Source organism: Heterodontus francisci, chromosome 43 (genome assembly GCF_036365525.1).
Source record: "Heterodontus francisci isolate sHetFra1 chromosome 43, sHetFra1.hap1, whole genome shotgun sequence".
Lineage (NCBI taxonomy): Eukaryota > Metazoa > Chordata > Chondrichthyes > Heterodontiformes > Heterodontidae > Heterodontus > Heterodontus francisci.
In genome coordinates, this window is record NC_090413.1 from 5,096,822 (window position 1) to 5,168,910 (window position 72,089).

At 46.1% G+C, this 72,089-nt stretch overlaps 1 protein-coding gene across 1 annotated transcript; it reads left to right on the plus strand.

Annotated features, from left to right (window-relative positions):
- The first annotated feature begins 28,467 nt into the window (after window positions 1–28,467).
- On the plus strand, window positions 28,468–50,509 carry LOC137355546 (uncharacterized). The gene is made up of 7 exons (XM_068020789.1): window positions 28,468–28,481; window positions 29,216–29,321; window positions 29,853–30,107; window positions 32,272–32,409; window positions 36,281–36,528; window positions 47,948–48,001; window positions 49,537–50,509. The coding sequence occupies exons 1-7, from the start codon at window positions 28,468–28,470 to the stop codon at window positions 50,507–50,509; spliced, it is 1,788 nt and encodes a 595-aa protein (XP_067876890.1).
- The last annotated feature ends 21,580 nt before the right edge of the window (window positions 50,510–72,089 follow it).

A 72,089-nucleotide genomic window follows, 5' to 3' on the forward strand; every position in this document is an offset into this window, starting at 1 on the left:
CAAAGCGCTGTCTTCAGCTCCCACATCGTCCTGACAAAGACTTGTCTTCAACTCATTCACCTCCTGAAAAAGCATTGTCTTCAACTCCCTCACCTCCGAACAAAGCCTTGTCTTCAACTCCTTCACCTCCTGAGAAAGCCTTGTCTTCAACTCCCTCACCACCAGACAAAGACTTGTCTTCAACTTTTGCACCTCCTGACAAAGCGTTGTCTTCAACTCACTCACCTCCTGACAAATACTTGTCTTCAACTCCTTCACTTTCTGACAAAGCCTTGTCTCCAACTCCCTCACCTCCTGACAAAGACTTGTCTGTAACCCCCTCACCTCCTGACAAAGACTTGTTTTCAACTCATTCACCGACAGTCAAAGACATGTCTTCAAATCCCTCACCTCCTGACAAAGCCTTGTCTTCAAATCCCTCACCTCGTGACAAAGCATTGTCTTCAACTCCCTCACCTCGATACAATTCCTTGTCTTCAACTCCCTGAATTCCTGACAAAGCCTTGTCTTCAATTCCCTCTCCACCTCACAAAGCCTTGTCTTCAACTCCCTCACCTCCTGACAAACACTTGTCTTCAACTCCCTCACCTCCTGACAAAGCCTTGTCTTCAACTCCCGCACCTCCTGACAAAGACTTGTCTTCAACTCATTCACCTCCTGACAAAGCCTTGTCTTCATCTCATTCACCTCCTAACGAAGAATTTTCTTCAACCACCTCACCCCCTGACAATTCCTTGTCTTCAACTCCCTGAATTCCTGACAAAGCCTTGTCTTCAATTCCCTCTCCACCTCACAAAGCCTTGTCTTCAACTCCCTCACCTCCTGACAAAGACTTGTCTTCAACTCCCTCACCTCCTGACAAAGACTTGTCTGCAGCCCCCTCAACTCCTGACAAAGACTTGTCTTCAACTCATTCACCTCCTGACAAAGACTTGTCTTAAACTCCCTCATCTGCTGACCAAGCCTTGACTTCAACTCCCTCACATCCTGACAAAGCCTTGTCTTCAAATCCCTCACTTCGTGACAAAGCATTGTCTTCAACTCCCTCACCTAGATACAATTCCTTGTCTTCAACTCCCTGAATTCCTGACAAAGCCTTGTCTTCAATTCCCTCTCCTCCTCACAAAGCCTTGTCTTCAACTCCCTCACCTCCTGACAAACACTTGTCTTCAACTCCCTCACCTCCTGACAAAGCCTTGTCTTCAACTCCCTCACCTCCTGACAAAGCCTTGTCTTCATCTCATTCACCTCCTAACGAAGAATTTTCTTCAACCACCTCACCCCCTGACAAATCCTTGTTTTCAACTCCCTCACCTCCTGACAAAGACTTGTCTTCAATTCCCTCACCTCCTGACAAAGCTTTGTCTTCTACTCACGCAACCTCTGACAAAGCCTTGTCTGCAACTCCCTCAGCTCCTGACAAATCCATGTCTTCAACTTATGCACCTCCTGACAAAGCGTTGTATTCAACTCCCTCACCTCCTGACAACGACTTGTCTTCAACTCCCTCATCTCCTGAAAAAGACGTGTCTTTTACTACCTCCCTCCTGACAAAGCCTTGTCTTCAGCTTCCTCACTCCTGACAAAGACCTGTCTTCAACTCCCTCACCTCCTGACATAAACTTGTCTGCAACTCCCACACCTCCTGACAAAGACTTGTCTATAACTCATTCAGCTCCTGACAAAGCCTTGTCTTCAACTCCCTCCCCTCCTGACAAAGCCTTGTCTTCAACTCTCTCACCTCCTGAAAAAGCTTTGGTTTCAATACCTCACCTACTGACAAAGCCTTTTCTTCAATTCCCTCACATCCTGACAAAGACAATTCTTCAACTCCCTCACCTCCTGACAAAGACTTGTCGTCAACTCATTCGCCTCCGGACAATGACCTGTCTTCAACTCCCTCAGTTCTTGACAAAGCCTTATTTTCAACTCCCTTACCTCCTGACAAAGCCTTGTCTTCCACTCCCTCACCTCCTGACTAAGACGTAAATTCATCTTATTCACCTGCTGACCAAGACTTGTCTTCAACTCATTCACCTCCTGACAATTACGTGTCTTCAACTACCTCACCTCCTGACAAAGACATGTCTTTAACTCCCCACCTCCTGACAAAACCTTGTCTTCAGCTCCCTCACTCCTGACAAAGACTTGTCTGCAACTCATTCAGCTCCTGACAACGCCTTGCCTTTAGCTCCCTCACCTCCTGGCAAAGCGTTGTCTTCAACTCTCTCACATCATGACAATGCCTTCTCTTCAACTCCCTAAATTCCCGACAAAGCCTTGTCTTATATTCCCTGAACTCCTGGAAAAGACTTGTCTTCAACTCTCTCACCTCCTGACAAAGCTTTGTCTTCAAGTCCCTCACCTCCTGATACAGCCTGTCTTCAACTCCCTCACTTCCTGACAAAACCTTGTCTTCAACTCCCTCACTTACTGACAAAGACATGTCTTTAACTCCCTCACCTCCTGAACAATTACTTGTCTTCAACTCATTTACCTACTGACAAAGACTTGTCCTCATCTCCCTCACCTCCTGACAAAGACATGTCTTCAACTCCCTCACCTCCTGTCACCGGTTTATCATCTCCTGCCTGATCAAGTCCAGAGAATCCATCTTCCTCTCATATTGAGTCACCAGTACATCCGTCACTCCTGCAATGAAGACCTCTTACTCTGAAATTTCAAAATGGGACTGATGTGCTCCAAGTGTCTCTGAAAACAACAGAATAAGTATTTGAACCGTTGGAGATCCCTCAGCACAGTTTGGACAGCTAAATCACACATCCTCCCTGCAACCCCTCGGCCTGAGCTTCATGGCTGCCTGGAGAGAATTTCTCTGCGGCTCATTCAGAGCAAGAGGGGTCAGGGGATGGAGAGGTGGTGGCCTGATTATCGCCCCAGGTTCCCAGCCCCCCAAAACAGCATCCTGAAGGTGCAATGTGAGGACAGGTGTAACAGAGCCACATTACCTGCCCTCCCACTCAGGGTGCCCACCGTACTGATCGTCTGGCTGCCCCTCCCCTTCCACCACCGTCTCAGTCAATGCCTCACTTTCCTCTGTGACCTGCGGCTCACTGCCTTCTCCAGGCTCCCTTTCAATACCATCGGCAGCTGCCACTGCCACTCCACCATCTTCAGCCGGTGTGTCCACAGACAGCAGTGCACCTGTCAGAAGAAAACATTTACAATGATGAGGCATACTCATTTGTCATATCATAGAATGTCGAAAGCTCAGACCTGGTTTAAATATTCCGCTGGTGACACTGACCTTTCCTCACACCATTGTCTGTTTGGTCCCCAGTCACTGAAGTATTATTGATTTCCAGCAGCTGCCTGGTCCTCTCATCATAATCGTTAAGATCCTTCAGAAAGGCCACACTTCCTCGGTCAATGACAGCTGCCGGGCAGAATGAACCATTTTACTCTAAACAGACAAGTTAAATAAGTATTGGTTTGGATATTGTGGAACCAATAGCGGTGAAAGCTGAAATTTTTGCTACTAATGAGTGTTACAATGGCACCACAGATTCCAAAAGCTGCACTGGTGCTGAAAACTGGAACTTGCAGTGTGTATCAAAGGGCTCAGTGGATAGCACGCTGTTGGTCCAACTGGTCTGGTTTCGAAAGGGGAAGGTACCTGTAAATCAGGAACTGGGGCTGATTGCCCAGCAGTTACTCATATTTTGGGGTTGATACCGAATGGTGCAGAACCTGCTCAGGAGCACATTTTTACACACAGAGTAACACAAGTGTTGAAATACTCCACCAGCTCCCCTGGCTCCTCCTATTCTGGGTACCCTCCCAACAACTCCATTTCCCAGGACCGCACCCCGGCTACCTGACTCCCACTCCTGCTTCCCCCCGCTGGCACCTCCTGCAATTTAACTCCCCCGGCTCCTCCCTGGCTCCAGCCGGCACACTTGTGACACCCTCCTGCCAATTACCACCAGCACACCGCACCCCCTTGCTCCATCTCGTGGCACCATTCTTGACCAGCCTCGCCCCCAGCACCACTCCTGGCTCCACCTGGCACCCCCAGAAATCTCCCCAGCAGCCCACCATCAACCCGGGTTACGCCCACCCCTGCCCAGACTGCCCCCACTGCCCCGCTGGCTCCTGTCCCTTTCTTCCCAGCTCCTCCCTGCTCCCTGGCACACGGGTTTGTCCCACTCCGGCTGGCATCTGGCTCCATGTCGTAGGCCAACACAGCTTAGCTCTTCTTGGACACCAGAATTACTGCTGAGATGCGGGGGAATAAATGTTGACTGCACAGATTTCATTAGTTCAATTGATATATAATTTGATATAAATCTACCACACACGCAGTCGGTCTGCTGGTGATGGGATATTTCTGTGACCATAGGTGACCAGCCTGATGTCTCTTCCTGCTTGTCCACAAAACTGATGTCTTCTTGATATCTTCTCATTGGTTTCTTCTACAAGTGTTTTTGCTTGGGAGGAGGTCAGCATATATAATGTATTTGTTGCATCATCACAGCATTGGTTTTCAACCTTGCTTTTTGCCGTTTTTTAAAATTCATTCATGGGAAGTGGGCGTCACTGGCTATGCCAACATTTATTTCTTATCCCTAATTGCCCTTGAGCAGGTGGTGCTGAGCTGCCTTTTTGAATCGCTGCAGTCCATGTGAGGTAGGTGCACCCACAGTGCTGTTAGGAAGGGAGTTCCAGGATTTTGACCCAACGACAGTGAAGGGATGGCGATATAGTTCCAAGTCAGGATGTTGTGTGGCTTGGAGGGGAACTTGCAGGTGATTTTCCCATGAATCTGTTGCTCTTGTCCTTCGTGGTGGTACAGGTCGCGGGTTTGGAAGGTGCTGTCTAAGGAGCCTTGGTGCTATGCTGCAGTGCATCTTGTAGATGGTGCACACTGCTGCCACTGTGCGTCGGTGGTGGAGGGAGTGAATGTTTGTGGATGGTGTGCCAATCAAGCGGGCTGCTTTGTTCTGGATGGTGTCGAGCTTCTTGACTATTGTTGGAGCTGCACCCATCCAGGCAAGTGGAGCATGTTCCATCACACTCCTGACTTGTGCCTTGTCGATGGTGGACAGGCTTTGGGGAGTCAGGAGGTGATTTACTCGCCCCAGGATTCCTAGCCTCTGACCTGCTCTTGTAGCCATGGTGCTTCTATGGCTACTCCAGTTCAGTATCTGGTCAATGGTAGCCCCTAGGATGCTGATAGTGGGGGATTCAGTAATGGTAATGTCATTGAATGTCAAGGAGAGATGGTTAGATTCTCTCTTGCTGAAGATGGTCATTGCTTGGCACTTGTGTGCCGCAAATGTTACTTGCCACTTATCAGCCCAAGCCTCGATATTGTCCAGGTCTTGCTGCATTTCTACACGGACTGCTTCATTATTTGAGGAGTCTAGAATGGTGCTGAACATTGTGCAATCATCAGTGAACAACCCCACTTCTGACCTTATGATTGAAAGAAGGTCATTGATGAAGCAGCTGAAGATGGTTGGGCCTCGGACACTACCCTGAGGAACTCCTGCAGTGATGTCCTGGAGCTCAGATGATTGACCTCCAACAACCACAGCCATCTTCCTTTGCGCTAGGTATGACTCTGCCCAGCAGAGAGTTTTCCCCCTGACTCCCATTGACACCATTGTCTTGTTGTATATAGATCCCAACCTGCATTGGTGATGTTGGGAATGGCATTAAACAGGAAAGGAGAGACGCATGCGATAAAGGAACATCTGCAATTATGGGTGAATTTAATCTGCATATAGATTGGGGAATCAAATTAGTCACACTACCGCAGAGGAGGAATTTTTGGTGTTTATACGGGATGGCTTTCTGAACCAATACGTTGAGGAACCAACTAGTGAACAGGCCATCCTAGACCGGGTATGTGAAATGAGAGATGAATAATTGAGAATCTTTTAGTGCGAGACCCCTTGTGGATGAGCGACCATAATATGATAGAATTATTCATCAAGATGGAGAGACGTAGTTGATTCTGAGACTAGGGTCCTGAATCTTATTAAAGGAAACTATGAAGATATGAGGCGCGAGTTGGCAATGATGGATTGGGTATTGTTACTTAAAGGGATGACGGTGGAAAGACAATGGCAAACATTTAGAGAGCATATGGATGAAATGCAACAATTGTTTATTCCTGTCTGGCGCAAAAATAAAACTGGAAAGGTAGTCAAACCATGGCTTACAAGTAAAATTAGAGATAGCATTAGATGCAAAGAAGAGGCATATAAATTCGCCAGAAAAAAAAACAACAGACCTGCGTATTTGGGAGCAGGTTAGAATTCAGCAACAGAGGACAAAAGGAAAATAGAGAATCAGAGCAAGCTTGTGGGGAACATAAAAACTGACTGTAAAGGTTTCTATAGGTATGTGAAGGGAAAAAGTTTAGTGAAGACAAATGTAGGTCCCTTGCAGTCAGAAACAGGGGAATTTATTATGGGGAACAAAGAAATGGCTGACCAAATAAATGCATACTTTGGTTCTGTCTTCACAAAAGATGTCACAAATATCATACCAGAAATGTTGGGGAACACAGGGATTAGTGAGGGAGAGGTACTAAAGGACATCAGTATTAGTCGAGAAATGGTATTTGGGAAATTGATGGGATTGAAGGCCGATAATCCCCAGGGACTGATGGTCTGCATTCCAGAGTACTTAAGGAAGTGGCCCTATAAATAGTCGATGCATTGGTGGTCATCTTCCAAGTTTGTATAGACTCTGGAACAGTTCCTACAGATTGGAGGATTGCAAATATAACCCCACTATTTAAAAAGGGAGGTAGAGAGAAAGCAGGGAAATATAGACTAGTCAGCCTGACGTCGGGAGTGGGGAAAATTCTAGTGACCATTATCAAAGATTTTCTAGCAGATCACTTGGAGAACAGCGGTGGAATCGGACAGAGTCAGCATGGATTTATGAAAGGGAAACCATGTTTGACAAATCTACTCGAATTCTTCGAGGATGTAACTAGTAGAGTTGATGAAGGGCAGCCAGTGGATGTGGTGTATTTGCACTTTCAGAAGACTTTTAACAAAGTCCCACATAAGAGATTAGCGTGTAAAATTAAAGCGCATTGGATTGAGGGTAGTGCATTGCGATGGATAGAAAATTGATTGACAAACAGGGAACAAAGAGTAGGGATAAATGGGTCTTTGTCCGAATGGCAGGCAGTGGCTAGTGGGGTACTGCAGGGATCGGTGCTTGGACCCCAGCTATTCACAATATCTATTAATCATTTGTTTGAGGGAATTGAAAGTAGTATCTCCAAATTTTCATGTGACACAAAACTGGGTGGGCAAGTGAGTTGTGAGGAGGATGCAGAGAGGCTACGGTGTGATTTGGACAGGTTGAGTGAGTGGGCCAATGCATGGAAGATACAGTATATTGTGGATACATGTGAGGTTATCCGCTTTGGTTGCAAAAAACAGGAAAGCATATTATTTTCTGACCGGCTATAAACTGAGAGAGAGGAATATGCAACGAGACCTGGGTGTTCTCGTACACCAGTCGCTGAAGGTAAGCATGCAGGTGCAACAGGCTGCGAAAAAGGCAAATGGTGTGTTGGCCTTCATAGCGAGAGGTTTCGAGTATAGGAGCAGGGATGTCTTGCTGCAATTATACAGGGCCTTGGTGAGGCCACACCTGGAATATTGTGAGCAGTTTTGATCTCCTTATCTGAGGAAGGATGCTTTCGCTATGGAGGGAGTGCAGCAACGATTTACCAGAATGATTCCTGGGATGGAACAAAGAACAAAGAACAGTACAGCACAGGAACAGGCCATTCGGCCCTCCAATCCTGCACCAATGTTGAAGCCTGCCTAAACTAAAACCTTCTGCACTTCCGGGGCCCATATGCCTCTATTCCCTTCCTATTCATGCATTTGTCAAGATGTCTCTTAAACGTCGCTATCGTATCTGCTTCCACCACCTCCCCTGGCAGCAGGTTCCAGGCACTCACCACCCTCTGTGTAAAAATCTTACCTCGCACATCCACTCTAAACTTTGCCCCTCTCACTTTAAACCTATCTCCCCTAGTAACTGACTATACCACCCTCGGAAAATGCTTCTCACTATCCACTCTGTCCATGCCGCTCATAACTTTGTAAACCTCTATCATATCTCCCCTCCACCTCCGTCTTTCCAGTGAAAACAATCCGAGTTTTTCCAACCTCTCCTCATAGCTAATACCCTCCTGACCAGGCAACATCCTGGTAAACCTCCTCTGTACCCTCTCCAAAGCCTCCAGGTCCTTCTGTGATAGTATGGCGAACTGAATTGCACACAATATTCTCAGTGTGGCCTAACTAAGTTTCTGCACAGCAGCAACATGACTTGCCAATTGTTATACTCTATGCCCCGACCGATGAAGGCAAGCATACCGTATGCCTTCTTGACTACCTTGTCCACCTGCGTTGCCACTTTCAGTGATGGCGGGACTGACATATGAGGAGAGATTGAGTTGGTTAGGATTATATTCGCTGGATTTCAGAAGAGTGAGGGTGGATCTCATAGAAACCTACAAAATTCTAACAGGACTTGACAGGGTAGATGCAGGAAGCATGTTCCCAATGGTGGGGGAGTGCAGAACTAGCGGTCATAGTCTAAGGATACGAGGTAAACCATTCAGGACTGAGACGAGGAGAAATTTCTTTACGCAGAGAGTGCGGAACCTGTGGAATTCGCTAGCACAGAAAGCTGTTGAGACTAAAACATTGTATGTTTTCAAGAAGGAGTCAGATATAGCTCTTGGGTTTAAAGAGATCAAAGGAAAAGGGGCAAAAGCGGGAACTGGCTAGTGAGTCGGATGATCAGCCATGATCAAAATGAATGGCAGAGCAGGCTCGGAAGGCCGAATCACCTACTCCTTCTCCTATTTTCTATGTTTCTATGTTTCCTTCGCCGAACGGCAAAGCTGAAAGATGAGTGAGAAGAATAAAGTCATTGTTGAAGAAGAACAAGTATCTTCCAACCGCATTGATGAACTATTCATCTACTCCGTTGTTATGTGGACTATCTCCTTCTGAGCTGTTGATGGTGAGGAAGATAAAAACACAACTTCACATTTTGCCTCGAAATCTATTTCCGGGCTAGACGTCAAAGGCTACCAAAAAGTCCAAGATAGAAATAAGTACTACAGAAAAAAACAGTCTTACATTTCCAGCAAAAGATTTCATACCAGAAACATACCTCAGCTAAAGGAAAGCGAGACCTAGAATGGGAAGGTAATGTCATCCAAAGAGATGAAAATGATCAGAAATCGTATCTAGTACACACGACAGAGAGTGCTGTATGATGAAATAAGAGAAACAATGTCCCTACTCCAGAGAAGCTAGAAACGATTATTTACCTGGATGAACCAGATGATGATCAAAGAAACCCCGATGGAACAGGACACGACAAACTTGGTCAAGGCCATACAAGTTGTTCAAAAGCAAGACTACCGATCTTCCGAACCTGATAGGAACACGATTAGAGAGTCTCGTGAAGCCTCTTGATATTCTGGGTGTGTGATGTCAGAGACCTTGGGGGAGATGAGGGTAGCATCTAAAATCAAAATGAATGTGTGTCTATGTATGTGTTTATATCTCAAAAATAGATAGCGACAAAATCTTGGGGGTGTATTATTAGGGCCTGAAAGGGTTAACGTTTGTGACAATGAGAATAAACTCCTCCCTCTTCAGTAATCATCACTTGTGTTGGAAGAAGCTAGAAGCAGCATGAGTTGTCTTGGCTAGGCAGGATTGTGGAGAGTGTCAATAGTTATGCGTATATAATATAATAGATACCTTTAGCCCGAACAAACTCTGAGAGTTCTGTAGGTAACTCTGGATCCATGGTACAACAATACATAACAATACAATGCAGTTGTATGTTCCTCCTGCAGAATGTGGGAGGTAGGGGTCGCCAAGAGTGTCCCTGCTGACTGCATCTGCGGGAAGTGCACCCAACTCCAGCTCCTCGCAGACCGCGTTAGGGAACTGGAGCTGGAGCTGGATGAACTTCGGATCATTCGGGAGGCGGAGGGGATTATTGACAGGAGTTATAGGGAGGCAGTCACACCTCAGGTAAAAGAAGTAGGTAGATGGGTTACCGTCAGGGGAAGGAAAGGGAACCAGCAGGCAGTGCAGGGATCCCCTGTGGCCGTTTCCCTCAACAACAGGTATACCGTTTTGGATACTGTTGGGGGGGACGACTTACCAGGGGTAAGCAATGGGGTGCAGGTCTCTGGCACAGAGTCTGTCCCTGTTGCTCAGAAGGGAAAAGGGAAGAGGAGCAGAGCATTAGTCATTGGGGACTCCATAGTTAGGGGAACAGATAGGAGGTTCTGTGGGAACGAGAGAGACTCACGGTTGGTGTGTTGCCTCCCAGGTGCCAGGGTACGTGATGTCTCCGATCGTGTTTTTGGGATCCTTAAGGGGGAGGGGGAGCACCCCCAAGTCGTGGTCCACATAGGCACCAACGACATAGGTAGGAAGAGAGATGGGGATTTAAGGCAGAAATTCAGGGAGCTAGGGTGGAAGCTTAGAGCGAGAACAACCAGAGTTGTTATCTCTGGGTTGTTGCCTGTGCCACGTGCTAGCGAAGAGAGGAATAGGGAGAGAGAGGAGTTGAACACGTGGCTGCAGGGATGGTGTAGGAGGGAGGGTTTTGGTTTCCTGGATAATTGGGGCTCTTTCTGGGGTAGGTGGGACCTCTACAAACAGGATGGTCTTCACCTGAACCAGAGGGGTACCAATATCCTGGGGGGGAGAATTGTTAGTGCTCTTCGGGGGGGTTTAAACTAAATCAGCAGGGGAATGGGAACCTAAATTGTAGTTCCAGTGCACAGGCTGTTGAGAGTAGGGAGGTAGGGGATAAGGTTACAGGGACGCAAGAGGGCACTGGCAAGCAAGAACTTGGTTTAAAGTGTGTCTACTTCAACGCCAGGAGCATCCGGAATAAGGTGGGTGAGCTTGCAGCATGGGTTGGTACCTGGGATCCTGATGTTGTGGCCATTTCAGAGACATGGGTAGAGCAGGGGCAGGAATGGATGTTGCAGGTTCCGGGATTTAGATGTTTCAGAAAGAACAGAGAAGAGGGTAAAAGAGTGGGGGGTGTGGCATTGTTAATCAAGGAAAGTATTACAGCGGCAGAAAGGACGTTTGAGGACTCGTCTACTGAGGTAATATGGGCCGAGGTTAGAAACAGGAGAGGAGAGGTCACCCTGTTGGGAGTTTTCTATAGACCTCCGAATAGTTCCAGAGATGTAGAGGAAAGGATAGCGAAGATGATTCTCGACAGGAGCGAGAGTAACAGGGTAGTGGTTATGGGGGACTTTAACTTTCCAAATATTGACTGGAAATACTATAGTTCGAGTACTTTAGATGGGTCTGTTTTTGTCCAGTGTGTGCAGGAGGGTTTTCTGACACAGTATGTGGACAGGCCAACCAGGGGCGATGCCACATTGGATTTGGTACTGGGTAATGAACCCGGCCAGGTGTTCGATTTAGATGTAGGTGAGCACTTTGGCGATAGTGATCACAATTCGGTTAGGTTTACCTTAGCGATGGGCAGGGACAGGTATATACCGCAGGGCAAGAATTATAGCTGGGGGAAAGGAAATTATGACGCGATTAGGCAAGATTTAGGATGTGTAGGATGGGGAAGGAAACTGCAGGGGATGGGCACAAACGAAATGTGGAGCTTATTCAAGGAGCAGCTAATGCGTGTCCTTGATAAGTATGTACCTGTCAGGCAGGGAGGAAGTTGTCAAGCGAGGGAGCCGTGGTTTACTCAAGAAGTTGAAGCGCTTGTCAATAGGAAGAGGGCGGCTTATGTTAGGATGAGACGTGAAGGCTCAGTTAGGGCGCTTGAGAGTTACAAGCTAGCCAGGAAGGATCTAAAGGGAGGGCTAAGAAGAGCAAGGAGAGGACACGAGAAGTCATTGGCGGATAGGATCAAAGAAAACCCTAAGGCTTTCTATAGGTATATCAGGAATAAACGAATGATAAGAGTTAGAACAGGGCCAATCAAGGATAGTAGTGGGAAGTTGTGTGCGGAATCAGAGGAGATAGGGGAAGCGTTAAATGAATATTTTTCGTCAGTATTTACAGTAGAAAAAGAAAATGTTGCCGAGGAGATTACTGAGATACAGCCTACTAGGCTAGAGGGGATTGAGATTCACAAGGAGGAGGTGTTAGCAATTTTGGAAAGAGTGAAAATAGATAAGTCCCCTGGGTCAGATGGGATTTATCCTAGGATTCTCTGGGAAGCCAGGGAGGAGATTGCAGAGCCGTTGTTGTTGATCTTGAAGTCGTCATTGTCGACAGGAGTAGTGCCGGAGGACTGGAGGATAGCAAATGTTGTCCCCTTGTTCAAGAAGGGGAGTAGAGACAGCCCTGGTAATTATAGACCTGTGAGCCTTACTTCGGTTGTGGGTAAAATGTTGGAAAAGGTTATAAGAGACAGGATTTATAATCATCTTGAAAAGAATAAGTTCATTTGCGATAGTCAGCACGGTTTTGTGAAAGGTAGGTCGTGCCTCACAAACCTTATTGAGTTTTTCGAGAAGGTGACCAAACAGGTGGATGAGGGTAAAGCCGTGGATGTGGTGTATATGGATTTCAGTAAGGCGTTTGATAAGGTTCCCCACGGTAGGCTATTGCAGAAAATACGGAAGTATGGGGTTGAAGGTGATTTAGAGCTTTGGATCAGAAATTGGCTAGCTGAAAGAAGACAGAGGGTGGTGGTTGATGGCAAATGTTCATCCTGGAGTTTAGTTACTAGTGGTGTACTGCAAGGTTCTGTTTTGGGGCCACTGCTGTTTGTCATTTTTATAAACGACCTGGATGAGGGTGTAGAAGGGTGGGTTAGTAAATTTGCGGATGACACGAAGGTCGGTGGAGTTGTGGATAGTGTCGAAGGGTGTTGTAGGGTACAGAGGGACATAGATAGGCTGCAGAGCTGGGCTGAGAGATGGCAAATGGAGTTTAATGCGGAGAAGTGTGAGGTGATTCACTTTGGAAGGAGTAACAGCAATGCAGAGTACTGGGCTAATGGGAAGATTCTTGGTAGTGTAGATGAGCAGAGAGATCTTGGTATCCAGGTACATAAATCCCTGAAAGTTGCTACCCAGGTTAATAGGGCTGTTAAGAAGGCATATGGTGTGTTAGCCTTTATTAGGAGAGGGATCGAGTTTCGAAGCCACGGGGTCATGATGCAGCTGTACAAAACTCTGGTGAGGCCGCACCTGGAGTATTGCGTGCAGTTCTGGTCACCGCATTATAGGAAGGATGTCGAAGCTTTGGAAAGGGTGCAGAGGAGATTTACTAGGATGTTGCCTGGTATGGAAGGAAGGTCTTACGAGGAAAGGCTGAGGGACTTGGGGTTGTTTTCGTTAGAGAGAAGGAGGAGGAGAGGTGACTTAATAGAGACATACAAGATAATCAGAGGGTTAGATAGGGTGGATAGTGAGAGTCTTTTTCCTCGGATGAGGATGGCAAACACGAGGGGACATAGCTTTAAGTTGAGGGGTGAAAGATATAGGACAGATGTCAGAGGTAGTTTCTTTACGCAGAGAGTAGTAGGGGCGTGGAACGCCCTGCCTGCAACAGTAGTAGACTCGCCAACTTTAAGGGCATTTAAGTGGTCATTGGATAGACATATGGATGTAAATGGAATAGTGTAGGTCAGATGATCGGCGCAACATCGAGGGCCGAAGGGCCTGTACTGCGCTGTAATATTCTAATATTCTAAAAAAATAACACCATTCACATGTGACTGTTGACCTTCTTCCATCATCGCACCACACGAGGTCAGAGGGCCTTCAATGAGAGTGCCCCACCACAACATGTAACAAGCTATCAGCCTCTTCAAACTGCTTAGGTTGCTCAGGTGGCGCCTCTTCAGTACACGCCCGAGGGGTGTCCGTGTTTGTGGTTGCGTGCTTTGTCCTCCATAATCTAGAAACTCTGAGGGCCCAGATACTACCTCTTGGGATCTGCAGACCACCTCGGGAGGATGAGGAGGAGGAAGAGGAGGAGGAAGCAGAGGAAGGGAGGAGAGCACATCCACCACGTGCAACTGGATGGAGTTAGAGGGACCACATTGTGAGTCTTGGCTTAAGCGAAATGGAACAAATACCATCACTCATCAACTTTATCCAGAAATATATCAATAATACAAAAAAATATTATTCACCTTGTACATCTCCTTCGCATCTGTCTTGTGGGTCCCTTTGCCTGTCCTCGTGTCCCTGCACAGTGTTACCCCAATGGCTGCAGCATTGCTGCTGGAAGGCTGCTGACTTTCGCTGTGGGACACTGCAGATTGCCTTGTAGGACGCCCTCAAGCAGCTCTGGGCCTTGAGTATCCGAATTTGGACTGCACCCCCTTAGCATGGCTGACAGCAGTCTGGGTTGGCTGGCTGAAAAGCAACAGTAAGGGCACTGGTGGAGTGGCAGTGGTGAGGTCATGAATGCTGTCATCCTGAGAGAGGACAGCAGGTTCTGATTGTGGGCTGTCTTCCCTTGCAGACACAATAATGAATAAAGTTAGGAACTCAGCGGGAACAAGTCTATGATCTCTGATGGTGATAGTCCAGTGGTCCATGATGGGGATATACATATGCCTCCTGCATGCGGCCCCTCTCGAGTGACTGGGTGGGGTTATACAATAGCAGACGTGCTCCTCTCACCGAGATACAGCCAAGCCTCAGGCAGCATGTCCTGCTGCCCTTCCCCCAATACACATGACTGGGTGGTTACTACCTTTCAACTGAACACTACCTCTCACTCTGCCACATGTAATGTCGATAGGGTCCAGGGTGTTTGGAGTTCTGACCTTAGCATCACAGATCAGGTCTGGGACAGGGGAACAGATCCTGGGGCAGTAGAGGGAGCAGAACTGGCCCTGGGGCCGCAGAACGGGTCCTGGGGCCGCTGAATGGTTCCTGGGTCCGCAGAACGGGTCCTGCGGCAGGGGAACGGGTCCTGGGGCAGCAGAGGGAGCAGAGCGGGACCTGGCATCGCACTGTCAGCAGAACAGGTCTTGGGGCCGCAGAACCTCTCCTGGGGCAGCAGAATGTGTGCTGGGGCAGCAGAGGGAGCAGAACAGGTGCTGGCACAGCAGATGCAGCAGAATAGATCCTGGGGCAGCAGAACGGGACCGGGGGTAGCAGAGAGAGCAGACCATAAACTGGGGCAGTGGAATCTGTCCTGGGGCTGTGCAACAGGTCCTGTGGCAGCAGGATGGGTTCTGGGGCCGCAGGATGGGTCCTGGGGCAGCAGAACGGGTCCTGCAACAGCAGAGGCAGCAGTACTGGTCTTGGGGCAGCAGAGGAAAACACTCAGGAAGCAGTCAATGCAGGGCTGACAGCTCTTTAAATCGGAGTCAGCACCTGCAATTGCATTAGACGATGGTGCCATTGGCGCTTCAGTCCCCACCCCTAGTCCTTGATGCACGAGCTGCTCACCTCCCCTTCCTCAACTGGCCGGATGCCGTATGATCGGAGTTTGATGATTGCATTTCGCTTGTGTGGTGACGTCACCCATTTCTGGTGCCACGGCCGATCCTCACTGTTAGTTTGAAACTCAGCCCATGGGGTTAAAAGTGGAAAATCCCCCCTCTGATTCTCTCTCCTTAAAATGAAGGAGACTCCAAATTACAACTGACAAAACCCGGGATTGTATCCGTGTTCTCCTAACTGAGCTATTCCAACCTCACTGTGAGCTCATCTTATTGGAGGCAATTATAACTCCAGGTGGAATTTCCCCACCCGTTCTTTCCTCACTTCAGGGGAATGGGACCCAACCAGATCTCGGATCTCAGATTATGTTAGTATCCTGCTCTTGATGTATGAATATTAGCTTGTGTTTGAGACACTTTTAAGTAGGTTTACGGACAAATGCTTCCCTCGCCCCTTCTCACACATTGCTTTGCTCTCTCTCATTTACTCTTTATTCTTTACAATCCAGAAAGGGTTAGGAATCAGAGCTCACCCCCAAACCCTCTGCACACAGACACCCGTCTGTTACTCTGTTTGATCCAAGAGGTCACACGGAAAGATCTCTCACCATGTTAGACATGAAGTAAAATACACTGCAGTGTTTATAAAAAGTAGTGCCCACAGAGGAGTTTGGTCCCAGGGTCCAGCTCCAGCATGTGTTGTTTTGGAAACATAAAAAGATAGAAAGTAGGAGCAGGAGTAGACCATTTGGCCCTTCGAGCCTGCTCCACCATTCATTGCGATCATGGATGATCATCCAACTCAGTAGTCTGTTCCAGCTTTCGCCCCATACGCTTTGATCCCTTCAGACCCAAGAGCTAAAGATAACCCCTTTTTGAAAACATTCAATGTTTTGGCCTCAACTGCTTTCTGTGGTAGTGAATTCCACAGGCTCACCACTGTCTGGGTGAAGAAATTTCTCCTTATCTCAGTGCTGAAAGGTTTAGCCAGATCGTTAGACTATGGCCCTTGGTTCTGGACTCTCCCCACCATCCAGAACATCCTTCCTGCATCTACCCTGTCATGTCCTGTTAGAATTTTAGAGGTTTCTATGAGATCCCCCCTCACTCTTCTGAACTCCAGCGAATATAATCCTAACCAACTCAATCTCTCCTCATACGTCAGTTCTGCCATCCCAGGAATCAGTCTGGTAAACCTTTGCTGCACTCTCTCGACAGCATGAACATCCTTCCTCAGATAAGGAGACCAAATCTGCACACAATATTCCAGGTGTGGCCTCACTAAGCCCCTGTAAAATTGCAGCAAGACATCCCTGCTCATGTACTCGAATCCTGTCGCTATGAAGGCCAACATACCATTTGCCTTTTTTATCGCCTGTTGCACCTGCATGCTTACCTTCAGCGACTGGTGTACAAGAACACCCAGGTCTCGTTGCATATTCCTCTCTCTCAGTTTATAACTGCTCTGCTAATAATCTGCCTTCCTGTTTTTGCTACCAAAGAGGATAAAGTCACATTTATCCACATGATACTGCATCTTCCATGCATTGGCCCACTCACTCAACTTGTCACCCTCGAGGAATTCTAGTAGATTTGTCAAGCATGATTTCTCTTTCGTAAATCCATGCTGACTCTGTCCGATTCTACCACTGTTCTCCAAGTGCTCTGTTATAAATTCTTTGATCATGGACTCTCGACTTTTACCCACTACCGACCTCAGGCTGACTGGTCTATAATTCCCTGCTTTCTCTCTACCTCGCTTTTTAAAATAGGGGGGGGGGGGTTACATTAGCTACCCTCCAATCTGTAGGAACGGTTTCAGAGTCTATAGAATCTTGGAAGATGATCACCAATGCACCCACGATTTCGAGGGCCACTTCCTTAAGTACTCGGGGATGCATACCATCAGGCCCTGGGGACTTATCAGCCTTCAATCCCATCAATTTCCTCAACACCATTTCTCTACTAATACTGATTTCCTTCAGTTCGTCTCCCTCACTAAGCCTCGTTTCTGGTATGATATTTGTGTCCTCCTTTGTGAAGACAGAACCAAAGTATGCATTTAGTCGGTCAGCCATCTCTTTGTTCCCATAATAAATTCCCCTGTTTCTGACTGTAACGATCCTACATTTGTCTTCGCCAAACCTTTTCTCTTCATATACCTATAGAAACCTTTACAGTCAGTTTTTATGTTCCCTGCAAGCTTGCTCTCATACTCTATTTTCCCCTTCTTAATCAATCCCTTGGTCCTCCTTTGCTGAATTCTAAACTGCTCCCAGTCCTCAGGTCTGTTATCTTTCCTGGCAAATTTCTATGCCTCTTCCTTGGATCTAATGCTATCTCTAATTTCCCTTGTAAGCCATGGTTTGGCTACCTTTCCCGTTTTACTTTTGTGCCAGACATGGATAAAGAATGGTTGCAGTTCATCCATGCGCTCTTAAAATGTTTGCCATTGCCTATCCACCGTCATCCCTTTAAGTAACGGTTCCCAATATGTCATGGCCAACTCGCGCCTCATACCTTCGTAGTTTCCTTTACGAAGATTCAGGATACTTGTCTCAGAATCAACTACGTCACTCTCCATCTTGATGAAGAATTCTATCATATTATGGTCGCTCGTCCCTAAGGGGTCTCACACCACTCGATTGTCAATTCCTCCGCTCTCGTTACTTAATACCCAGTCTAGGATGGCCTATTCTCTAGTTGGTTCCTCAACATATTGGTCCAGATTACCTTCCTGCATACACTCCAAGAATTCCTCCTCTACGGTATTGTGACTAATTTGAGTTGCCCAATCGATATGCAGATTAAATTCACCCATAATTACAGATGTTCCTTTATCGCATGTGTCTCTAATTTCCTGTTTAATGCCATTGCAAGCATCTCCACTACAGTTTGGGAGTCTATAGGGCGGCACAGTGGTGCAGTGGTTAGCACCGCAGCCTCACAGCTCCAGCGACCCGGTTTCAAATCTGGGTACTGCCTGTGTGGAGTTTGCAAGTTCTCCCTGTGTCTGCGTGGGTTTCCTCTGGGTGCTCTGGTTTCCTCCCACATGCCAAAGATAGGTTATAGGTTAATTGGCCATTATAAATTGTCCCTAGTATAGGTAGGTGGTAGGGAAATATAGGGACAGGTGGGGATGTGGTAGGATTATGGGATTAGTGCAGGATTAGTACAAATGGGTGGTTGATGGTCAGCACAGACTCGGTGGGCCGAAGGGCCTGTTTCAGTGCTGTATAACTAAACTAAACAACCTCCACTAACGTTTTTGCACCTTAGTGTTTCTCAGCTCCACCCATACAGATTCCACATCGTCAGAGCGAATAGCTTTCCTCACTATTGCGTAAAATTTCTCATCCCCAGGACATTGCTGCAGGAGCTCCTCAAGATATGTCCTAGGTCCAACCATCTTCAGTTTCTTCATCAAAGACCTTCCTTCAAACACAAGCACAAACGTGTGCATGTTCAGCGATGATTGTACGATGTTCAATACCATCAGCAACTCCTCAGATACCGAAGCAGTCTGTCTCCATATGCAACAAGGCTGGACAATATTCAGGTAAGAGAGAGTATAACCATCTCCCCTTGACCTTCAGCAGTATTACTGTCACTGAATCCCCCACTGTCATAAACATGGGGGTCACCATTTACCAGAAACTGTTCAAATCTACAAGGCACAAATTGGATGTCTGAAGCAATATTCTTCCCTTGTCTTGATGACTGTGTCTCCAAGAAAGCTCAGGAAGCTCGACACCATCCAGGACAAAGCTGCCCACTTTATTGACACTACATACACCCGCTTAAACATTCACTCCTTCCACCACTGACGCTCAGTGGCAGCAGTGTGTACCATCTAAAATATGCACTACTGCAACTCGCAATGCCTCCTTCAGCAGCATCTTCCAAACTCGTGACCGCTTCCAAACAGAATCACAAGGACAAGAGGTGCATGAGAACACTACCATCTGCGTGTTCTCCTCCAAGTCATATACCATCCTGACTTGGAAGTATATTGCTATTCCTTCAATGTCGCTGGATCAAAATTCTGGTCCTCCCTCCCGAACAGTACTGAACGTAAAGCTACACCAGATAAATTGCAGTGGTTCAGGAAGGCAGCTCGCCATAACCTTCTCAAGGGCCATAAAACGAATTAAAATTGGGAGATATTGATCCCTTGCTTAGGATAAGCACCTCTCTATGAAAGAGCAATGTCTGAGCTGGAATATAGTGAGTGAGCATTAAGTAAAGAGTGCTAGAAACAGAGATGTTGTGAACATTGATATTTTCGCCATTGTCAAACATTGTAACTGGAATCTGTAACTGCAAGGACAAAATCAAATCAAACCAGTATTTACCAATGCAGAATCAAAAACATAGAACATAGAACATAGAACATACAGCACAGAACAGGCCCTTCGGCCCACAATGTTGTGCCGATCCTTTGTCCTCTGTCAAGGACAATTTAATCTATACCCCATCATTCTCCTTTATCCATATACCTATCCAAAAGCCTTTTGAAAGTCCCTAAAGTTTCTGACTCAACAACTTCCCCGGGCAAGGCATTCCATGCCTCGACCACTCTCTGGGTAAAGAACCTTCCCCTGACATCCCCCTTATATCTCCCACCCTTCACCTTAAATTTATGACCCCTTGTAACGCTTTGCTCCACCCGGGGAAAAAGTTTCTGACTGTCTACCCTATCTATTCCCCTGATCATCTTATAAACCTCTATCATGTCACCCCTCATCCTTCTCCTTTCTAATGAGAAGAGGCCTAGAATGTTCAGCCTTTCCTCGTAAGACTTATTCTCCATTCCAGGCAACATCCTGGTAAATCTCCTCTGCACCCTCTCCAAGGCTTCCACATCCTTCCTAAAATGAGGCGACCAGAACTGCACACAGTACTCCAAATGAGGCCTTACCAAGGTCCTGTACAGCTGCATCATCACCTCACGGCTCTTAAATTCAATCCCTCTGCTAATGAACGCTAACACCCCATATGCCTTCTTCACAGCCCTATCCACTTGAGTTGCAACTTTCAACGATCTATGCACATAGACCCCAAGGTCTCTCTGCTCCTCCACATGCCCAAGAACCCTACCGTTAACCCAGTATTTTGCATTCATGTTTGTCCTTCCAAAATGGACGACCTCACACTTTTCAGGGTTAAACTCCATCTGCCACTTTTCAGCCCAGCACTGCAACCTATCCAAGTCCCTTTGCAGACGACAATAGCCCTCCTCGGTATCCACAACTCCACCAACCTTTGTATCATCTGCAAATTTACTGACCCACCCTTCGACTTCCTCATCCAAGTCGTTAATAAAAATCACAAACAGGAGAGGACCCAGAACTGATCCCTGCGGCACGCCACTGGTAACTGGGCTCCAGGCTGAGTATTTACCATCTAAGACCACTCTCTGCCTTCTATCAGTTAGCCAATTCTTAATCCAACTGGCCACATTCCCCACTATCCCATGCCTCCTGACTTTCTCCATAAGTCTACCATGGGGGACCTTATCAAATGCCTTACTAAAATCCATGTACACCACATCCACTGGTTTACCCTCATCCACTTGCTTGGTCACCTGCTCAAAGAATTCAATCAGGCTTGTGAGGCAAGACCTACCCCTCACAAAACCGTGCTGACTGTCCCGAATCAAGCAGTGTCTTTCCAGATGCTCAGAAATCCTATCCCTCAGCACCTTTTCCATCAACTTGCCTACCACCGAAGTAAGACTAACTGGCCTGTAATTCCCAGGGTTGTTCCTATTCCCTTTCTTGAACAGGGGCACAACATTTGCCACCCTCCAATCACCTGGTACCACCCCCGTCAGCAGAGAAGATGAAAAGATCATTGCCAGCGGCTCTGCAATTTCATCCCTTGCTTCCCATAACATCCTTGGATATACCCCGTCAGGCCCGGGAGACTTGTCTATCTTCAAGTTATTCAAAAACCCCAACACATCTTCCCTCCTAACGAGCACTTCCTCGAGCTTACCAGTCTGTTTCACACCGTCCTCTTCAGTAATACACCCCTTCTCATTCGTAAATACCGAAGAGAAGTACTCATTCAAAACCTCACTTATCTCTTCCGGCTCAACACACAGTCTCCCGCTATTGTCCTTGACCGGACCTATGGTCCCCCTAGTCATCCTCATATTTCTGACATACGCGTAAAAGGCCTTGGGGTTTTCTTTTATCCTACCCGCCAAGCATTTTTCATGCCCTCTCTTAGCTCTCCTAATCCCTTTCTTCAGATCCTTCCTGGCCATCTTGTATCCCTCCAGAGCTATGCCTGTGCCCTTTTTCCTCAACTTTATATACGCATCCTTCTTCTTCCTAACAAGACTCTCAACCTCTCTTGTCAACCACGGTTCCCTCACATGACCATCCCTTCCCTGTCTGACAGGGACATGCTTATCAATGGCCCCTACTATCTGCTCCTTGAAAAAGTTCCACATTTCGACCGTGCCCTTCCCTGCCAGCATATGCTCCCAACTTATGCTCCTCAGTTCCTGCCTGACAGCATCATATCTACCCTTCCCCCAATTGTAAACCTTGCCCTGTTGCACATACCTATCCCTCTCCATTACCACAGTGAATGCTACAGAATTGTGATCACTATCTCCAAAGTGCTCGCCCACCAACAGCTCTATCACTTGCCCTGGTTCATTACCTAGTACCAAATCCAATATTGCCTCCCCTCTGGTCGGGCAGTCTACATACTGAGTCAGAAAAGCTTCCTGGACATACTGCACAAACACTACCCCATCCAAACTATTCGATCTAAAGAGTTGCCAATCAATATTTGGGAAGTTGAAATCCCCCATAATTACTACCCTGTGACTTCTGCTCCTTTCCAAAATCTGTTTCCCAATCTGCTCTTCCACCTCCCTGCTGCTATTGGGGGGCCTATAGAAAACTCCCATCAAGGTGACTGCTCCTTTCCTGTTCCTGACCTCAACCCACAGTGCCTCAGTCGGCAGATCCTCCTCGAAAATTCTTTCAGCAGTTGTTACACTATTTCTAACTAACAATGCCACCCCCCCACCTCTTTTACCACCATTCCTAATCTTATGAAAACATCTATAACCAGGTACCTCCAAAAACCATTCCTCCCCCTCACCTATCCACGTTTCAGTGATGGCCACAACATCGTAGTCCCAAGTGCCCATCCACGCCTTCAATTCACTCACCTTATTCCTGATGCTTCTTGCGTTGAAGTATACGCACTTTAACCCTTCTCCGTGCCCATCTGTCCTCTGTGACAGTGCTACCTTCCCCAATACCTCACTACACTCTTTGTCTTTCTGAGTGGACCCACTGGTCCCTGGATTACAAGTCCGGTTCCCATCCCCCTCCCAAACTAGTTTAAACCCTCCCGAACAGTACTAGCAAACCTCCCTCCCAGGATATTGGTGCCCCTCTGGTTCAGATGCAGCCCGTCCTGTTTGAACAGGTCCCATCTTCCCCAGAATGCAGTCCAATTATCCAAGAACTGGAAGCCCTCCCTCCTACACCATTCCTGCAGCCACGTGTTCAGCTGTGCTATCTCCCTATTCCTAGCCTCACTATCACGTGGCGCCGGCAACAAACCAGAGATAACAACTCTGTCCGTCCGAGCTTTCAGCTTCCAGCCTAACTCCCTAAACTCACTTCTAACATCTGTGCCACCCTTCCTTCCTACGTCGTTGGTGCCAATGTGCACCACGACCTCTGGCTGCTCCCCCTCCCCTTTAAGGATCCTGAAGACGCGATCACAAACATCACGGACCCTGGCACCAGGGAGGCAACAAACCATCCGTGCGTCTCGCCTGCGCCCACAGAACCGCCTGTCCGTACTCCTCACCATCGAGTCCCCGATGACTAGTGCTCTCCCATTCTCCCTCCTTCCCTTCTGAGCCACAGTGCAGGACCCCGTGCCAGAGGCCCGGTCACTGCAGCCTGCCCCCGATAGGCCGTCCCCCCCAACAGTATCTAAAACTGTATACTTGTTGTTGAGGGGAACGACCACAGGAGATCCCTGCACTGACCTCTTCCCACCTCTAACTGTTACCCAGCTGCCTTTGATTTGTGGAGTAACGACCTCCGTGTAGCTTCTATCTATCAACCCCTCAGCTTCCCGAATGATCCTCAGTTCATCCAGCTCCAGCTCCAATTCCCTAACACGGTCTGATAGGAGCTGGAGACGGATGCACTTCCAGCAGGTGAAGTCGGCAGGGCCACCGGAGGTTTCCCTCACCTCGAACATTCTGCAGGAGGAGCAATACACTACACTGGCTGCCATTTCTTTTATTCAATTACCCCTTAGTTAAGTACAACTATAGATATTAACAAAAACAGTAAATAGCTTACCTGCTCAGTCCTTTTTGGTTAGAGGAGGAGGGTAAAAAGGGTCTTATTATTAGGTTAGAGGAGGAGGATGGGTGGGAGACACTACATGTGTAGTTTCTCGGGTTTACTCAGCTCCGCACCTTTAAGGAAAATACCTACCCAGGAGTCCTCGCTGCCGACCAGCTTCCGGTTCCTCCGGCGCCAAAAGAAACTCAAAGACAAGGAAAACAGTAAGTAAAACAGTAAGTACTTACTTTTAAAACACAGCTCCTGATGCCTTCACTCACCCACCGAAGAGTCGCTACCTTCTCCTGCTGCTCCGCCGGGAAATGAGGCCGAGTCCACGGAGCTCCGCACCTTTAAGGAAAATACCTACCCAGGAGTCCTCGCTGCCGACCAGCTTCCGGTTCCTCCGGCGCCAAAAGAAACTCAAAGACAAGGAAAACAGTAAGTAAAACAGTAAGTACTTACTTTTAAAACACAGCTCCTGATGCCTTCACTCACCCACCGAAGAGTCGCTACCTTCTCCTGCTGCTCCGCCGGGAAATGAGGCCGAGTCCACGGAGCTCCGCACCTTTAAGGAAAATACCTACCCAGGAGTCCTCGCTGCCGACCAGCTTCCGGTTCCTCCGGCGCCAAAAGAAACTCAAAGACAAGGAAAACAGTAAGTAAAACAGTAAGTACTTACTTTTAAAACACAGCTCCTGATGCCTTCACTCACCCACCGAAGAGTCGCTACCTTCTCCTGCTGCTCCGCCGGGAAATGAGGCCGAGTCCACGGAGCTCCGCACCTTTAAGGAAAATACCTACCCAGGAGTCCTCGCTGCCGACCAGCTTCCGGTTCCTCCGGCGCCAAAAGAAACTCAAAGACAAGGAAAACAGTAAGTAAAACAGTAAGTACTTACTTTTAAAACACAGCTCCTGATGCCTTCACTCACCCACCGAAGAGTCGCTACCTTCTCCTGCTGCTCCGCCGGGAAATGAGGCCGAGTCCACGGAGCTCCGCACCTTTAAGGAAAATACCTACCCAGGAGTCCTCGCTGCCGACCAGCTTCCGGTTCCTCCGGCGCCAAAAGAAACTCAAAGACAAGGAAAACAGTAAGTAAAACAGTAAGTACTTACTTTTAAAACACAGCTCCTGATGCCTTCACTCACCCACCGAAGAGTCGCTACCTTCTCCTGCTGCTCCGCCGGGAAATGAGGCCGAGTCCACGGAGCTCCGCACCTTTAAGGAAAATACCTACCCAGGAGTCCTCGCTGCCGACCAGCTTCCGGTTCCTCCGGCGCCAAAAGAAACTCAAAGACAAGGAAAACAGTAAGTAAAACAGTAAGTACTTACTTTTAAAACACAGCTCCTGATGCCTTCACTCACCCACCGAAGAGTCGCTACCTTCTCCTGCTGCTCCGCCGGGAAATGAGGCCGAGTCCACGGAGCTCCGCACCTTTAAGGAAAATACCTACCCAGGAGTCCTCGCTGCCGACCAGCTTCCGGTTCCTCCGGCGCCAAAAGAAACTCAAAGACAAGGAAAACAGTAAGTAAAACAGTAAGTACTTACTTTTAAAACACAGCTCCTGATGCCTTCACTCACCCACCGAAGAGTCGCTACCTTCTCCTGCTGCTCCGCCGGGAAATGTACCTTTGTAATATAATATCCCGTGAATTGTCCTATAGAAGGTGGACGGAAAAGATGTAAAAAGTGTCTGTTGGAAGACATGATTTGGAATGTAATTAATGTCTGAATAATCTGTATACTGAGCTCCGGACTGAAATGTGTTAGAGTTCTCCAGCTCCCTCTCACAGATGGTTTTGGTTGTACGAACTGCTGTTGAGATTATGTTTCATTATTGGAAGGTTATCAAATCTTTGACATCTGAAGTTAAATGTTGTGAACCAGATTGATCTGAGGAATAACTTCTAGGAACACACACATTTACTCTCCTCAAACAATACCCCTTAATCTACTCTCATACTCACCTGTGTGGCACCTAGTCAAAGGCTTTTCCAAGGTGCATCTACAGCACACCCATTGCATTCCCCATCTGGCATGTCCGCTACCTCATCAAAGGATATTATGATGTTTGACAAGCATGGTAATTCCTTTTGACATATCTGCTGTTGCTCAAACAGTGGATGATTAACGGACACCTGGTCAAACATTTTAGCAAAAACATGCAATGAGAAAGCGCCTTTACCTTAATATTCATTCTCAAGAGGCTGAAAAGAGGCATGGGAAGGGGTAGGCACAAAGGAATTGAGGAAACAGTGGGAGATGAGCCCAAATGCTTGGCCAATGGATGTGGTTTAATGAAGGGAGTGAGATGGAGGAATTAGGAATGGTTTTCAAGAGTAGGCCACAGTCAGCTAAAGACATGTCCTCTAATTATGAGATAAAGAGAGTGGAAGACACAAAATGGTAACAACTTGCATTTATATAACCGCTTGTAACACATTAAAATATCCCAGGACGATTTACATACCTAGCTTGAAGGAAGATGGTTGTGGTTGTTGAAGGCCAATTGTCTCAGCCCCAAGACATGGCTGCCAGACTTCCTCAGGGCAGGGTTCAAAGTCCATCCACGTTTGGCTGTTTTCCTCCATCATAAGGACAGGAGCAGGGATATTTGCACAGTGATGATTGGACAGTGTTCAGTTCCATTCGTAGCTCCTCAGAGACTGAAGCCATCTGTGTCTGCATGCAGCAAGGACGTGGACAACATTCACGCTTGGACATCTAAGTGGCAAGTAACCTCTTGCAGCTGTAAGGATGAAGGTAGCAGCTGCCGGGAACATCACCATCTGTAATTTCCCATCAAAGTCACACCATCCTGGCTTGGAAATATATCGCCTTTCCTTCACTCTCACTCGATCAAAATCCTGGAACTCCCTCCCGCACAGCACAGTGGGTGTACCCACACCAGATGGACTACAGCGGTTCAAGACGGCAGCTCACCACCACCTTCTCAAGGGCAATAAGGGATGGACAATAATTGTTTATCTTGCCAGCGACATCCTCCACCCATGAAAGAATTTAAAAAACATTTGGCCAAAGAAGTTCTAGTCAATGACCATCTCCAGCAAGAGAGAAGTGAACCATTTCCCCGTGACATTCAACAACATTATCATTACGAAATGCTTGTAGATGAGCAGGAGGGGAAAGAGCAAGATAGATCCTTGGGAGCCATTAAAGGCTATGAGTAGCAGAATAGATTGCTGGAGATTCTCTGAATCTGATAGGAATACTAAGAATGGGAACAAATAAGGGAGGTCCCACCAAAAGTTTACGGTCAAAAGAATGAAGAGGCGACAGATTGAAGGAGAGGACAGAGAGTCTGGAGCTGACGAATGTGTGATTGAGGGTTTCAGTGCCTGATGGGCTAAGGCAGGGGTGGAGGCTGGTGAGGATATGCAGGTGTAAGTAGGCGTCTTTTGTGATGGAGAGAATATGAGGTCAATCTGAGGACAGGAGTGAATAGGGATCAGAGGTTACAAAACATCATATTCAGGCCGAGGCACCAGCTAGGAAGGGAGATGGAATCCGTGACAAGACTGTGGAATATCCGGTGGGGTCAAAGGTGAAAGATTTGCTCTTTCCCATGTTTAATTTGAGGAAATTACAGCTCCTGGGAAACAGACTTGTACAGTCTGACAGCACAGATGCAGTGGAGGTTCGAGAGATATCATGGGGAGCTGGAACTGGTTGTTGTCAGTAGACATGTAGTGGCTGATCCATTTCTGTAGATGATGTCGCCAATGGGAAGCATGTAGATGAAGAAGAGGAGGGAGCAAGAATGGAAAGTTCAGGGACTCCAGAGGTAACGTACTGGTGTGGGAAGAGAAACCATTGCTGGGGATACTTTGGCTACAATCAGATCAGTAAGAATGGAACCAAGCGAGGGCAATCCCACCGAAAGAGGCCAATGTCAGAGTATGGAGAGATCACGGGTGGGTTTGCTGCAGATTCAGAGGAGAGGCTGGAGATGGGGAGGGTTGAGGCCATGGAGGCATTTTAACCCAAGGATAAGAATTTTAAATTTAAAGCGTGAGGGGACTGAGAGCCAATGTGTGTCAGTGAGGGTGATGGATGAGTTGGACTTGGTGAGGGATGGACATGGACAGTGGAGTTTTGGATGGATTAATTAACATTGATCGAAGCTGATAATTGGGTGGCTGGTCAGGAATGAACTGGAGGAATGGAGTCAGGAGGTGCATAGTTCCAATTTTACGGGAGTCACTAACCAACACAAAATAGACAGGTAAACATCTGCAGTGAAATAGCAGGGAGAGCAATGTCAATTTGATACATTCCATGCCACTCCCCTAAAATGACCCACAGTAATTTCCAAGCTGCAATCATGAATGTGATCTTTAAGTGTTCCCGTTTCAGATATTCAAAGTTCATATTCTAACTGGAAAGCTTCCAAGGCAAAGTGAACCAGCGTTGCTTGAGTATCTGAATTCAGTAGACACTGCAGTCAAACCAGTAATATTTATCAATGAATCGGCAGGAGTGAACATGGCCAATACAATTATATGAAAGCTGTAAATAAAGCTGCTCATCATTATTGGACCAGTCTTGCATGAATGCAGCTTCCAGCTTTTTTTCTGAGTGGGGTCTAACTAAAATAATTCCCTGGACTTTGAAAAGCTTGTTTTTAATCTGCCACATTATTTACATCGGAGATGGAGCAGCTGATGTATTGTGTTTGTTTAAGTCAGTGTAACTAGTAGCAACAATCAGGAGTATAACTGTGTCACTGGAGACTTATTCCCTGTATAAATCTGGACCCATTTGAATGGATCAGCTCAGAGTGCCTGCCAGAGCTGTGAGATCCAGACCAACAGAAGTCATTGCTTCTCGCAGAAATGGGACGTTCAGTAATCCGTCAGATAGAACGCATTTACTATCCATTTCTTGCAGCTGTTGGAGTTCCTGGTAAGCTGTTATCTCAGTTGTCAATGGTGTAACCAGTTTTACCTGGAAAGCTGTAATTGGTATTGTTTCTTACTGAGTGTTTTACACAGCTACCTGTTCAGTTCCAGCAGTTGATTGATAGAATGACCTCAGTCTCTGCTCTTTCAGTCTTGTAGGAGGTGCATTATATTTATAATGATCTTTCTTCATACAACCCTGGTATTACCACTGGGTTATTCCCTCCACATCAGTTGCCTGGGTGAAGAGCATGAATGAGACCATAAGGAGCAGTTAAAATTTTCATGTTGTCCAACTAATCTGTCCTGGAACATTTATATGAATGTGTTTCCAGTGATTGATAATGAGACAGCTTACTGTCTTCGTGTTACAAGGAGGCAGTGTAATGTCCTCTTTCACCACTAACATTGTTCAGTTTATGTGGAATGTCAATGTATTTCTTGTTTATCACTGTGACAAAATAATATTTCATTCTGTGTTTGGCTGTTGCTGCTTCAGAGGTCTGGCTACAGAACGGAGTTTTCTGCTGACTCTTTCACATCTCTTTCACTGCTTCATTGTGGATGAATCCACTGTCACTGGGCTTCATTGTGAAATGAAGTGTGTAGGTGATGTTGTATCAGTTTACGCTGTACCTGTTGGAATCATGAGTCCTTCTATTTATCAGGAGATTATAATTAGCAGAAGTAATCTTCGTGCTTTATGAGTTAAACAATCTCGCGATCTAACACAATGCTTTATAATACCATGAGAAGGCATTTCAATGATTGTGAGGTGTGTCTGAAAAAGGCTTTTGATTCCCTTTATTCCATGCATTGAGATTAAGGTGAACAGTGCAGGTGAACAGTGAGAGATTTGTGTGATTTGGATAAACATGAAACCAATGACAGCGACTTCACCATTGAACAAACTGAATCTGAGAATAGAATCATTACGGGGCTGGTGAATTGAATGCAGGCTCAGAATATTAGGACTAAATGCATTGGAAAATTGTCATTGTGAAAGAGAGTACAAGAAAGTGCTGTGATGGAAATCACACCTGTCAAATGCAAACACATTAATTTAGTCATATGGGACGCTACTTTAACATATTGTTTTCGCCTGACATTGGAAAAAACTTGTTTTAAAAAAACAGACCTGTGTGGATGAAAACATGGTTGCACATTGCCATTCTGAGCGACAAGAATGGAAAGACGATGGGGTGCTCTTTGATTCAATTAACAAGAATGGCCTGGACAATAGTGACAATCAAGAGGCACAATCATCTTTTGATGTTGTAAGAGACAAAACTTCACCCCTCACCGAGTATATGTGGGAGACTCTGAATTCCAGCAACCTTCCCAGAAGTTGCTGTTTGAATATAAGAGATGATCACATGGCCTACCTGCTGGTAAGACCGGGGGCTTTTTGAATTGTGACACAAAGAGGGAATAGCCTGCAACTTGGCTGCTCACTTTCCACCAATCAGAGTAAAGGACCTTACCTCCTCCTCGAAGAAAAGCAGAAAATTCTTTAAACACTCAGCCGGTCAAGCAGCATCTGTGGGAAGAAAAACACCTCTGCCAATGTTCCATCACAATCTGAAACGTTAATTCCGTTTTTTTCCCTCCACAGATACCGCCTGACCTGCTGATTATTCCATCATTTTCTGTTTTTGTTTCAGATTTTCAGCATCCACTTTTGTATTAATGTTGAATTCCCTGCAACTTCTCTTCCAGGAATGTCTACCTTGAAGAAGTTTTGCCCTTCACTCTGAAGGGATTTCCCTTTCTCTTTTGTACCTTGCTCACATTCATTTCTTTCTATCTCCCTTCTTGTGTTTGAACAGGTAACTAACAAAGCTCACTTTCACAGTCACATGAACTGTCTCTGACTTCAGGTTATGTCACACGGATACCCACAGACGTTCCACCTTTTGTGTGTTTTTAATTAAAGGGAGTAACTAAGTAATCTTAAAGTTAAGTCATGACAGGAGAGCCCTCACCCGTGATATGCTCCTCCTGCACTTTGTGGGAAATCAGGAACGCTTCCAGTATCCCTGACGACCATGTGTGCAGGAAGCGTATCCATCTGCAGCTCCTAACTACCTACATTACAGAGCCGGTGCTGCGGGTGGATTCACTGTGGAGCATCCATGATGCTTTGATTGTCATGGATAACACGTTTTAGTTTAGTTTAGTTTAGAGATACAGCACTTTAACAGGCCCTTCGGCCCACCGAGTCTGTGCCAACCATCAACCACCCATTTATACTAATCCTACACTAATCCCGTATTCCTATCACATCCCCACCTGTCCCTATATATTTCCCTACCACCTACCTATACTAGGGGCAATTTATGATGGCCAATTAACCTATCAACCTGCAAGTCTTTGGCATGTGGGAGGAAACCGGAGCACCCGGAGGAAACCCACGCAGACACAGGGAGAACTTGTAAACTCCGCACAGGCAGTACCCAGGATCGAACCCGGGTCCCTGGAGCTGTGAGGCTGCAGTGCTAACCACTGCGCCACTGTGCCGCCCTAGGCACAGTGCATGCGAGGTGCTCACACCGCATGCAAATGCAGAAAGGGAATGGATGACCACCAGTCAGAGTAGAGGAAGGCAGGTAATGCAGGAGTCACCTGTGGCCGACCTCCTCTCTAACAGATATTATGCTTTGGACAATGTAGGGGGATGGCTCAGGGGAAAGTAGAAAGAGCCAAGTTCATGGCATCATGGGAGGCTCTGCTGCACAGGAGGGGAGGAAGAGGATTGACAGGGCTATAGTGACAGGGTATTCAATTGTAAGGGGATCATTCAGGCTTTTCTGCGGCTGCAAAAGAAACTCCAGGATGGTATGTTGCCTCCCTGGTGGTAGGGTCAAGGATGTCTCTGAGTGGCTGCAGGACATTCTGAGGGGAGATTACGAGCAGCCAGTTGTCGTGGTACATATCGGTAACAAAATAGGTAAAAGAAAAGGGATGATGTGGTCCTGTAAGCTGAATATAGGGAGATAGGACGTAAATTAAAAGATAGGATCTCAAGGGTAGTAATCTCAGGTTACTAGCAGTGCCACATGTCAGAGAGAGCAGAAATAGCAGGATATATCAGATGAATACGTGGCTGGGGAAATGGTGTAGGAGGAGAGATTCAGATTCCTGGGAAATTTGGACCGGTTCTGAGGAAGTTGAAACCAGTACAAGCTGGATGTTTTGCATCTGGATAGGATCAGGACCAATTTCTTCTGAAATTTGCTAGTGCTGTCGGAGAGGGTTTAACCTAGAATGGCAGGGGGATAGGAATCTGAGCAGCGAGACAGAGGAGGGGGATGCAAGGATAGAAATGAAAGAAAGAAAGGCATGATGCAAAAGTGGAAGGCAGAGAAAAAAAGGGCGAGAAACAAATGGGGCCAGAGTGCAAAATAAAGCAAAGGTGACTAACAACCTTAAAAAGACAAGTCTAAAGCATTGTGTCTCAATGCATGGAGCAATTGCAATAAGGTAGATGAATTAACAGTGCAAATAGATATAAACAATTATTATGTAGTTGTGATTACAAATACATGGCTTCAGGGTGACCAAGGATGGGAGCTGAACATCTACGGGCATTCAATATTTAGGAAGGATCGGCAAAAAGGCAAGTTAGTAAAGGAGAATATCAACGAAACAGTGAGGAAGGATATTGGCTCGGAAAATCATGATGTGGAATCTGTATGTGTGGAGCTAAGAAACACCAAGGGGCAGGAAACATAGGTAGGAGTTGTCTATACGCATCCAAACAGTAGTGGGGATGTAAGGGATGACATTAAACTGGAAATTAGAGACGCATTCAATAAGGGTGCAACTGTAAGCATGAGTGACTTTAATCTACACATAGATTAGACAAACTAAATTTGCAATAATGCTGTAGAGGAGGATTTCCTTGAGTGTGTGCATGACGGTTGTTTAGACCAATACGTTGAGGAACCAACTAGAGAACAGGTTATTCTGGACTGGGTATTGTGAAATGAGAAAGGATTAATTATTAATCTTGTTATGCAGGGTCCCTTGGGGAGGAGCGAACATAACTTGAGAGAATTATTCATTAAGATGGAGAGTGAAATAGTTCAATCCGAAACTAGGGTCCTGAATCTAGCATGGGAACCTAAATTGTAGTTCCAGCGTGCAGGATGTTGAGAGTAGTGAGGTCAGGGATAAGGTTATAAGGACACAAGAGGGCACTGGCAAGCAAGAGCTTGGTTTAAAATGTGTCTACTTCAACGCCAGGAGCATCCGGAATAAGGTGGGTGAGCTTGCAGCATGGGTTGGCACCTGGGATCTCGATGCTGTGGCCATTTCAGAGACATGGGGAGAGCAGGGACAGGAATGGATGTTGCGGGTTCCGGGATTTAGATGTTTCACTAAGAACAGAGAAGATGGTAAAAGTGGGGGGGGGGGGGGGGGGGTGGCATTGTTAATCAAGGAAAGTATTACAGCGGCAGAAAGGACGTTTGAGGACTCGTCTACTGAGGTAGTTTGGGCCGAGGTTAGAAACAGCAGAGGAGAGGTCACCCTCTTGGGAGTTTTCTATAGACCTCCAAATAGTTCCAGTGATGTAGAGGAAAGGATAGCAAAGATGATTCTTGACAGGAGCGAGAGTAACAGGGGAGTGGTTATGGGGGACTTTAACTTTCCAAATATTGACTGGAAATACAATAGTTCGAGTACTTTAGATGGGTCTGTTTTTGTCCAATGTGTGCAGGAGGGTTTTCTGACACAGTATGTAGACAGGCCAACCAGGGGCGATGCCACATTGGATTTGGTACTGGGTAATGAACCCGGCCAGGTGTTAGATTTAGAAGTTGGTGAGCACTTTGGTGATAGTGATCACAATTCGGTTAGGTTTACCTTAGCGATGGGCAGGGACAGGCATATACAGCAGGGCAAGAATTATAGCTGGGGGAAAGGAAATTATGATGCGATTAGACAAGATTTAGGATGCGTAGGATGGGGAAGGAAACTGTAGGGTATGGGCACAATCGAAATGTGGAGCTTAATTAGGAGCAGCTACTGCGTGTCCTTGATAAGTATGTACCTGTCAGGCAGGGAGGAAGTTGTCGAGCGAGGGAGCCGTGGTTTACTAAAGAAGTTGAAGAGCTTGTCAAGAGGAAGAAGAAGGCTTATGTTAGGATGAGACGTGAAGGCTCAGTTAGGGCGCTTGAGAGTTCCAAGCTAGCCAGGAAGGATCAAAAGGGAGAGATAAGAAGAGCAAGGCGAGGACACGAGAAGTCATTGGCGGATAGGATCAAAGAAAACCCTAAGGCTTTCTATAGGTATATCAGGAATAAAAGAATGACTAGAGATAGGTTAGGGCCAATCAAGGATAGTGGTGGGAAGTTGTGTGTGGAATCGGAGGAGATAGGGGAAGTGTTAAACGAATATTTTTCGTCAGTATTTACAGTGGAGAAAGAAAATGTTGTCGAGAAGAATACTGAGATACAGACTACTAGGCTAGATGGGATTGAGGTTCACAAGGAGGAGGTGTTAGCAATTTTGGAAAGTGTGTAAAGAGATAAGTCCCCTGGGCCAGATGGGATTTATCCTAGGATTCTCGGAAGCCAGGGAGGAGATTGCAGAGCTTTTGTCCTTGACTTTTATGTCGTCATTGTTGACTGGAATAGTGCCGGAAGACTGGAGGATTGCAAATGTTGTCCCCTTGTTCAAGAAGGGGAGTAGAGACAGCCCTGGTAATTATAGACCTGTGAGCCTTACTTCGGTTGTGGGTAAAATGTTGGAAAAGGTTATAAGATATAGGATTTATAATCATCTTGAAAAGAATAAGTTCATTAGAGATAGTCAGCACGGTTTTGTGAAGGGTAGGTCGTGCCTCACAAACCTTATTGAGTTTTTTGACAAGGTGACCAAACAGGTGGATGAGGGTAAAGCCGTGGATGTGGTGTATATGGATTTCAGTAAGGCGTTTGATAAAGTTCCCCACGGCAGGCTATTGCAGAAAATACAGAAGTATGGGATTGAAGGTGAATTAGTGCTTTGGATCAGAAATTGGCTAGCTGAAAGAAGACAGAGGGTGGTGGTTGATGGTAAATGTTCATCCTGGAGTATAGTTTCTAGTGGTGTACCGCAAGGATCTGTTTTGGGGCCACTGCTGTTTGTCATTTTTATAAATGACCTGGATGAGAGTGTAGAAGGGTGGGTTAGTAAATTTGCGGATGACACGAAGGTCGGTGGAGTTGCGGATAGTGCTGAAGGATGTTGTAGGTTACAGAGGGACATAGATAGGCTGCAGAGCTGGGCTGAGAGATGGCAAATGGAGTTTAATGTGGAAAAGTGTGAGGTGATTCACTTCGGAAGGAGTAACAGGATTGCAGAATACTGGGCTAATGGGAAGATTCTTGGCAGTGTAGATGAGCAGAGAGATCTTGGTGTCCAGGTACATAAATCCCTGAAAGTTGCCACCCAGGTTAATAGGGCTGTTAAGAAGTCATATGGTGTGTTAGCTTTTATTAGTAGGGGGATCGAGTTTAGGAGCCACGAGGTCATGCTGCAGCTGTACAGAACTCTGGTGCGGCCGCACCTGGAGTATTGCGTGCAGTTCTGGTCACCGCATTATAGGAAGGATGTGGAAGCTTTGGAAAAGGTGCAGAGGAGATTTACTAGGATGTTGCCTGGTATGGAGGGAAGGTCTTACGAGGAAAGGCTGAGGGATTTGAGGTTGTTTTCGTTTGAGAGAAGGAGGAGAAGAGGTGACTTAATAGAGACATATAAGATAATCAGAGGGCTGGACAGGGTGGATAGTGAGAGCCTTTTTCCTCGGATGGTGATGGCAAACACGAGGGGACATAGCTTTAAGTTGGGGGGTGATAGATATAGGACAGATGTCAGAGGTAGTTTCTTTGCACAGAGAGTAGTAGGGGCGTGGAACGCCCTGCCTGCAACAGTAGTAGACTCGCCAACTTTAAGGGCATTTAAGTGGACATTGGATAGACACATGGATGAAAATGGAATAGTGTAGGTCAGATGGTTTCACAGGTCGGCGCAACATCGAGGGCGGAAGGGCCTGTACTGCGCTGTAATGTTCTATGTTCTATGTTCTATGTAAAGGCAACTACGAAGGTGTGAGGCGTGAGTTGGCCATGGTAGATTGAGTAACCTTAGTAAAAGAGTTGATGGTGGATCGGCAAATGGTAATATTTAAAGAATGTGCGCATGAATTACAACAATTATTCATTGCTGTGACACAAAAATAAAACCAGAAAGGTGGTTCTGCTGTTGGTAACAAATTATGATCCAAAAAGGAGGCATAGAAAATTTCCAGATAATGCAGCAAGTCTGATGATTTGGAGCAGATTCGAATTCAACAAAGAAGGGCAAAGAGGTTGAATTAGCGAGGGGAATTGGATTACGGGGGTAAACTTGTGGGAAAGCTAAAAACTAAAAGTAAAAGCATCTATCAATAGGTGAAGAGAAAATGTATAATGAAGACAAACATATGTCCATTACAGTCAGAAACGGGGAAGGTATAATGGGGAACAAAGAAATGGAAGAACAATTAAACGCAAACTTTGGTTCTGTGTTCACAAAGGAGGACACAACTAACCTCCCAGAAATGTTAGCGAACCAAGGGTCTAATGAGAGGGAGGAACTCAAGGAAATCAGTACTCGTAAAAAAATAGTGCTCGGGAAATTAATGGGGTTAAAGGCTGACAAATCCCCGGGGTCTGATGATCCACATCCCAGACTACTAACGGAAGTGACCCTAGAAGTAATGAATGCATTGGTGGTCATCTTCCCAAATGCTCTAGACTCTGGAGCAGTTACTACAAATTGGAGGTTGGCAAATGTAACCCCACTATTTAAAAAAGGAGGAGAGATAAAACAGCGAATTCCTGACCAGTTAGCCTTACATCAGTAGTGGGGGAAATACTATTTGATTATCAAGGATGTAATAGCAGAACACCTGGAAAGCATAAATGGGATGAGGCAAAGTCAGCATGGGTTTACAAAAGGGAAATCACGCTCAACAAATCTACCTAAGTTTTTTGAGAATGTAACTAGTAGAATAGATAAGGGAGAACCAGTGGATGTGGTGTATTTGGATTTTCTGGAGGCTTTTGATAAGGTCCCACATAGGATGTTTGTGTGTAAAATTAAAGCACAAAGGATTGGGAGTAATATACTGACATGGATTAAGAATTGATAGACAGGGAACAGTGAGTGGAATAAACTGGTCTTTTTCCTTGTGGCAGGCAGTGACTAATGGGGTACCGCAGCAATCAGTGCTTGGGCCTCAGCTATTCACAACATATATTAATGATTTGGTTGAGGGAACTAAATGCAACATTTCCAAGTTTGCACATTGAGGGGGTAATGTGAGCTGTGAGGAGGATGCAAATAGGCTCAAATGTGATTTGGACAACTTGGGTGAGTGGGCAAATGCATGGCAGATGCAGTATAACTTGGATAAATGTGAGGTTATCCACTTTGGTTGTAAAAACAAAAAGGCAGATTATTATCTGAATGGGAAAGGTTGGGAAATGGGGAGGTGCAACGAGACCTGGGTGTCCTTGTACACCAGTTGCTGAAAGCAAGCATTCAGGTGCAGCAAGCAGTTAGGAAGGCGAATGGTATGTCGGCCTTTGTTGCGAGAGGATTTGAGTACAGGAGCAAGGATGTCTGATTGCAGTTATACAGGTGCTTGGTGAGACCACATCTGGAGTATTGTGTGCAGTTTTGGTGTTCTTATCTGAGGAAGGAAGTTCTTGCCATGGAGGGAGTGCAAAGAAGATTTACTAGGCTGATTCCTGGGATGGCAGGATTGACGTATGAGGACAAATTGGGTTGACTCAGCCTATATTCACTCGAGTTTAGAAGAATGAAGGAGATCTCATTGAAATATATACAATTCTAACAGAACCAAGTAGGCTAGATGCCTGTCCTTTTTTGTGGGATATGTCGAACATTCCTTGTTCCAATCCTACTCAGGCACCCTCCCTCAACACTTTTTCCGGTACTTTGATGACTGTATCGGTCCCATTACCTGCTCCCGCCCGGAATTGGAAAACTTTATCAACATTGCTTCTAATTTCCACTCTTCTCTCACCTTTACATGGTCCATCTCCGACACTTCCCTTCCCTTTCTTGACTTCTCTGTCTCCATCTCAGGGGATAGGCGGTCTAATATTTGTTGCAAGCCCAATGACTTCCACAGCAACCTCGACTACACTTCTTCACACACTGCCTCCTGTAAGGACTCCATTCCATTCTCCCAGTTTCTCTATCTCCGATGCATCTGCTCTGATGATGCTACCTTCCATGACAGCACTTTTGATATACAAAGAACAACGAACAGTACAGCACAGGAACAGGCAATTCGGCCCTCCAAGTTTGCGCCGATTTTGACGCCTGCCTAAACTAAAACCTTCTGCACTTCCAGCGACCGTATCCCTCTATTCCCATCCTTTCATGTACTTTTCAATATGCCTCTTAAACGTCGCTATCGTACCTGCTTTCACCACCTTCCCTGGCAGCAAGTTCCAGGCACTCGCCACCCTCTGTGTAAAGAACTTGCCTCGCACATCCCTTCTAAACTTTGCCCCTCTCACCTTAAACCTATGTCCCCTGGTAACTGACTCTTCCACCCTAGGAAAAAGCTTCTGACTATGCACTCTGTCCATGCCACTCATAACTTTGTAAACCTCTATCATGTCGCCCTCCACCTCCGTTGTTCCACTGAAAACAATCCAAGTTTATCCAACCGTTCCTCATAACTAATGCCCTCCAGACCAGGCAACATCTTGGTGAACCTCTTCTGTATCCTCTCCAAAGCCTCCACGTCCTTCTGCTAGTGTGGTGACAGGAATTGCACGCAATATCCTAAGTGTGGCCTAACTAAAGTTCTGTACAGCTGCAGCATGACTTGCCAATTTTTATACGCTACGCCCCGACCGATGAAGGTAAGCATGCCATATGCCTTCTTGACTACCTTATCCACCTGCGTTGCCACTTTCAGTGACCTGTGGACCTGTACGCTCAGATCTCTCTGCCTGTCAATACTTTTGAAGGTTCTGCCATTTACTGTATACCTCCCACCTGTATTAGACCTTCCAAAATGCATTACCTCACATTTGTCCGGATTAAACTCCATCTGCCATTTCTCTGCCCAGGTCTCCAACCGATCTATATCCTGCTGTATCCTCTAACAATCCTCATCACCATCCGCAACTCCACCAACCTTTGTGTCGTCCGCAAACTTACTAATCAGACCAGCTACATTTTCCTCCAAATCATTTATATATACTTCAAACAGCAATGGTCCCAGCACTGATCCCTGCAGAACACCAATAGTCGCATCTCTCCATTCAGAAAAGCACCCATCCACTGCTACCATCTGTCTTCTATGACAGAGCCCGTTCTGTATCCATCATTCCAGCTCACCTCTGATCCAGTGTGACTTCACCTTTTGTACCAGGCTGCCATGAGGGACCTTGTCAAAGGCTTTACTGAAGTCCATATAGATAACATCCACTGCCCTTCCTTCGTCAATCATCTTCGTCACTTCCTCAAAAAACTCAATCAAATCAGTGAGACACACCTCCCCTTCACAAAATCATGCTGCCCCTCGCTAATAAGTTCGTTTGTTTCCAAATGTGAGTAAATCCTTACCCGAAAAATCCGCTTTAATAATTTCCCTCCCACTGACGTAAGGCTCACCGGCCTATAATTTCCTGGATTATCCTTGCTACCCTTCTTAAACAAAGGAACAACATTGGCTATTCTCCAGTCCTCTGGGACCTCACCTGTAGCCAATGAGGATGCAAAGATTTCTGTCAAGGCCCCAGCAACTTCTTCCCTTGCCTCCCTTAGTATTCTGGGGTAGATCCCATCAGGCCCTGGGGACTTATCTACCTTAATGCTTTGCAAGACACCCAACACCTCCTCCTTTTTGATAATGAGATGACTGAGACTATCTATACTCCCCTCCCTATGTTCATCATCCACCACGTCCTTCTCTTTGGTGAATACTGATGCAAAGTACTCATTTAGTACCTCGCCCATTTCCTCTGGCTCCACACAGAGATTCCCTTCTCTGTCCTTGAGTGGGCCAACCCTTTCCCTAGTTATCATCTTGCTCTTTATATATGTATAAAAGGCCTTGGGATTTTCCTTAATCCTTTTTGCCAATGACTTTGCATGACCCCTTTTAGCCCTCCTGACTCTTTGCTTAAGTTCCTTCCGAGTGTCTTTATATTCCTCAAGGGACTTGTCTGTTCCAACCCTTTCAGCCCTTGCAAATGCTTCCTTTTTCTTTTTGACTAGGCTCACAATATGCCGCGTTATCCAAGGTTCCCGAAACGTACCAAGCGTATCCTTCTTCCTCACAGGAACATGCTGGTCCTGGATTCTAATCAACTGACGTTTGAAAGACTCCAACATGTCAGATGTTGATTTACCCTCAAACAGCCGCCCCAATCTAAATTCTTCAGTTCCTGCCTAATATTGTTATAATTAGCCTTCCCCCAATTTAGCATCTTCACCAGAGGGCTACTCTTACCCTTATCCACAAGTACCTTAAAACTTACGGAATTATGGTCACTGTTCTCGAAATGCACCCCCACTGAAACCTGGCCGGGCTCGTTGCCCAATACCAGGTCCAGTATGACCCCATCCCAAGTTGTACTATCTACATATTGTTTCAAGAAGCCCTCCTGGATGCTCATGACACATTCTGCCCCATCGAAGCCCCTTGCACTAAGTGAATCCCAGTCAATATCGGGGAAGTTAAAATCACCCACCACTACAACCCTGTTACGTTTACATCTTTCCAAAATCTGTCTACATATCTGCTCCTCTACCTCCCGCTGGCTGTTGGGGGGCCTGTAGAAAACCCCCAACATCGTGACTGCACCCTTCCTATTTCTGAGCTCCACCCATATTGCCTCGCTGCATGACCCCTCCGAGATGTCCTCCCACAGTACAGCTATGATATTCTGCTTAACCAGTAATACAACACCCCCACCCCTTTTACGTCCCCCTCTATCCCGCCTAAAGCTTGTAAATCCCGGAACATTTAGCTGCCAATCCTGTCCTTCCCTCAACCAAGTTTCTGTAATAGCAACAATATCATAGTTGCAAGTACTAATCCAAGCTCTAAGTTCATCTGTTATACTTCTCGCATTGAAACAAATGCACTTCAGACCACCAGTCCCACTGTGCTCTGCAACATCTCCCTGCCTGCTCTTACTCTTAGTCTTACTGGCCTTATTTACTAGCTCCCCCTCATTTGTTTCTCTTGCTGTCCTACTGCTCTGGTTCACACCCTCCTGCCACACGAGTTTAAACCTTCCCGTGCGACCCTCGCAAACCTCGCAGCCAGGATATTTGTGCCCCTCCAGTTTAGATGCAGCCCTTACTTCTTGCACAGGTCCCATCTGCCCGTGAAGAGATCCCAATGGTCCAGATATCTGAAACCCTCCCTTCTACAGCAGCTGTTCAGCCACGTGTTTAGTTGCACTATCTTCCTATTTTTAGTCTCACTGGCACGTGCGATTACCACCCTAGAGGTCCTGTCTTTTAACTTTCTACCTAACTCCCTAAACTCCCCCTGCAGGACCTCGTCACTCTTCCTGCCTATTTCTTTGGTACCGATGTGTACCACAACCTCTGGCTGTTCACCCTCCCCCTTCAGAATGCCCCCTGTCCGTTCAGAAACATCCTTGACCCTGGCACCAGGGAGGCAACATACCATTCTGGCGTCTCTTTCACGTCCACAGAAGCGCCTATCTGTGCCCCTGACTGTAGAGTCCCCTATTACTATTGCTCTTCTGCGCTTTGTACCTCCCCGCTGAACAACAGTGCTAGCCGTGGTGCCACTGCTCTGGCTGCTGCTGTTTTCCCCTGATAGGCCACCCTCCCCCAACAGTATCCAAAACGGTATACTTGTTAGAGAGGGGATAGCCACAGGGGATTCCTGCACTGACTGCCTGCCCCTTCTAGCGGTCACCCATCAATCTGCCTGCACCTTAGTTGTAACCACGTCTCTAAAACTCCTGTCTATGACACTTTCTGCCACCTGCATGCTCCTAAGTGCATCCAGTTGCCGCTCCAACCGATCCATGTGGTCTGTGAGGAGCTGCAACTGGGTACACGTCCTGCAGATGTAGTCGTCCGGAACGCTGGAAGCATCATAGACTTGCCACATCTCACAGGTGAAGCACTTCACCCCTCTAACTGACATTTCTAGCACTAATTAATAAATTAATTTAAAATAAATACTTATTAAATCCTTACGAAATTGTTATAACTAACTATGTGGTCCCTAATGCTAGATTCCTACTATAAATATTAAATGCTAACTAAATGCAGTAATCTCCTCCCTCTGGTTTAGTTACTCTACTTATTAATTAGTTAATATGTCTTCCTTTTTCCTCAGCCTGGATTCTCCCCACTGTGGTTTACAGGGCCCTCAACCATGGGCAGCTCATTTCCCATACCTCTACCCTCACTCCCTCCCTCCCTGCCAGAACCGCTACAGGGTTCGTCTTGTCCTCACTTTCCACCCCACCAGCCTCAACATCCAAATCCACCATGTCCAGCGTAATGCCACGACCAAACGCACCTTCCCCTCCCTTCCCCTGTCAGCGTTCTGAAGGGATCTTTCCCTCCGTGAAACCCTGGTCCACTCCTCCATTACCACCACCACCTCGTTCCCTTCCCACGCCGCCTTCCCCTGCAATCGCAGGAGGTGTACTACTTGGCCATTTACCTCCTCTCGCCTCACTTTCCAAGGCCCCAAACACTCCTTTCAGGTGAAGCAGCGATTTACTTGTGCTTCTTTCAATGTAGTGAACTGTCTTCGCTGCTTACAATGTGGTCTCCTCTACATTGGGGCGTCCAACCGCAGACTGGCTGACCACTCTGCGGAACACCTCCACTCAGTCCGAAAGCATGACCCCGAGCTTCTGGTTGCTTGCCATTTCAACACACCGCCCCCCCTACTTTCACGCCCACATTGCTGTCCTGGGATTGCTGCAGTGTTCCAGTGAACATCAAGGCCATCTCGAGGAACAGCATCTCATTTTCTGATTAGGCACACTACAGCCTGCCGGACTGAACATTGAGTTCAATAATATCAGAGCATGACGGGCCCCCTTTTTATTTTTATTTTTAGTTATTTTATTTCTTTCATTTTTTTCTTCTTTTTTAGTTTGTTTCTACTGTGCCTACCCACTGTTTTTTTTCATGTTTGTGCTTTGGGCCAGGGCTGTTTTTATTTTCTGTCAATGAACACCCTCCCTGTCTAACACTTTATCTTTCAGCACACCATTAACATACTGTTTGCCTTTGCTCCATGACCTTCTGGGCAGTTATTCTCAGCGACCTTGTCGGATAAACTCTATCTCTTCTGGTATCTGTTGCCTCACCCCCGCTTTACTTGCTTAAAACCTATTACATTTCCAATATTTGGCATTTTTGATGAAGGATCACTGACCTGAAACGTTAACTCAGTTTCTCTCTCCAGAGATGCTGCCAGACCTGCTGAATGTTTCCAACTTTTCTTGTTTTTATTTCAGATTTCCAGCATCTGCAGTATTTTGCTTTTATTCTAGAGGCAGGGAGGATGTTTCCATTGGCTGGGGAGTCCAGAACCAGGGGTCACAGTCTCAGGATACGGGGTATGCCATTTAGAACCGAGATGAGGAGAAATTTCTTCACTCAGAGGTTGGTGATCCTATGGAATTCTCTACCCCAGAAGGCAGTGTCAGCCAAGTCATTAAATATATTCAATAAGGAGATAGATATATTTCTTAATGCCAAAGGGCTCAAGGGATGTGGGGAGAAGGTGGGAACAGGGTACTGAATTAGGCGATCAGCCATGATCTTTTTTGAATGGCTGAGCGGGCTGGAATTGCCGAATGGCCTACTCCTGCTCCTATTTTCTATCTTTCAATGTTTACAGAGACAGTGGTAAAAGCCATGATATCACTTCTGGCCTCATTTAGTTGGGCACTTGGAATCAATAAGTCTAGAAGTGTTTACTCTGTCATTGTTGCAATATCAATTATTCATGTGGTTATCAGGAATCAAAGAGAGATTTGGAATTGGAAATGGTTAGCTTAAGTTGCTTTCTGGGATATCCCTTATGTCCCATTTACTGTTGAGATAGATGTTGCTAGGGAGAAGCTTTGTGAGGTCAGGTGTTTATTGGTGGGTGTTTGCTGATGCATCACCAGCCAGTTGGATTTTGAAAAGGCAAGTTGGCTTTTGGAAATCTGTTGGCTTTGACAACAGTTAGACTCAGGAGCAGAGAAGCCATCAGGAACCAGGGGTGTTTCTGTTTTGAGGCAGGCCCATGCTCAAGCTGGGAAATCCAGATTCATGAGGTGTTGAAGGTGAACTGGATGATAATTCTACCTGAGTCTAGGGGAAGAATTCCCAGAAAATCTCAAACCTCAGAAGATAGCTGAGAAACTAAGAAATTGAAGTAAATTCTTAAGAGCATTGGCACACTTTGAATTGGTCCCAGGAGAAGTGGACACACCGTCAAGATCCTGGAATCTTGACTTCGAATTTACAGTCAAACGAGGGTGTTCGGTTGAGATTTAGAGTTAAAAGTATACAGTGTCATGCTCTGTTAAGATTTTAAGTTGAAAGAATACATATTTCTAAATTGTAGTGTTACATTAATAGTGCTTTGCTTTGTTTAACTCTTGTACAGCAATATTTTTTGTTTAAAACATGAAATCGTGCAGCGTAACACGTTCAGTAGCAACTGGGATTTCGACGTTCTCATTTTAAAAGTTAATAGTCCCTAATGGAAATGTAGCACCCGGCACTCGTGTAGCACGAAAGTTACTTGCCACTTATCAGCCCAAGCCCGAATGTTGTCCAGGTCTTGCTGCATGGATTGCTTCAGTATCCGAGGAGGCACAAATGGTGCTGTGTAATCATCGGCAAACATCCCCAATTCTGACCTTATGACTGAGGGAAGATCATTGATGAAGCAGCTGAAGATGAGCGAGTCTAAGGCACGACCTTGTGAAACACCTGCAGCAATGTCCTAGGACTTAGACTTTTGGCTTCCAACCACCACAACCATCTTCTGTGGTGTTAGGTATGACTCCAACCAGATGTTTGGGTTCTTTGATGACGCATTTGGTCAAATACTGCCTTGATATTATCTTTTTTCCCATGTCTGAACCAAGGCTCTAATGAGGTTAGAAGCCGAGTGGCTCTGGTATACCCAATCTGAACATCAGTGAGCAGGTTACTGCTGAGTAATTGTCACTTGATAGCATTGTCAATGATACCTTCCATCACTTTGTTGATTAATGAGAGTAGACTGATGGGGCGGTAATTGGCCAGTTTGGACATATGAATAGACAAACATATGAAATAAAAGCAGGAGTCGGCCATTTGGTCTCTTTGAGTCTGCTCCGCTATTTCATAAGATCAATGCTGATCTGTGTTTGGCCTCAACTCAACTTCCGTGCCTTTTGCTTAACTTATCGACACCTGATTTAAAATATTCAATGACCCTGCCTCCACCACTCTCTGGGGAACAGAAGTCGAAAGACTTACAACCCTCTGAGAGAAAAAAAAATCTCCTCATGTCTGTCTTAAATGGGCGACCCCTTATTTTTAAACTGTGTCTCCTAGTTCCAGTCTCGCCCACAAGGGGAAACATCTTGTCAGCATTCACGCTGTCAAGTCCCTTCAGATCTTACATGTTTCAATAAGATCACCTCTCATTCTTCGAAACTCCAATTGATACAGACCCAACCTGTCCAACCTTTCTTCATAAGATAGCCTGCCTCCCGCATCCATCGCAGGTATCAGTCGAGTGAACCTTCTTTATGCTGCTTCGAACGCATGTATGTCCTTTTTTAACTAGGAAAGCAACACTGGACACAGTACTCCAGATCTGGTCTCAATAATACTCTATACAGCTCTCCTTGCAATCAAAAATAACATTCCATTTGCCTTCCTAATCACTTGCTGTATCTGCATAGCAACCTTTTGTGATTTATCTACCAGGGTACCCCGATCTGTCTGCACCTCAGAGTTCAGCAGTCTCTCTCCATTTAAATAATATGCTACTTTACTATTCTTTCCAGCCAGAGTGGATAAGTTCATACTTTCCCACATTATACTCCATTTTCCAAGTTTTTTCCAACTCAATTAACCTATCTATATTGCTTTGAATACTCCTTATGCCCTCTTCACGACTTACTATACTATCTATCTGTATGTCATCAGCAAATGTAGCAACCATACATTTGGTCCCTTCATCCAAATCATTGATATAAATTGTAAATTGCTGAGGCCCCAGCACTGATCCCTGTGGCATTCCACTAATTACAGCTTGCCAACCCGAAAAAAGACCCATTTATTTCTACTCTCTTCTTCCTGTTAGTTAACCAGTCCTTTATCCATGCTAATATGTTCTCCTACACCATGAGCTTTTCTTTAATAACCTCTGATGTGGCTTCTTGTCAAATGCCTTATGGAAATCCAAGTGCACCACATCGACATATCCACGATGTTTGTTCCTTCATCAAAGAACTCCAATAAATTGGTCAAACATGATCCCCCTTTCATAAAACAATGTTGACTCTGCCTGATTATGTTAAGGTTTTCTAAGTGTTCTGCTATAAAGAACAAAAAACAAAGAACAAAGAAAAGTACAGCACAGGAACAGGCCATTCGGCCCTTCAAGCCTACTCCGATCTTGATGCCTGTCTAAACTAGAACCTCTGCACTTCCGGGGACCGTATCCCTCTATTGCCATCCTATTCATGTATTTGTCAAAATGCCTCTTAAATGTTGCTATCGTCTTAAACATCGCTATCATAATCTTAATAATCATATCTTTAATAATAGATTCTAGCATTTTCCCTCTGTCAGATATTAAGTTAACTGCTCTGTAATTTCTTGCTCTCTGTCTCTCTCCTTTCTTGAATATGGGATTCACATTCGCTATTTTTCAATCTGATTGAACCTTTCCAGAATCAAGTGAATATTGCAAAATTGAAACTAATGCATGTACGATCTCAGCAGTCACTTCTATTAAGACCCTAGGATGAAGTCCATCAGGACCTGGGGACTTGTCTGCTTTTAGTTCTAGCAATTTTCTCAGCAGCTGATCCCTGGTGATTGTCAATGTTTTAAGTTCCACCCCGCTCCTCCTTTCACATCTTGATTCACAATTATTTCTGTGATGTTATTTGCATCCTCTACAGCGAAGACAGATGCAAAAATATCAGTTCAATTCCTTCACCATTTCCTTATTGTTCATTATTAATTCCCAGACTCTCTCTCTCGAGGAACAACACTCACTTTATTTACTCTTTTCCTTTCTAAATTCCTGCAGAAACACTTACTATCTGTTTTTATATTTCCAGCTAGCTTTATCTTTTACTCTAATTTCTCCCTCCTTACTAAACTTTTAGTCATTCTTTGTTGTTCTTTCTATCCTGCCCAATCTTCTGACCTGCCACTCTTCTGTGTGGAATTATATGCTTTTTCTTTTAACTTGAGAATGTTTTTAACTTCCTTAATTAGCCACGGATGGAGTATCCTTCCCTGAGAGTCTTTCTTTCTCACTGGAATGTATCGTTTCTGAGTATGCTGAAATGTCTCCGTAAATGTCTGCCACTGCATCTCTACTGACCTATCCCTTAACCTAATGTGCCACTTTACTTTAGCCAGATCTGTCTTCATGCCCTCATAACTGCCCTTATTTAAGTTTAAAACACTGCTCTTAGATTTGCCCTTCTCTCTCTCATTTTGAATGTGAAATTCAATCATCTTATGATCACCTTCTTCTGAGGGCAATATCTAATTCTGTCTCATTGCATGGTACCATATCTACCATAGACTGCTCTCTGGTAGGCATTAGAATGTGCTGCTCCAAGAAACTGTCCCGAAAACACTTAATTAACGCATCATCCAGGCTAAATTTGGCAATCTGATTTGTGCAATCTATATGTAGATGCACATTGCCCATGATTATCATCGTATCTTTCTCACAAGCCCCCATTATTTCATCCTTTATCCCCCGTCCTGCAGCGTGGTAACTATTTGGGCTTTGCCTGCTTGTTTGTGGACAGGGCATAACTGGGCAACTTACACATTGTCGGGGAGAGACTAGTGTCATAGCTGTACTGGAACAGCTCTGCTGGAGTTGGGGCGAGCTGCAGAGGACCAAATGTTGACAGCTTTTGTTTTATCTTGTTTATACTTCCTCCAGCTTAGAAACTGAATTTGCTGCCCATGATGGAGTCTCCTGTACATTCGGGGAGGGGTAAATGCAGATTGGGTGATTACTTCATTCAGAGTGCAAGAGTCACTTCTTATTTCTACACTTCACACCCATTCTGACCTCTCTCACTTCGACCTGCTACACTCTTCCACTGAAGCTCAATGAAGAAGAAATTCGCATGTCTCAGTTTGATATTTTGCTGCCTGCCAGACTCAACCTTGAGATTACAACCACTGTTCCCATTTTCTGGGATGGCCTGTGCTGTTAATGGAGGATGGGTACACCAGAATCACTGGGAGTGGAGGGGGTGTGGGGGCGGTGTGGGCCGGTACTTGGGATGGGATGGGAGATACCCCATTGATACAGAGCTGCAGGCTGGTCCTCACCCCTAGGATCTACGCATAATTCTCCATCACTTTTTTCAGGGCCACTGGAGCTTTCTCCTATTTTCCAGATTTCCCATGCTTCCCTCTCCCTCTTTTATTCGGCTAGAACAATTTAAACCTCCTCTGAACCCATCTTCTATTTCTTTAATTGTCCCATTCGCCTTTCAGCATTATCCCTTTTGTCATTGATAGGTTATTGACCTGAAGTGTTAAGTCTGTTTCTCTCTCCACAGCTGCTGCCTGACCTGCTGAGTGTTTTCAACATTCCCCTCTTTTTATCATATTTCCGGCAATTTCAGCATTTTGTTTGTGTTCCAATCCTGAGGCTTGGATATTACCGGGGTGGGTTTGGGGGCGGGGTGGAGGGGTCTGCCGGGGAGCGGGGGATAGGTGTCACATAGGCAGGGGACAGAAGTCCAGGTTTCTCCCGGCCTGCTGTGAGGTTTTAACTCCACAGACTGCGTCTTTTATCATTGACAGGTTGCTCAGCCTGCTGTGAGCCTGATTGACAGGCTTGGCTTTCAAATAGATGGGGAGGAATCCAGAGCGGGTTGAAAGAGCAAGTAAGTCTTATTCCAGATCCTGAAGGGGTTGGAGCCTGGCAGGTCCAACTCGCAACTCCAGCGAAAGTGTCCAACGTAGTTGGATGGTGGAGTGGTGCCCAGTCCCAGGTTAGAAGTGGTTCCACCAGAAGGAGAGTGTCTGTTCCAGGTTTTTTTTTGGGGGGGGGCGGGAGAGGTGATGTCTGATTCCGAGGAATGATCTGATCCCAGGTCCACGGGGTCTTTGTGTGCGGGTGTTTGAGTCTGATGGATGGGCAGCTAGAGGGAACAGAGGGATGAACTCCTTCTTTTCCTGGCCCACAATCAGTGCTGTAAAGACAATTCCTATCTCCCTGAAACTGTCCTTATCTGCCTTCAGCTGCTGCTTTTCAGAGGCCTGGAAAACCCGACCAGATACAGTCAAAACCTGGAAAACAGATTAACTTATAGTCTTCCAGACTCATTAAAATATTTAAATTACCAACCCTGCTCCTGGGAGCGGTTGTGTGCTCCTCTGCCTGCCCCAACTGAGTTAAAACAAGAGGTGGGCGGTTTGGAACTGGGTTGGGTTAGGGTCCAGATTTTAAAATTGCAACCTGTTACCTGACCACAGCCCAGCTGTTTTTTTGTATCTTTCCTTACTGTCTAGGTCAGACAGGGAGAATGTTTTATCAGTAATTCCCAACCTGTTTTCCCATCTCTCTCTTCCAGTAAATTTACTGGCGATTGTGATACTGTCCCGGGGAAAGTGCGGACTCTCCAGCTGCACCACTCGTTACCTGGTGGCCATGGCAACGGCGGATTTACTGGTCATTGTAACTGAGGTCATTCTGAGGTGGATCAGTTATTATTATTTCCCAGGATCTTTCCTGAACATCACCCCTGTGTGTAGCGTTGTCATTGTCCTGCTTCATGCAGCCACAGACTGTTCTGTCTGGTTCACCGTCACTTTCTCCTTTGATCGATTTGTGGCCATTTGCTGTCAGAAGCTGAAAACTGAATATTGCACCGAGAAAACTGCGACTGTGGTTCAAGCAACAACCTGGATTCTGCTCTGTTTAAAAAACATCCCCTTCTACTTTACATATGAACCTCGAGAGATAATCAACAATGTACCATGGTTCTGTTTTATAAAGCCAATCTACTTTACTGATCCCGGATGGATGGGATTTGACTGGCTTGATACGGTTTTAACCCCATTGCTCCCATTCTCTTTAATTCTGTTGCTCAACGCTCTGACAGTCAGACACATTTTATTGGCCAGTCGAGTCCGTAAGGGACTGAGGGGTCAGAGCAAGGGAGAGAATCGCATTGACCCAGAGATGGAGAGCAGAAGGAAGTCTGTGATTTTACTCTTCACTATATCTGGCAGCTTCATACTTCTGTGGCTGATGAATGTTATAAATTTCTTATATTATAGCATTACAGGAACAGATCCCAGGAATTACAATGATTCTGAAGAGATATTTGAAGAAGTCGCAGATATGCTGCAGATTTTAAGTTGCTGCACAAACACATTTATTTATGGAGTGACTCAGTCCAAGTTTAGAGAGCAGCTCAAGAGCGCGGGGAAATATCCCGTTACATCAATTATTCAATTAATTAATAAACAAAACAACTGAGAGCAGCTCAGAGGCGGATCCCAGTGTTTCCAGTCATAAATGTAATATTTATCCGGGAGTAGGAGAGGGAAGAGAAGAGTCAGAGTCCCTTCTGCAGGATGAGAGCAGAAAAAGCGGCCACAGTCTCTCCTCCACTGCCACTGGTTCAATTCTCAACTACGCACATCTGCTCATGAAGAAAAATAGACTTCCTCTTTTGAAACAAAAATACTGCAGTTGCTGGAAATCTTCATATGCGAATGGATTATTATTATTATTCCATTCATTGTTAGGGCACTTCTTTTTTTTTTAGAATTTGTTTTAGAACATTACAGCGCAGTACAGGCCCTTCGGCCCTCGATGTTGCGCCGACCTGTGAAACCATCTGACCTACACTATTCCATTTTCATCCATGTGTCTATCCAATGTCCACTTAAATGCCCTTAAAGTTGGCGAATCTACTACTGCTGCAGGCAGGGCATTCCACGCCCTTACTACTCTCTGAGTAAAGAAACTACTTCTCACATCTGTCCTATATCTATCACCCCTCAACTTGAAGCTATGTCCCCTCGTGTTTGCCATCACCATCCGAGGAAAAAGACACTCACTATCCACCCTAAATAACCCTCTGATTATCTTATATGTCTCTATTAAGTCACCTCTCCTCCTCCTTCTCTCCAACGAAAACAACCTCAAGTCCCTCAGCCTTTCCTCGTAAGACCTTCCCTCCATACCAGGCAACATCCTAGTAAATCTCCTCTGCACCCTTTCCATAGCTTCCACATCCTTCCTATAATGCGGTGACCAGAACTGCACGCAATACTCCAGGTGCGGTCTCACCAGAGTTTTGTACAGCTGCAGCATGACCTCGTGGCTCCGAAACTCGACCCCCCTACTAATAAAAGCGAACACACCATATGCCTTCTTAACAGCCCTATTAACCTGGTTAGCAACCTTCAGGGATTTATGCACCTGGACACCAAGATCTCTCTGTTCATCTACACTACCAAGAATCTTCCCATTAGCCCAGTACTCTGCATTCCTGTTACTCCTTCCAAAGTGAATCACCTCACACTTTTCCACATTAAACTCCATTTGCCATCTCTCAGTCCAGCTCTGCAGCCTATCTATGTCTCTCTGTACCCTACAACATCCTTCGGCACTATCCACAACTCCACCGACCTTAGTGTCATCTGCAAATTTGCTAACCCACCCTTCTACACCCTCTTCCAGGTCATTTATAAAACTGACAAACAGCAGTGGCCCCAAAATAGATCCTTGCGGTACACCACTAGTAACTAAACTCCAGGATGAACATTTGCCATCATCTACCACCCTCTGTCTTCTTTCAGCTAGCCAATTTCTGATCCAAAGCTCTAAATCACCTTCAACCCCATACTTCCGTATTTTCTGCAATAGCCTACCGTGGGGAACCTTATCAAACGCCTTACTGAAATCCATATACACCACATCCACTGCTTTACCCTCATCCACCTGTTTGGTCACCTTCTCGAAAAACTCAATAAGGTTTGTGAGGCACGACCTACCCGTCACAAAACCGTGCTGACTATCTCTAATGTACTTATTCTTTTCAAGATGATTATAAATCCTGTCTCTTATAACCTTTTCCAACATTTTACCCACAACTGAAGTAAGGCTCACAGGTCTATAATTACCAGGGCTGTCTCTACTCCCCTTCTTGAACAAGGGGACAACATTTGCAATCCTCCAGTCTTCCGGCACTATTCCTGTCGACAATGACGACATAAAGATCAAGGACAAAGGCTCTGCAATCTCCTCCCTAGCTTCCCAGAGAATCCTAGGATAAATCCCATCTGGCCCAGGGGACTTATCTATTTTCACACTTTCCAAAATTGCTAACACCTCCTCCTTGTGAACCTCAATCCCATCTAGCCTCGTAGTCTGAATCTCAGTATTCTCAACAACATTTTCTTTCTCTACTGTAAATACTGACGCAAAATATTCATTTAACACTTCCCCTATCTCCTCTGATTCCACACACAACTTCCCACTACTATCCTTGATTGGCCCTAATCTAACTCTAGTCATTCTTTTATTCCTGATATACCTATAGAAAGCCTTAGGGTTTTCCCTGATCCGATCCACCAATGACTTCTCGTGTCCTCTCCTTGCTCTTCTTAGCTCTCCCTTTAGATCCTTCCTGGCTAGCTTGTAGCTCTCAAGCGCCCTAGCTGAGCCTTCACGTCTCATCCTAACATAAGCCTTCTTCTTCCTCTTGACAAGCGCTTCAACTTCTTTAGTAAACCACGGCTCCCTCGCACGACAACTTCCTCCCTGCCTCACAGGTACATACTTATCAAGGACACGCAGTAGCTGCTCCTTGAATAAGCTCCACATTTCGATTGTTCCCATCCCCTACAGTTTCCTTCCCCATCCTACGCATCCTAAATCTTGCCTAATCGCATCATAATTTCCTTTCCCCCAGTTATAATTCTTGCCCTGCGGTATATACCTGTCCCTGCCCATCGCTAAGGTAAACCTAACCGAATTGTGATCACTATCACCAAAGTGCTCACCAACATCTAAATCTAACACCTGGCCGAGTTCATTTCCCAGTACCAAATCCAATGTGTCTTCGCCCCTGGTTGGCCTGTCTACAGACTGTGTCAGAAAACCCTCCTGAACACACTGGACAAAAACTGACCCATTTAAAGTACTCGAACTATAGTATTTCCAGTCAATATTTGGAAAGTTAAAGTCCCCCATAACAACTACCCTGTTACTCTCACCCCTGTCGAGAATCATCTTCGCTATCCTTTCCTCTACATCTCTGGAACTATTCGGAGGTCTATAAAACACTCCCAACAGGGTAACTTCACCTCTCCTGTTTCTAACCTCAGCCCATACTACCTCAGTGGACGAGTCCTCAAACGTCCTTTCTGTCGCTGTAATACTCTCCTTGATTAACAATGCCACACCCCCCCCCCTCTTTTACCATCTTCTCTGTTCTTACTGAAACATCTAAATCCCTGAATCTGCAACATCCATTCCTGCCCCTGCTCTACCCATGTCTCCGAAATGGCCACTGCATCGAGATCCCAGGTACCAACCCATGCTGCAAGCTCACCCACCTTATTTCGGATGTTCCTGGCGTTGAAATAGACACACTTTAAACCAGGTTCTTGCTTGCCAGTGCCCTCTTGCGTCCTTGTAACCATATCCCTGACCTCACTACTCTCAACATCCTGTACACTGGCACTACAGTTTAGGTTCCCATTGCCCTGCTGAATTAGTTTAAACCCCCCCGAAGAGCACTTGCAAACCTCCCCCCCAGGATATTGGTACCCCTCTGGTTCAGGTGAAGACCATCCTGTTTGTAGAGGTCCCACCTACCCCAGAAAGAGCCCCAATTATCCAGGAAACCAAAATCCTCCCTCCTGCACCATCCCTGCAGCCACGTGTTCAACTCCTCTCTCTCCCTGTTCCTCGCTTCGCTATCACGTGGCACGGGCAACAACCCAGAGATAACAACTCTGTTTGTTCTCGCTCTAAGCTTCCACCCTAGCTCCCTAAATTTCTGTCTTAAATCTCCATCTCTCTTCCTACCTATGTCGTTGGTGCCTATGTGGACCACGACTTGGGGCTGCTCCCCCTCCCCATTAAGGATCCCAAAAACACGATCCGAGACATCACGAACCCTGGCACCTGGGAGGCAACATACCAACCGTGAGTCTCTCTCGTTCCCACAGAACCTCCTATCTGTTCCCCTAACTATGGAGTCCCCAATGACTAATGTTCTGCTCCTCTTCCCCCTTCCCTTCTGAACAACAGGGACAGACTCTGTGCCAGATACCTGTACCCCATTGCTTACCCCTGGTAAGTCGTCCCCCGCAACAGTATCCAAAACGGTATACCTGTTGTTGAGGGAAACGGCCACAGGGGATCCCTGCACTGCCTGCTGGTTCCCTCTCCTTCCCCTGACGGTAACCCATCTACCTACTTCTTTTACCTGAGGTGTGACTACCTCCCCATAACTCCTCTCAATAACCTCCTCCGCCTCCCGAATGATCCGAAGTTCATCCAGCTCCAGCTCCAGTTCCCTAACGCGGTTCTCGAGGAGCTGGAGTTGGGTGCACTTCCCACAGATGCAGTCAGCAGGGACACTCTTGGCGACCCTTACCTCCCACATTCTGCAGGAGGAACATACAACTGCCTTAATCTCCATTCCCACTATTCCAAATTCCCAACAAATCTACTGAAAAACCAAAAAAAACAAAAAGTCAAAACTTGTTAGGTTAGCAATCCGACGGACAGAACTTCCTAAATAAAAAGCTTACCTTATCAACACACCAGAGTCCTTTTTTTTTGGTTAGAGGAGGAGGGTGGGTGGGAGACACTACACGTGTCGTGTCTCAGGTACAGCCACCTCACAAATATATACCTTTTTCCTTACCCAGCAGTCCCCTGGTCCTCCGAAAACAAAAGGGAATTCACTTTTAAACTTACGCTGAAATTGACTTCACAGCTGTAAGCCCGTTCACGCACCTCCGTTACTATCAAAGCTGCAGTCACCGAAACTAAAAGAAAGAGATTCTAAACCACACAAATATATACCTTTTTCCTTACCCAGCAGTCCCCTGGTCCTCCGAAAACAAAAGGGAATTCACTTTTAAACTTACGCTGAAATTGACTTCACAGCTGTAAGCCCGTTCACGCACCTCCGTTACTATCAAAGCTGCAGTCACCGAAACTAAAAGTTTCGTTGAGTCCCTCTCATTTACGTTCCGCCTGCCCTGTCGCTATGGTCTCTCTCTATCTATTTATCTATCTATGACGGTGGTTGTGGGATTGGGGATGTGACATCTGGCCAAGCCTGGCTGAGGGACTCAGGCGTGGAGACTGTACCCAGACTGATGGAGAGGGTCCGGGCCTGGCACAGGAGCTAACAGTCCTGGTGCCTCAGTTTGATGGCAGCTCAGATGGAAGTGGTCGAGTTCGCCATGTTAGCTGATATTGTTATCAGTTCCCACTCATCAGGAATCCAGGTTGAACGACACTGTAGGATAGGTAAGAGTGTAGGGGGAGGGTGTCTCACCACTGACTCATCAAATCAGGGGTTCCAGCCACAACATTGCTGTCCCCCCAATGAAGTCAACCCCTCGTTACCCAGTACTGAGAGAGCACTGCACTGTTGGAGGGTCAGTACTGAGGGAGAGCTGCACAATCAGGGGTTCACTAATGAACGACTGCTGAAATATTGTAAGGTCAGTACTGGAGGACACTGCAGTGTTGGGTGATCAGTACTGAGGGAGCACTGCACTGTTCAAGGGGAAGTAATGAGAGAGCACTGAACCGTCGGAGGTTCAGTACTGAGGGAGGGCTGCATTTTCGGAAGGCCCGCACTGCTGGAGCACTGAACTGTCAGAGGGGGAGTGCTGAGGGAGCACTGCATTGACAGAGGGTCAATGCTGAGGGAGCGCTGTATTGTCAGATGGTCAATACTGAGGGAGCGATGCACTATGGGAGTTTGAGTACTGAGGGAGCACTGCACTCTCAGAGGGGCAGTAATGAGGGAGTGCTCAATTGCTGGAGGGTCAGTACTGAAGGAGCACAGAACTATCGAAGGTTCAGTAGTGAGGGACGGCAGCACTGTCAGAAGATCGACGCTGAGGGAGCACTGGACTATCAGAGGAGAAGTGCTAGGGAGTGCTGCACTGTCAGAGGGTTACTACTGCAGAAGCGCTGCACACGCAGAGAGGCAGTTCTGAGCGAGTCTGCCCTCTTTGAGGGAAAGTACTGAGGGAGCGCTGCACTGTCAGAGGGGTAGCACTGAGGGTGCACAGCACTGTCGGAGGGGAAGTCCTGAGGGAGCACTGCACCGTCGGAGAGTCAGTGCTTGCCGAGCCCTGCACTGCATGATGGTCACTTCTGAGGGAGTGCTGAAATATTGGAGGGTCAGTACTGAGGGAACCTTGCCCTGACAGTGAATCATTACTGAGGGAACACTGCACTGTCAGAGGGGTAGTCTGAGGGAGCACTGCACCGTCGATGGTCAGTACTTGCCGAGCTCTGCACTGTTGGATGATCAGTTCTGAGGGAATGCTGAAATGTCGAAGGGTCAGTACTGAGAAAGCGCTGCACTGTCAGATGGTCAGTACTGAGGGTCGTACTGCTCTGTCAGATGGTCAGTACTGAGGGAGCGTTGCACTGTCGGATGGTCAGTACTGAGGGTCATGCTGCATTGTCAGATGGTCAATCCTGAGGGAGTGCTGCAATTTCAGGGGGCAGTACTGAGGGAAGGCCGCACTGTTGGAGGTTCAGCACTGATGGAGCAATGCACTGCCGCAGGGTCAGTACCGGAGGGTCACTGCATTGTTGGAGGGTCTGTACTGAGGGTGCCCTGCACTATCGGACTGGTAGTGCTGAGAGGTCAATACACTGTCAGAGGGGCACTACTGACTGAGCACTGCGCTGTCAAGAGTCAGTACTGAGGGAGAGCTTCACTGTCGGAGCGTCATACTAAGGTAGCGCCGCACTGTCGGATGGCCAGTCTTGTGGGCGTGCTGAAATGTTGGAGATTCAGTACTGAGGGAGTGCTGAAATGTTGGACGGTCAGTACTAAAGGGGTGCTGTAATGTTGGAGGGTCAGTACTGAGGGAGTGCTGAAATGTTAGAGGGTCAGTACTGAAGGAGTACTGAAATGTTGGAGGGTCAGTACTGAAGGAGCACTGCACTGTCAGAGTCCGAGGTCACCTGGGGAGAGAAAAAGAGAGAGACCTCCTGGATCCTGCACTGGTGGAAAACTCAGTAACTTGTCTGCCATAGCAAGAAGAAACTGCAAGTTTTCATCCAGATGCAGGGTCGGTCACATAATGTCGCAGGGTATTCTCGCATTTTCATTTTAATGGGTTCCAAGTCTAAGAATTTCAGTCTGACTCAGATCTCACAGTTTCAGTGTTTGCCCCTTGCTGGGTTTGTCTCCACCAGTGATAATGTTCCAAGATGTCCTGCTCATGAAGGTGAGACCAGGTAGCTCATTCAACTTCTCACACCATTGTTCTGGATGAAGACTATTCAGTCATGCGTTTCAGCCTCGACACCTCGATATGTAAGGTGTTGAGATGTAATTTGCATTGGCCATTTTTTCTGCTGGCAGTGACCTCATCAGTTCTATTTTCTCCTTTAAGAAACAAATCAGGTTTCCAACAGATGGATTAAAAATCCTTATTTGGCATCGCATGATTATGAAAGCCTTAGATAAGTTAGGCAAGGAAAAGCTGTTCCCATCACGAAATGGTTCAAGAAGTGGGGAGCACAGATTGGAAGTGTTGGGAAAAGATGCAAGGGGGATATGTGGAAGCCCTTTTACACAGCAAGTGATTATGACGTAGATCTCACTGCCCACAAGGGTAGTGGAAAGGGAGACGATCAATGACTTCAAGCAGAAGTTGTATGGACATCTGAGAGAAATAGACTTGCAGGGCTATGGGGATCAAGCAGCGGAGTGGGACTGACAGCATAGCTCTTAGATGTGTGGCGAGCCAACATGGAATTAATGGGCTGAATAGCCTCCTTCTGTGCCGTAAATGAAGTTATGACTTTATGACTCTCTGATTCTACTCTCTGTTTCCCGTCACCCAGATAATTTTGTGTACATGCTGCCACTGTCCCTTTTATTCCATGGCCTTTGACTTTGCTGACAAGCATATTATGGGGCATTTTATCAAGCACCATTGTGGGAGGGGTGAGTCGGACGAAAAGGAGATTGGTAAGATTAGCCCGCAGTGGGCCCACTGGGTGGGAAGGGTGATGAGACAGTCGGAGGGGTGAGTTGGATGTGAACGAGATTGGTATGGTTATCCAGGAAAATAATGAAGCAGAAAATCCAGTGTAACGAGTGGCTCAGTCACAGGCTCAACAGGAGATGGAAATCTCTCAGGCACAACAGTGATGGGAAAGGGCAGTAAACTGATCAAAGGTACTTTAGATATTGTAAAAGAGCAGCATAATATAGACTGAAACAAAAACAAGAAATGCTGGAATCACTCAGCAGGTCTGGCAGCATCTGTGGAAAGAGAAGCAGAGTTAACGTTTCGGGTCAGTGACCCTTCTTGTATAATATAGACTGAAGTTGAGTCTTATGGTACAGTTGGTGTAGACCAGAGCAAAATCATTTTCTTGATGCCAAGTGAAGTTTAGAAATTTGAAGCCAAGTTTGAGAGACATCTAGATCTAGATTTTTCCAGATATTTCCACAGCTCACAGATCAAAGAAGAGCAGCAGATTATAGACAGACACGGAGTCTGATGATTTATTCCAATGTAATTCAGTGACTCACAGATTCGTTCAGCACAGAAGGAGGTCATTCAGCCCATCGTGTTCGCACTGGCTCTCCGGAAGAGCAATTCCCTCACTGCCATTCCTCTGCCTTTTCCCCATAACCCTGCACATTCTTCCTTTTCGTATAAGTGTCTAATTCCCTTATGAATGCTTCAGTTAAACTTACCTCCACCACGTTCTCAGACAGTGCATTCCAGACCTTAACCACTCGCTGCGTGAAAACGTTTTTCCTCATGTCACTTTTGCTTCCCTTACCAATTACTTGAAATCTGTGCCCTCTCGTTCTTGATCCTTTCACAAGTGGAAACAGTTTCTCTTTATCTACTCTGTCCAGACCCCTCATGATTTTGAATACCTCCGTCAAATCACTTCTCAGCTTTCTGTTCCCCAAGGAAAACAATCCAAACTTCGAGTCATAGAGCCATAGAGTGGTACAGCATAGAAACAGGCCCTTCGGCCCACCGTGTCCATGCTGACCATAATGCCTATCTATACTAATCCCACCTGCCTGCATTAATTCCATATCCCTCTATGCCTTGCTCATTCAAGTACCTGTCCAGATGCCTCTTAATTGTCGCTACTGTTCCTGCCTCCACCACCTCCTTAGGTAGCTCATTCCAGATACCCACTATTCTTTGTGTGAAAAATGTACCCCTTTGACCCCCTTTAAACCTCCTCCCTCTCACCTTAAATCTATGCCGTCTAGTTTTAGTCACCCCTGCCAATGGAAACAAACTCTGGCTATCTACCCTTTCTATGCCTCTCATAATTTTATATACCTCTATCATGTGCCCTCTCAGCCTCCTTCACTCCATGGAAAACAGACCCAGCCGATCCAATCTCTCTTTATAACTCAAGCCCTCCAAACCAGACAACATCCTTGTGAATCTTTTCTGCACCCTCTCTAGCTTAATCACATCTTTGCTGTAGTGTGGCGACCAGAACTACACACAGTACTCCAATTGCGGCCGAACCAACGCTATGAACAAATGTTACATGACGTCCCAACTCTTGTACTCAGTGTCTCGGCTGATGAAGGCAAGCATGCCTTACTCCTTCTTCACCACCCTGTCAACCTGTGTTGCCACTTTCAGGGAACTATGTACTTGCACCCCAAGGTCTCTCTGCTCAACAACACTCCCCAGGGTCTTGACATTCACTGTTTCCTTCCTGTCCTGGTTTACATTCGCAAAATGCATCACTTTACACTTGTCTGTGTTAAATTCCATTTGCCACTCCCTTGCCCACTTTCCCAGTTGGTCCATATCTTTATGTAACCTTAGACAACCTTCTTCACTGTCCACTATACCACCAATTTTGGTGTCATCTGCAACCTTACTAATCATGCCCCTTACATTCACATCCAAGTCATTAATATATATAACAAAGAGCAGAGGGCCCAGCATCGATCCCTGCAGCATACCGCTGGTCACTGTCCTCCAATCTGAAAAACAACCCTCCATTACCGCCCTCTGCCTCCTATCACCAAGCCAATTTTGTATCCAATTTGCTAGCTCACGCTGGATCCCATGTGTTCGAACCTTCTGGACCAGCCTACCATGCAGAACTTGTCAAAGGCCTTGCTAAAGTCCATGTAGACAACGTCCATCGCCCTGCCCTCTTCAATCCTCTTGGTCACCTCCTCGAAAAACTCAATCAAATTCGTGAGACATGATTTCCCATGCACAAAGCCATGCTGACTATCCCTGATCAGACCATGCCTTTCCAGATGCATATAAATCCAGTCTCTCGGAATCCCTTCCAATAACTTTCCCACCACTGATGTAAGGCTCACCGGCCTGAAGATCCCTGGCTTATCCCTGCTGCCATTCTTAAATAAAAGCACAACATTAGCTATCCTCCTGTCTTCCGGTACCTCACCCGTGGCCAACAATGATTCCAAAATCTCTGTCAGGGCCCCAGAAATCTCCTCCCTTGCTTCCCAGAGCACCTGGTCAGGCCCTGGGGATTTATCCACCTTAGTGTGCTTCAAAACCTCCAACACCTCCTTCTTTGTAATGTTGATATGCTCCAGGATATCGCTGTTCCCTCCCTTGAACTCACTAGCTTCCATGACCCTCTCCATGGTAAATACGGACGAGAAATATTCATTTAAGACCTTGCTCATTTCCCGTGGTTCGACACATAGATTGCCACACTGATCCTTAAGGGAACCTACTCTCTCCCTCGCTCCCCTTTTACTCTTAAAATACTTACAGAATCTTTTAGGATTCTCCTTTATCTTATCTGCCAGGGGAATTTCATGGCCCCTTTTCGCCCTCCTAATTTCCTACTTAAGTGTATTCCTACATCCTCTATACTCCTCGAGGGACTCGCTCGATCCCAGCTCCCTGTACCTGACTTATGCCTCCTTCTTTGTCCTGACAAGACCCTCAATATCCCTCGTCAACCAAGTTTCCCTAAACTTGCCAGCCTTGCCCTTCCATCTAACAGGAACATGCCAGCCCTGAACTCTTCCTATCTCACTTTTAAAAGCCTCCCACTTGCCAGACGTCCCTTTGCCTGTAAACAGCCTCTCCCATTTAACTTTTGAGAGTTCCTGTCTGATGCCATTGAAATTAGCCTTCCCCCAATTTAGGACTTCAACCTGAGGACCAGTCCTATCCTTTCCCATAACTATCTTGAAGCTAATAATGTTATGGTCACTGGTCCCAAAGTGCTCCCCCACTGACATATCAACCAGCTGCCCAGCCTCATTTCCTAAGAGGAGGTCGATTGTAGCCCCTTCTCTTGTAGGACCATCCACATACCGCTTCAGAAAACTATCCTGGACACACTTAACAAATTCTTCCTCATCTGATCCCTTCGCACTAAGGCAGTCCCAGTCAATATTAGGGAAGGTAAAGTCACCTAATATTACAACCCCATAATTCCTACACCTATCTGTGATTTCCCTGCATATATGCTCCTCCACATCCCCCTGACTATTGGGGGGCCTATAGTATAATCCCATCAAAGTGATCACCCCTTTCTTATTTCTAAGTTCTACCCATATGGCCTCGCTGGACATCCCCCCGGGATATCTTCTGTAAGTACTGCCGTGATGTCCTCCCTAATCAATAGTGCAACTCTCCCTCCTCTCTTACCTCCACCTCTGTCACGCCGGAAATTTCAGTAGCCCGGAACACTGAGCTGTCAGTCCTGCCCATCCCTCAACCATGTTTCTATAATAGCTATAATATCACAATCCCATGTACTGATCCATGCTCTGAGTTCATCTGCCTTACCTGTAAGACTTCTTGCATTAAAGTAAATGCAGTTTAGCCTACCAGACCTTCCACGCTCCCTGTCCTGCCCCTGCCCGGCCTGCCTACTGGACCTGCTTGCTTTAACCTCTACATTTGCCTCAACTATCTCATCGGAGAGACTACTACTTTGGGTCCCACTCCCCTGCATGACTAGTTTAAACCCACCCGAATAGTGCTAGCTAACCTCTCTGCAAGGATATTGGTCCCCCTCCAGTTTAGATGCAACCGGTCCATCTTGTACAGGTCACCTCTGCACCAGAAGAGATCCCAATGATCCAAGCAGCTGAAGCCCTCCCGCCTTCACCAGCTCTTCAGCCACGCATTCATTTGCCTAATCCTCCTATTCCTACCCTCACTAGCACGTGACACAGGGAGTAATCCTGAGATTACAACTCTAGTGGTCCTGCTTTTTAACCTTCTGCCTAACTCCCTATATTCACTTTGCAGGACCTCATCTCTTCTCCTGCCTATGTCGTTAGTACCAATATGGATCACGACCTCTGGCTGCTCACCCTCCACTTTCTGAATGTCCTGCAGCCGCTCTGAGACATCCTTGACCATAGCACCAGGGAGGCAACATACCATCCTGGAGTCTCCATTTGTGGCCATGCCTATCTGCACCCCTTACAATAGAATCCCCATATCACTATAGCTCTTCCAACCCATTTACTCCCCTGCTGTGCAGCAGAGCCCTCCATGGTGCCACAACATTGGAAGTTGCTGCTTTCCCCTGGGAGGTCATCCACCCCAACAGTATCCAAAACATTATATCAGTTTGAGAGGGGGATGACCACAGGGGACTCTTGCACTACCTGCCTGTGCCTACTACTCCGTCTGGTGGTCACCCATCTCTTTTCTGCCTGTGCAGCCATAATCTGCGGTGTGACCACCTCATTGAACGTGCTATGTCTCACTTCCTCAGCATTGTGGATGGTCCGCAGTGAATTTGCCCACAGCTCCAACTCCATAATTTTGGTAGCCAGTAGCTGCAGATGGCTACACTTCCTGCACACATGATCATCAGGAGCACTGGAAGCATCCCTGATTTCCCACATAGCGCAGGAGGAGCATATCACCGGGCTGAGCTGTCCTGCCATGACTTACCCTTAGGTTAATTAGTTACTCCCTTAAGTAAAAAATACTAATTCTTCTAGGGGCCTTGTTCTACCCACTCCAATCTAAAGTCCTTAAAAAAAACACTTTGGTAGTACTCGCCTTATCACCACAGGTTTTATTTTCAACAAAAAAAAATTACCCGTTATTTTATGAAGAGATTCTAACAGCTGCTACTCACCAATCAATCATCTTGCAGCTCTCCTGTGATGTCACTGTTGGCTTTTTTTCAAAACTCAGGCGCACTGTTGCTGCTCTTTTTAAACACCGCTGGTCTCACTCAGTCTCCTTCTTTCCCACTGCCGCTGCTCTATATAAACACCGCCGGTCTCACTCGGTATCGTTCTTTCCCGCTGCCGCTGCTCTTTTTAACCACTGCCGGTCTCACTCAGTCTCCTTCTTTCCTGCTGCCGCTGCTCTTTTTAAACACTGCCGGTCTCACTCAGTCACCTTGTTTCCCGCTGCCGCTGCTCTTTTTAAACACCGCCCGTCTCACTCAGTCTCCTTCTTTCCCACTGTCGCTGCTCTTTTTAAACACCGCCGGTCTCACTTGATATCTTTCTTTCCTGCTGCCGCTGCTCTTTCTAAACACTGCCGGTTTCACTCAGTCTCCTTCTTTCCTCCTGCCGCTGCTCTTTTTAAACACTGCTGGTCTCACTCAGTCACCTTCTTTCCCACTGTCTCTTCTCTTTTTAAACACTGCTGGTCTCACTCAGTCTCCTTCTTTCCCGTTGTCGCTGCACTTTTTAGACACCACTGATCTCACCCAGTCTGCTTCTTTCCTGCTGTCTCTACTCTTTTTAAACACCGCTGGTCACACTCAGTCTCCTTCTTTCTCGCTGTCTCTGCTCTTTTTAAACATCGCCGGTCTCACTCAGTCTCCTTCTTTCCCGCTGCTTCTGCTCTTTTTAAAAACCCCTGGTCTCACTCAGTCTCCAATCTATCTAGATAGCTGAAATTCCTCATCCCTGGAACCATTATCGTGAATCTTTTCTACATTCTCTCCAATGCTCTCACATCTTTCCTCAAGTGCAACACCCAATATTGGATGCAGTACTCCAGCTGAGGCCGAACTAGTGTCTTATACAAGTTCAACATAACTTCCTAGCTCTTGTACTCTATGTCCCATTTATAAAGCTCACGATACGGTTATGCTTTATTAACTGCTGTCTCAACCTGTTCTGCCACCTTCAATGACTTATGAAACTATAACCTAGGTCTCACTGCCACTGCACCCACTTTAGAATTGTACCCTTTATTATACATTATCTCTCCATGTTGTTCCTACCGAAATGGATCACTTCATGTTTCTCTGCATTGAACTTCATCTGTCACCTGTCTTTCCATTCCATCAACTTGTATATGTCCTTTTGAAGTTCTACGCTATCCTTTTCACGGTTCACAATACTTCCAAGTTTCATACCATCCGCAAATTTTGAAATTGTGCCCTGTACACCAAGGTCTAGGTCATTTATGTATATCAGGAAAAGCAAGGAGTGTTCCAGCACTGATCCCTGGCGAAGTCCGTTACAAACCTTGCTGCTGTCCGACAAACAACCACAACTTCGCTGTTTCCTGTCACTCAGCCAGTTTCGTATCCATGTTGCTACCATCCCTTTTATTCCATGTGCTATAACTTTGCTCACAAGTCTGTTGTGTGGCACTTATCAAACGCTTTTTCAAAGTCCATGTGCACCACATCAACAGCATTGCCCTCATCAACCCTCTATGTTACCTCCTCAAAAAACTCAAGCAAGTCAGTTAACATGATATGCCCTGAAGAAATCTATCCTGGCTTTCCTTATTAACTCAAATTTTACCACGTGACTATTAATTTTTTTTCCTAGAATTTTTCCCACCATCGACTTTAAGGTGACTGGCCTATAGATGTTGGTCTTATCTTTACACCCTTTTTTGAGCAAGGGTGTATTGTTTTCAATTCTCCAATCCTCTGACACTACCTCTGAGTCTAAGGAAGACTGAAAAATTATGGCTCGTGCCTCTGCGATTTCCACCCTCATGTCCCTCAGTATCCTTGCATATATCTCATTCGGCCCTGGTGCTTTATCCACTTTAAGTACAAACAGCCTATCTAATACTTGCTCTTTATCAATTTTAAACCCCTCCAGTGTTAGACTTACTTCCTCTTTCAACATTGCCTTCCATGCATAAATCCTCTTTCTGGTCCCTAATCGGCCCCACTCGTCCCTTTACCACCCTTTTAATATTTATATGTCTATAGAAAACTTTGGGATTTCTTTTAATGTTAGCTGCGAGTCTCTTTTCATGCTCTTCCTTTGCTTTTCTTATTTGCTTTTTCATTTCTCCTCTGGACGTTCTTTATTCAGCCTAGTTCTCAATAGTATTTCCTACCTGGCATCTGTCATAAGCACACTTTTTCTTCTTTATCTTAATTTCTACCTCTTTTGCTATCCAGGGAGCTCTGTATTTGTTTGCCCTACTTTTCTCCTTCGAAGGAACATACCTTGATTGTGCCCGAACTTTCTCTTCTTTAAAAGTAGTCCATTGTTCATCTACCAGTTTGCCTGCCAGCGTTTAACGCCAATTTATTGCACTCCATTCCTACTGCATTGAATTTAGCCTTCTCCCAGTGAGTTATTCTTGCCCTGGATTGCTCTTTGTTCTTTTCCAAGATCAGTCTAAGCCTTATGATAAAATTACCACTATCCCCTAAATGCTCTCCACTGATACTTGATCCACTTTGGCCAGCACATTTGCAAAACAAAAATCCAGCAGTGCCTCATTTCTCATTAGACTAGCAACATGCTGTTGTTGAAAATGTTCCAGAACACACTCTCGGAACTCTTGCCCGTCACTGCCCTTTGCACCACTATTATCCCAGTCTGTGTTTGGATAATTATAGTCCTCCATTATAACTGTCCGATAATGTTTTTCACCTCTCTGGAATTTCCTTGCAAATCTGTTCCTCCACCCTTCCCAATATCTGGTGGCCTATAGACAACATCAAGAAATGTAACTGCATCTTGTTTTGTTCCTTCGCTCTAGCCAAATTGATTCTGTCATCGACCCCTCTGGGACATCCCTTTTCTCCAGCACTCCAATGCCCTCCTTAATCAATACAGCCACCCCACCTACTTTTTATCCCTTTCCTATCTTTCCTGAATACCTTGCATCCAGGAATATTTAACATATAAAAGCTGGTTGTCAGTGGAAATGAGCATGAAGCTGCTGGAATACCAAAAAAACGTTCATTTATGCTGCACCTTTCCTGACCTCAGGGCGTTCCAAAGCGCTTTTCAGTCAGTTAAACATCTTTAAAGTATGTAGAAGCAAAATACTGCAGATGCTGGGAACCTGAAACAAAAGCAAAACAAAAAGATGGAAATACTTAGCAGGTCTGGCAGCATCTATGCAGAGAGAAGCAAAATTAACCTCTCAGTTCTGAGACCTTTCATCAGAATTTTGCATTTATTTATCACAATATTACATGCTTTGTTCAAAATCTCTTGCAAGCTGGGATGGGCCTTATTCGCCGTTCTTGTCCAGCAAAATATTAGGCAGGTAGATTTTAATGCTAATGTAAGTTCACTTGTATCCATTCGCCTCCTATTACAAAGATGGCCCACATCTCTGAGCCTGCCAGCAGGACCTTCAAGGGCGGGGCTATTACCCACCATTCTGCGTAGAAGTGAAGCTGTCCTATTCATGATACAAGAGCAGGTGCAGGGCTGGACTGTGCTTGGAACATACGCAATGTCATTTTGATCGTAGCGCTGGAGACGCTTTTGCAGCTGGTGAGAGTCGGACTGAGGCAAAACAGGCGGCTCGGGAGGCGGGAGGAGATTGTGGGCGCAGGGGAGGAATTGGAGCCGTGAGTGGGCTGCGAAGCTTCAGAGACTCCAGGGGGGGTAGGCCTGAGGCCCCAGGCCCAGGGTTTACCCCACGGTGACAGGCCCGGGGGAGAAGGGCAGTAGCCGCCATCCTCTACAAGTCTTGGTGAGGGACAGTGATGGATTCAGTAAACCGAGAGATTAGAGCGAGTGGGAAAGATTAAACAGGGTGGTAAAAACAGAAGGTTCAGCGGTGACATGGTAGAGGTCTTTAAAATTATCAATGGGTGGGAAAGAGTAGATGTGGAGAGAATGTCTCCACATGTGAGTGAATCCAAATCTAGGGGCCATGAATACAGTAACTGACAAATCCAATAGGAAAATAAGGAGAGATTTCAATAACACAAGCAAGAAATGCTGGAAATACTCAGCAGGTCTGGCAGCATCTGTGGAGGGAGAAGCAGAGTTAACGTTTCAGGTCAGTGACCCTTCATCAGAGAGATTGAGTTGCATGTGAAACTGCTTGAGGGAAATAACTGACATCATTTCAAAAGGAAACTAGATGAAAACATGAGAGAAAAGGGAACACAAAGGTCTGCTGAAAGGTTGAAACGAGTTTCATTAAAATGGGAGCAGATACATGAGGTGTACAAGCAGCAGCACAGACTTGTTGGACTGAGTGGCCTGTTTGCATCATGTGTCTTCCATATAATCTCCTTTTTCAGGGTATTAGAAGGGGAAGATTTGCAGATGAGAAACTCAAACCAAACATCCCTTCGAGATCTGACTGAGTTATTCAATTCATCAGGCCTGAATATTATCAGCCTGTTAATGTTGAAGGTGAAATGTTTGTCTGTTCTGTCTGTGGGAAAGGATTTCCAACATCTTTGTGGCTGGTAAAGCATTGAGACGCACACAGCCGAGTGAGTATTCCAGTACACTGACTGTGGAAAGAACTTTAACCATTTACACACCCTGGAAAAAAAAATCACACCATTTAAAGTGGAGAGAAATTGTACGTGTGTTCTGTTCTTGGTGGAGGATTCAGCTGGTTGTCCAACCTGGAGAGACAGGGAGACAGTGACACCACGAAGAAACGGTGGAAATGTGTGGAATGTGGGAAGGAATTCAGTTACCCATCTGAGCTGGAAACTCAACAACACAGACACACTGGGGAGAGGCCGTTCACCTGCTGCATGTGTGGAAAGGGATTCACTCGGTCATCCAATCTCCTGGCGCAGCAACTTGTTCGCACTGATAAGAGAACTTTTAAATGTTCTGACTGGGAGAACAAGGAGTATAGCAAATAAAGCAGATGAGATGAGGGCACAGGTGGAAATGTGGCAGTAATATGCCATCGCTATGACAGAAACGTGGCTAAAGAAGGGACAGCTCAACTTTCCTGGTTACAGAGAACAGAGAAGGAGCAGTAAAAACAAGAAGTGCTGGAAATACTCAGCAGGTCTGGCAGCATCTGTGGAGAGAGAAGCACCTTTTTTACTACACCTTCTCTGTTGGACTTGCTACATGCTGGGCAAAAAAAGTTCTTCTGAATGCAGCTCAAGAATTCGACTCCAATATTGGGGTAGTTAAAATCCTCTGCTATTACTGCCCTATTGTTCTTGCACTTTTCAGAAATTTGCCTGCATATCGGAGTTCCAAAGAAGGGTCCCTGACCTGAAACGCTAACTCTGCCTCTCTCACCACAGATTCTGCCAGACCTGCTGAGTATCTCCAGCATTTCTTGTTTTTATTTCAGATTTCTAGCATCCGCAGTATTTTGCTTTTAGAGAAGGTGCATTCTTAGACTTAGTTTTAGGATATGAAGATGGGCAGGAGGCAAGAGTGGCAGTGGGAGAGCATTTTGGTGGCAGTGATCATAATTCAGTCAGTTTTAACATAATTATGGAAAAGGACAGAGATAGAACAGGAGTCAGAGTTCTCAATTGGGGCAAGGTAAAGTTTACTAAACTGAGGAGTGATTTAACGAAAGTGGACTGGAAACAGTTACTTGAAGGTAAATCAGTGTCAGAACAGTGGGAGGCATTCAAAGGGGAGATTCAAGGGGTTCAGAGTAAACATGCTCCCACAAAGAAAAAGGGTGAGACAGTCAAATCTAGGGCTCCATAGATGTCAAGGAGCCTACAGGGTAAGATAAGGCAGAAAAGGAAAGCTTATGTCCAACACCGAGAACTCAATACTGCAGAAAGCTGAGAGGAGTATAAAAAGTGGAGTGGTGAAAGCAAAAAGGAAATGAGGAAAGCAAAGAGAGGGTATGAAAGAATATTGGCAAGCAAAATCAAGGTGGATCCAAAGATGTTGCATCAATATATTAAGAGTAAGAGGATAACGAAGCAGACAGTAGGGCACATGAAAGACCAAAAAGGTAACCTATGTGTAGGGTTAGCAGATGTTAGTAAGGTTCTTAATGAATACTTTGCATCTGTCTTTACAACATCGGGGGGCGATGCAGGTATTGCAGTTAAGGAGGAAGCGTGTGAAGAACTGGATGTGATAAACACAGGGAGAGAGGAAGTATTAATGGGGCTAGCATTCTTGAAAGATGGTAAATCACCGGGGCCAGATGAAATTTACCCTAGGCTGTTAAAAGAAGCAAGAGAGGAATTAGCAGAAGGTCTGAGCTTCATTTTCCAGTGCTCACTGGATACAGGTATGATGCCTTAGGATTGGCGAACTGCTAATGTTGTACCCCTGTTTAGAAAGAGAGTGAAGGATAGACCAAATAATACAGCCCAGTCAGTCTAACCTCAGTAGTGGGCAAATTATTGGAATCTATTCTGAAGACAGGATAAACTGTCACTTAGGCACAGGTTAATTAAGGAAAGTCAGCATGGATTTGTGAAAGGAAGATCCTGTTTGGCCAATTATTTCAAATTATTTGAAGCAGCAACAAGGAAGATAGATGAGGGTAGTGCAGTTGATATGGTCTACATGGATTTTAGCAAGGCTTTTGACAAGTTCCCACATGGCAGACTGGTTAAAAAAATAAAATCTCATGGGATTCATGGAAATGCAGCAAGGTGGATACAAAATTGGCTCAGTGCCAGGAACCAAAGAGTTATTGTTGACAGGTGTGTTAGCGAATGGAGGTCTGTTTACAGTAGTGTTCCTCAGGGCTCAGTACTGGATCCTCTGGTTTTTGTTGCATATATTATCGATTTGCACGTAATTGTAGGGGGCATGATCAAGATGTTTGCAGATGACACATAGTTTGGCCATGTGGTAGATAGCGAAGAGGATAGCTGTAGGCTTCTGGAAGATATTGATGGTCTGATCAGATGGGCAGAAAAGAAGCAAAATGAATTCAACCTGGAGAAGTGTGAGGTTGGGGAGGTGAAAGGAATGTACGATTAATTGGAAAATACTGTTAAGTATAGAGGAAGTAAGGGACCCTTGGAATGAATGTCCACAGATCCCTAAAGGTAGAGGACAGGTCGATAAGGTGGTTAAGAAGGCGTGTGGAATCCTTTCCTTTATTAGGCATGGTATAGAATATAAGAGCAGGGAGGTTATGCTGGGACTGTATAACTCATTGGTTAGGCCACAACTTGAATATTGTGTGCAGTTATGGTCACCTCATTTCAGAAAGGATGTAATTTCACGAGTGAGGGTACAGAGGAGATTTATGAGGTTGTTGCAAAGACTGGAAAAATGCAGCTATGAGGAAATATTTGATAGGCTGGAGTTGTTCTTGTAACAGAGAAGGCTGAGGGGAGATATGATTGAAATGCACAAAATTTTAAGGGGCCTGGATGGAGTGGAGGTGAGCAGAGAGGCCAGTCACGAGGGGGCATAGATTTAAAGTGATTGGTAGAAAAATTAGAAGGGAGATGAGGAAAAACCTTTCACCCAGAGAGTGCTGGGGTCTGGAACTCACTGCCTGAAAGGGTAGTTGAGGTAGACACCGTCAAGTCATTCAAAAGGAGAACGGATGTGCACCTCAAGTGCCATAATCTGCAGGGTTACGTTCCAAATGCTGTAAAATGGAGTTGGAACAGGCGGATCGTTTTTTTGTCCGGCACAGATGTAATGGGCCAGGTGGTTTCTTTCTGTGCAGTAAACGTTCTATTATTCTATGCTACTCATCCCTACTTCTTCTTCTTCGGCAGTCCCTCGGGATTGAGGATGATTTGTTTCCATAGATGGCTCAATGGATTTGAAGGTGGCTGATAAGTCCAATGTTTGATCTGCAGACTCTGCCATGACGGGCAGGTGGTGCTTGAAAGTATCAGGTAAACGGGTAGGTTGGAGGTTTGTGCGCTCCCTCTGTCGCCTCAACGTCACCTCCACATGTTCCTGAGCAAGTCCCTTGAGGTGTACGATGCCTTCCCGAATGAGCTTTCTCAGCTAAGATGGTCATGAGCCAGGGCCTCCCATGAGTGGATGGGAGTGTTTTATCTCTTCAGGGATGATTTGAGGACACCTCTAAAGTATTCCCGCTGTCTTCCTGGGAGTCTCCAGCCGCGGCCAAGTTCTGAGTAAAACAGCTGCTTTTGGAGTCTGGTGTCAGACATGCGAATGACATGTTCTGCCCAGACAAGCTGGGTTTGGGATTAACACCACAATGCTGGGCAGGTTGACTTGGGTGAGGTCGCTGCTGTTTGATCACGTTTCTTGCCACTGGATTTGGAGGATCTTGTGGTGGTACTTCTCCAGTGCTTTCAGGCACCTGCTGCAGGTTGTCCAAGTATCTGACATCTACAAGAGAAGGGACAGTACTGGACCTAATCCTAGGGAATGAAGCCGGACAAGAGGTAGAAATGTCAGTGGCGGAGCATTTTGGGGATAGTGACCATTACTCTCAGACTTAAGGTAGTTGTGGAAAAGGACAAAGAGGGACCAGAAATAAATGTACTGAATTACGGGAAGGCCGATTTCAATATAATGAAACAGGGTCTGGCCAAAGTGGACTGGAAGCAGCTACTTGTAGGAAAGACTACATCAGACCAGTGGGAGACATTCAAAAAGGAAATAGTGAGAGTTCAGGGCTAACATGTTCCTGGAAAGGTGAAGGGAAGGACCAACAAGTCCTGGGAACCCTGGATGTCAAGAGCTATAGAGGAT

Coding starts and splice junctions, on each gene's coding strand:
- LOC137355546 (XM_068020789.1), top strand. Junction 32,410..36,280: donor AAAATCATGATGTGGAATCT/GTATGTGTGGAG, acceptor GTGTTCACAAAG/GAGGACACAACTAACCTCCC. Junction 48,002..49,536: donor TCCTGTACATTCGGGGAGGG/GTAAATGCAGAT, acceptor CTTACTGTCTAG/GTCAGACAGGGAGAATGTTT.